We start from the raw sequence: 72,089 nt of genomic DNA on the forward strand, positions 1-72,089 counted from the left end.
GCGGAGGCGGGCGGATCACAAGGTCAGAAGATGGAGACCATCCTGGCTAACACGGTGAAACCCCGTCTCTACCAAAAATACAAAAATAAGGCATTTCGCAGGCGCCTGTAGTCCTGGTTCCTCTGGAGGCTGAGGCAGGGGAATCGCTTGAACCTGGGAGGCGGAGGTTGCAGTGAGCGGAGATAGCGCCACTGCACCCCAGCTTGAGTGACAGAGCAAATCTCCGTCTCAAAAAAAAAAAAAAAAAGCAACTTGATAAATCCACAGTCTCGGTATATTTAAAAAATTCTTTTAAATTTAGTATACTTTCATCTTTTTTTTCAGAATTAACCATGAATCACACCAGAGAACGGACAAAAAGGCCTGCTTGTGCAGTATATGTATTTTAATGGGTAAACAAACTAAGTACGTAAGGCCAGTTTTACCTAATGTAATAGCAATGAACCGAAGTTTACGACAGAGAAGAAAGGCATCAATTGTCCCCTCACCGCCACTCCTGCCCAGTCTCCAAGGAGACGCCGGAGAGCGCCGCGGGGTACGCGGGAGTCTGACGTCACGAGAGCTGGCGAGGGTAGGTGCCCGCACACCCCATTGCGCATGCTCCCGCCTTGGCGTCCGCGGCCTGTCTCAGTGCGCACGCGCGCGGGTGGGCGGGTTTGACTGGTCGTAGCGTCCGCGCCGTCGGTGAATGGCGTTGGTGGCGGGAAAGTTGAGTTCCTGGTGCGCCGAGCCTACGGGGCGATGTGTAGTGACTTCCACAGGGCTGAGTCTGGGACCGAGGTGAGAGCCGCCGGGTGGGGAGCGAGGGAGATGGGAACGAGGCCGCCGGTGGGCGAGGGGAATCGAGGGAACCCGGGGGGCTGGGAGACTTGGGGCGGCTTGGCCTGGCCGGACGGGGACCGGGGGACCGGGCGCTCGGCCTGGAGGCCGGCGATGCCGGCACCCTCCGCCGCCTCTCACCTGGGTCCCAGAGGTCCGCCCCTGGGCAGCCTGGAGTCCTCCTAAGTGGGAGGACCGAGCGGAGATGGAGGAAGTCTACCGTTGGAGATGGCAAGCTATGCAAGAAAAGCTAGAAAAGGGCGGGTCGCCCGTTGGAGCATTTGGAGCGTTTCTGGAATAGGTGGTGTTTGAGGAGGTTGCTTCACCTCCCTGTCGCCCACATGTGTCTGCTTAGTGCATCTGGCCCTCGCCACCCCACTGTGCGTTTCCAGCCCGAGTAGCTCCAGAGCCACACATAGCCTTTGGATGCCCCTCAAGAATTGAACCAAGTGTCCAGCGCTTACTGGGTATCAGCTACGGGTTAAGGGATAGGAGTAAGCAACAAAAGACATAAGTTGTGCTGTTGAAGAACTAGTAAGGGCGGCCGCTGTAAGAATTACAGTATATGCACAAAAGTTTATGTCCGTTAGAGTGGCAAGCGTCATGGAAGACGCAGGGGGAGATGAGTGAAGTTTCAAGGACCACTGAGGTGGTTTGGTAAGGAGAGGATGACATTCAAAGCAGAGACAGTTGGGAGTACATGGGCTCCGAATTAAGCAAGAGCATGGCTTATTTAGGGAACTGCAAGGAGTTCTGTAAGATTGGAACAAACCGAGTGAGTGAGGGGCAGCAGGTTGGGAAGTCAGCGCTGAGCAATAGGCAGGGTATGCAGGATCTTTGACGCAGATGAGAGAGAGGAAGCAATCTCAAAAGAGTCAGCAAACTATTTTGTGGAGGGCCGTGTAGTAAATATTTAGGCTTTGCAGGCCATGCCATTTCTGTCACAACCACTCAACTCTGCTGTTGTAATGGGAATGCAGTCATAGATAATAAACAAAGGCACATGGCAGTGTTCCAATAAAGCTTTGTGGTTTGGATTTGGCCTGCTGCCGTAGTTTGACGATCCCTGTTCCTAAAGAGGAGAGCCACTGTAGTATAAGAATGGCTACAGTTAAAACCATATATGTATTTAGAAATACATATAATATATACAATACATAGTGTATAATATATATTAAAACATATATATATATATTTTTTTTTTTTTGAGATGAAATCTCACTCTGTCACCCAGTCTGGAGTACAGTGGTGCTATCTCAACTCACTGCAACTTCTGCCTCCCGGGTTCAAGAGATTATCCTGTCTCACCCTCCCAAATAGCTAGGATTACAGGTACGTGCCACCTCACTTGGCTAGTATTTGTAATTTTAGTAGAGACAGGGTTTCGCCGTGTTGGCCAGGCTAGTCTCGAACTCCTGACCTCAGGTGATCCACCTGCCTCAGCCTCCCAAAATGCTGGAATTACAGGCGTGAGCCACGGCTCCCCACCAAAACCTTATATTTAAATGATTATTTGAAACCCAGGTTAAGGTCCGATGATTTTTGCAGTCAGAACAAGCCTAGCATCCAAAAAATGGGAATCTAGCACAGTCACATCACGGAGCAAAGAATTTAACATCATGTCCTTTGCCTCCCTTGTCTGTGTGGCAATCCTGAGCCTGGCTCATATTACTCTGGAGTAGAGTGGGGTGGAATGGAAAATAGGAAGCTAGGGAATTGGCGCTGCTCTATTTTCCTTGTATTAACAAAGCCAGTTAAGCCAGCCTCTTTCCCTTTAAGTGTCTTGGGGAATTATATGGCCGCTGTCAAATTTGTTTGAATGCTAGCTTCTTTGGACATTCATCTACTTTGAGGTTACTTGGAGGCATCGTGTTGAGGAATATATCTGAAGTCATAAGCTAACCCAAGAAACTGAAATAACCTACTTTAATTTTTTTTGAGACAGAGTCTTGCTCTGTTGCCCAGGCTGGAGTGCAGTGGTGTGATCTCGGCTCACTGCCACCTCCGCCTCCCGGGTTCAAGCAATTCTCCTGCCTCAGCCTCCTGAGTAGCTGGGACTACAGGTGCGCATCACCACGCCTGGCTAATTTTTGTTTGTTTGTTTGTTTGTTTGTTTGTTTAGTAGAGATGGGGTTTCACTGTGTTGGCCAGGCTGGTCTTGAATTCCTGACCTTGTGATCCACCTGCCTTGGCCTCCCAAAGTGCTGGGGATTACAGGTGTGAGCCACTGCTCCCTGCCTACTTTAAAATTTTAATTCACTAGAATTAGAACCTAATAAATTAGTTAACCTTTCTTGTGAGTAGCAGGGAAAAGACATTTCATACGGGGTCAAAGTTGTAAGAATATTTTTTTAGGTCGGGCATGGTGGCTCACTCCCATAATCCTAGCACTTTGAGAGGCCGAGGCAGGCGGATCATTTAAGGTCAGGAGTTCAAGACCAGCCTGGTCAACATGGTGAAACCCTCTGTCTACTAAAAATAAAGAAAATTAGCCAGGCATGGTAGTGGGCGCCTGTAATCCCGGCTACTTAGGAGACTGAGGGAGGAGAATCGCTTGAACCTGGGAGGCAGAGGTTTCAGTGAGCTGACATCATGCCACTGCACTCCAGCCTGAGTGACAGAGCAAGACTCCATCTCAAAAAGCAAACAAAAAATATTTTTTTTAGCAGATTCTAAGGATGAAGTTTATGATAAGCCAGGTGGAGAGTGGAAAACATATGTGATCTTGATTTTAAAAAGACAAGCATTTGACTACAGTTTAGAATAGAACAATCCATTTTTACCTTGTCTTTGCACAGTAGCAGTGGAATTTTTACTTCTAAATCTCACTGAGATTGTGAGAAACGATTCAGTGATTTGGGCAGTATTTTAGTATCATCTACCAAATGGCCTCATTTGCTTATAGTTGTTAAAAAATGGTGTACTTTGCATTTTTTCAAGAATGCTAATATGCCTTGCGTTTAAAAATAGTAAAAAATTGGAAGTGTCTGTTCAGTTTTGGTTGCTATGCACAGGATACCATGCTTTCTTTAAAAAACTAACCCCATTATATTTATTATTAAAGCAGTTGATGTACATGGCAGAAAATTCCAATAGCACTAAAGTGAAAAGTAGGAAATGTCTCCAGTCTCATTATCATTTCCCAAGAATAGCCCTGTGAATATTTGTACATTCTTCCAGGAATTTTCTAATGACATATTTTGGAGGCTTAGATTCAGAGAATGCTGGACTGGAAATTCAGAAACCTTGGTTGTGCTAGGGGCAAGCGTTGTGATTTTGGATTTCATTTAACCTTTGTCATACCTTTGTGAAATGAGGATGGTAGACCAATTTCTCCGTTCCTTTACAGTTCTACCTTAAGGAAGTGGATTCATATACTTCTTTGTATCCTTTGGACTAAACACAGTGTCTGCCTAGTAAACTTAAATTTTTACTGATAACAATGATTGGTTTTCCTTTTTTTGTTTTTTTTGAGATGGAGTTTTGCTCTTGTTGCCCAGGCTGGAGTACAATACTGCGATCTGGGCTCACCGCAACCTCCATCTCCCAGGTTCAAATGATTCTCCTGCCTCAGCCTCCTGAGTACCTGGCATGCACCACCACACCTGGCTAATTTTTGTATTTTTAGTAGAGATGGGGTTTCTCCATGTTGGTCAGGCTGGTCTTGAACTCCCGACCTCAGGTGATCCTCCAGCCTCCGCCTCCCAAAGTGCTGGGATTACAGGCATGAGCCACTGTGCTGGCCTGGTTTTCTTAAAAAGAAAAGCTACAGGGTGATCTTTTTGCTAGAGGCAAATATTACATAAGATAAATATTTAATATTTCTTTGAAAATAATAATTGGTGTTGTATAATCACAGTCTTTTAGAATAATGCTTATCACCTTTTATCTTTGCTTCCTTTTTACCCCTCCATGTTCCTTCATTACAATTATTCCATTATAATTGTCATCAAATTACTTGCCTCTTTTTTTTTTTTTTGAGACGGAGTCTCGCTCTTGTTACCCAGGCTGGAGTGCAATGGCGCGATCTCGGCTCACCGCAACCTCCGCCTCCTGGGTTCAGGCAATTCTCCTGCCTCAGCCTCCTGAGTAGCTGGGATTACAGGCACGCGCCACCGTGCCCAGCTAATTTTTTTGTATTAATAGAGACGGGGTTTCACCATGTTGACCAGGATGGTCTCGATCTCTCGACCTCGTGATCCACCCGCCTCGGCCTCCCAAAGTGCTGGGATTACAGGCTTGAGCCACCACGCCCGGCCAAATTACTTGCCTCTTAACGCTTCTAACCTATTTACCTAACCATGGTGAAACCCAACTGTCTACTTCCACTCAGCTGAATATTACTAGAGAAAATCACAACTAGGCTGATTTTAAATTTATATATTTATTTTCATTTTTTTGAGAAAGGGTCTCACTCTGTCACCCAGGCTGGATGGCAGTGGCACTATTATAGCTCCCTGCAGCCTTGATGTCCCGGCTCATGTGATTTTCCCACCTCAGCCTCCCGAGTAGCTGGGACTGCAGGGACACACTACCATACCTGGCTAATCTTTGTATTTTTTGTAGTGATGGTGTTTTGCCATGTTGCCCAAGCTGGTCTCAACTCCTGGGCTCAAGTGATCTACCTCCCTTGGCCTCCCAAAGTGCTGGGATTACAGGTGTGAGCCACTGCGCCTGGCTCCATTTTAAATGTATAATCGTCAATCTTAAAAGGGCATCCAGTCTAACTGTATTTCCCTAGTAATTCGCTTTCTCACTACAAAACATCCAACCTTCTTCCAGAATTCCAGACTCATGTTCTGTCATCTTGACAGACCATGTATATGTTTAATAGGCATCCCAGATTTAACACGATTCAGGATAAATCTTCAATTGCATCTAGATCCAAGGAAAATACACTAAAGAGTTTATATATTAGAGAAGAGTATTGTATGTATCAATGTTAAATTTATGATTGTGATTGTAATGTGATTATGCAGAAGAATACCGTTTTTCTCTTTTTTGAGTTTATTTTGGTTTTATTTTTTGTTTTTGTTTCTTTGCTAGGAATATCTTTTTGCTTGGGAGATACAAAAGTATATGAGGAGAAATTGTTCTGCAAAAGAAAAAGTTAACGCAAATTTGGCAAAATGTTAGCAATTGGTGGATCTAGGTGAAGGTATTGGGTGTTCACTGTACTATTCTTAAACTTTCTCTGTAGGTTTTTTCACCACGTTGGCCAGGATCGTCTCCATCTCTTGACCTCATGATCTGCCCTCCTCAGCTTCCCAAAGTGCTGGGATTACAGGTGTTAGCCATGGCCCCCAGCCAAATGTTTGAAATTTTTTTTTTTTTTTTTTTTTTTGATATAGAGTCTCACTCTGTCACCCAGGCTGGAATGCAGTGGCGTGATCTCAGCTTACTGCAACTTCTACCTTCCTATTTCAAGCCATTCTTCTGCCTCAGCCTCCCCGAGTAGCTGGGAGTACAGGCACCCGCCACCACGCCCAGCTAATTTGTTTTTTTTTATTTTTTGAAACAGAGTTTCATTCTTGTTGCCCAGGCTGGAGTGCAATGGCGCAATCTTGGCTCACTGCAGCTGTCTCCTCCCGGGTTCAAATGATTCTCCTGCCTCAGCCTCCCGAGTAGCTGGGATTATAGGCATGTGCCACTACACCTGGCTAATTTTGTATTTTTAGTAGAGATGGGGTTTCTCCATGTTGGTCATGCTGGTCTCGAACTCCCAACCTCAGGTGATTCGCCTGCCTCAGCCTCCCAAAGTGCTGGGATTACAGGCGTGAGCCCCGACACCTGGCCAATTTTTGTATTTTTAGTAGAGTCGGGGTTTCACCATGTTGGGCAGGCTGGTCTTGAACTCCTGACGTCGATTTGCCTGCCTCCACCTCCCAATGTGTTGAGATTACAGGTGTGAGCCACCACAACCATCCAAATTTTTCAAAATTTAAAAATGGGGCTCAAAAACTTAATGTGTCTCAAACCGAAGTCTTGAGTCATTCTACCTGGTGCATAAGCCAGACACCTTGGAGTCCTCCTTGACTTTGCTTGTTCTCCCATATCCTGTCAGTGCACTTGATTCCTAAGCAAATTCTGTCTCTTGTACGTTCAGTATACATGGTGAATTTGACCACTTTCCGCTGTCTTTACAGCAACTGTCATTCCTGCTTGTCCATCATTCCTGCTGTTGTCGCCAAGCACCTCTTATTGCAGTAACCTAAATGGTCTCTGCTTCCAGCCTTTCCACACTTACCCCAGGCTATTTTCTACAGAATATCCAGTGATTCATTTTAAACATAAGCTGACTCTACTGCTGGAAAGCTTCCCAGAGGCTCCCATATTGTTTACAGTAAAATCCAGAGTCCTTATCCTCTCCTCCATGGGTACAGGAGTTGCCCTGTAGCCCCACCCATACCCTTTGTTTCAGTCTTCTGCTCTTTTGTTCTCATCTCCTGCTCCCCCAGTCTTCTCCAGACATGTCCCTTGAATATGCCAAACATGGTTCCATGTCAGAGCCGTTTGTGCTTCCTGGACATTCTGCCTCGATTGTGCTCCCCTCAGAAATTCACATGGCTTACTTCCTCATGTGCTTCTTAGTTTCCATTCAGATATCAACAAACAGGAGAAGCCTTTCCTGCTCATCCAGTATAGAGCAACCCTCCTCCTCTCAGCCCTGACTCCTTTACCCTGTTTGTTTGTTTATTTATTTATTTGGAGACTGAGTCTCGATCTACCGCCAGGCCGATCTCGGCCTTAGCCTCCCGAGTAGCTGAGACTACAGGCATGTGCACCACCATGCCCAGATAAGTTTTGTAAGAGATCAGATTTCTCTGTGTCAGCCAGGCTGGTCTCAAACTCCTGACCTCAGGTGATCCTCCTGCCTCAGCCTCCCAAAGTGCTGGGATTAAGGCGTGAGCCACCGCGCCCGGCCTTCAGTTCTAAATTTGTTTGTTTGTTTTTTGAGAGAGTCTCGCTCTGTTCTCTTGGGTTCAAGCGATTCTCCTGCCTTAGCCTCCCGAGTAGCTGGGACACAGGCATGCATCACCACACCCAGCTTATTTTTTTATTTTTTGTTTTTATGAGATGGAGTTTCGCTCTTGTTACCCAGGCTGGAGTGCAATGGCGCGATCTCGGCTCACCGCAACCTCCGCCTCCTGGGTTCAAGCAATTCTCCTGCCTCAGCTTCCCGAGTAGCTGGGACTACAGGCGCGTGCCACCACGCCCAGCTAATTTTTGTATTTTTAGTAGAGACGGGGTTTCACCATGTTGACCAGGATGGTCTCGATCTCTTGACCTCGTGATCCACCCGCCTTGGCCTCCCAAAGTGCTGGGATTATAGGCGTGAGCCACTGTGTCCAGCCTATTTTTGTGTTTTTAGTAGGCAGGGTTTCACCATGTTGGCCAGGCTGGTCTCAATCCCCTTACCTTGTGATCCACCTGTCTCAGTCTCCCAAACTGCTGGGATTACAGGTGTGAGCCACTGCGCCCAGCCTTCAGTTCTAAGTTTCTTTTTTTTTTTTTTTTAACTTTTTTTATTTTTTGAAGATGGAGTCTCGCTCTGTCGCGCAGGCTGGAGTGCAGTGGCACGATCTCAGCTCACTGCAACCTCAGCCTCCTGGGTTTAAGCCATTCTCCTGCTTCAGCCTCCTGAGTAGCTGGGACTTCAGGCGCACGATGCCTTGCCTGGCTAATTTTTTTTTTGTATTTTGATAGAGACGAGGTTTCACCGTGTTGCCCAGGCTGGTCTCAAACTCCTGACCTCAGGTGATCCACCTGCCTTGGCCTCCCAAAGCCTGGGATTACAGGCGTGAGCCACCGTGCCCGGCCCTAAATTTCTTGAAGTTTGTTTTACAGCTCAGGATATGGTCTGTCTTGAATGTTCCATGGGCACTTGAAAAAATTGGGTGTTCTGCTGCTGTCAGGAGGAGTCTTCTTAACATGTGAATTAGAGCTTGCCATTTGAGTGTGGTGTTTGCATCTTCTGTATCGTTGCTGGGTTTCTGTCTAGTAGTTCTATCAGTTGTTGAGAGGTGGGTGTTGAAGTTCTAAAGGCAAATGGATGTATCGGTTTCTCTTTTCAGCTCTATTAATTTTGCTTCGTGTATTTTGAGGGCGCTGTTAAATTTACTCACTTAGGATTGCAGTGTCTTCCTGGTGGATTGATACTTCAATCATTTTGTAATGTGCCTCATTGTCTCTAGTAATTTTATTGCTTAGAAGTCTACTTTATCACATATTAATATGGTAATTCCTGCTTTTTCATCAAATCTATATTAATAACATACTGATTTGTTTTTCAGAATTTCCTTCTCCTAAAATAGAATGATAATTTTTTCTTGGGCCAAAAGAAAGATAAAAATAAATAAATAATAGACTAATAATTTTTGCTCCTAAGAAAGGGCAACTTCTGCACTTGTTAGATACATTCCATCCATCCCATGCCGCTGCTTCAAGGGCATCACACCTGTCGTTCTTCCCCCTTCCATCATTTTTCTCTGCCTTCTGCATAATTTCTCCCAGTCTTTTTCATCAATATCCCAACCTAAAACAATGAAAACAAAACAAACAAAAGACCTCCCTCTCCACCACACTCCCCCCGCCAGCCCCAGTTCTGTACCCTCATCACAGCCATGAGTTGTGCTCTCTGCCTCCACTTCCTTCTCTTATGGTAACCTTCCCACTGTGTTCTGGCTTCCCTCTCCACCCTGTTCACTGAAGTGCTCCCATCAAGGTTATGTGCGACCAGTTGCCAGTGCAGCACTCATTTTTGTGTCCTCATACTGGACCTCACAGTTGATCACGTGTCACCATAAAGTATTTCCTCTCCTCAGGACTCTTAAGGGCCTGATTCCTTCAAACTTAGGGCCTGAAGGAACACAGGGAAATGTGTGCTTCCTGCAAGCAAGCTGTCTGAGGAAGGGACAGACATGTCTAGTTTCTGCTCTTAAAATTACCCATAGAACAATGTCTCTCCTGGAAGAAGAGAGAAGGAAAGGATCGGAGAAGATACCAGAAGTGTTTTTCCGGCATAGTTCTTCCCATACAAAAGGGGTAATGCGTGTTTCACCATCAGAAAGCTGCAGTTTTGATTTTGTGCTTTCCTGCCTCTTGCTATGATCTGGTATATAGATTATTTTTATGCCTTAAGTGAAATTTTGAAGCACAGTCTGATAAAATTTTCTAATCTTAAGCATTCATTTAATGGAATTAATAATATGGGAAACTTCTTAAGTTTAAAATTTAGTACTACAGTCAGATGATAAACTGTCCATGAAAAAAACTTTTTAAAAAATTCAGTGCTTACAGCTGGGCGTGGTGGCTCATGCCTGTAATCCTAGCACTTTGGGAGGCCGAGGTGGGCGGACCACAAGGTCAACAGATTGAGACCATCCTGGCCAACATGGTGAAACCTCGTGTCTACTAATACAAAAATTAGCTGGGCAAGGCGCGTGCCTGTAATCCCAGCTACTCGGGAGGCTGAGGCAGGAGAGTCGCTTGAACCCAGGAGGTTGCAGTGAGCTGAGATTGCACCACTGCACTCCAGCCTGGGTGACAGAGCTAGACTGCATCTCAAAAAAAAAAAAAAAAAAATTTAGTGCTTACAAATTCTTAGAAATTGTTGCTGCTTAAATAGTCATGTATATGTAACTTTTGCTTGACTTTTTTTTTTTTCTTAAAGATGGGTTTTCACCATGATGGCCAGGCTGGTCTTGAACTCCTGACCTCAGGTGATCCACCAACTTCGGCCTCCCAAAGTACTAGGATTACAGGCGTGGGCCACCGCCCCCGGCTTTTGCTTGACTTTTTATGTATTATTCTATTTTCCCTTTCCTCTTACAGGATGATCGCTTTTTAAAAGTATTTATAAAAGCAGCAGCCCTTCAGGGAATATACTTTGAAACAATGGCATTTAACTGTATAGTATTTGAGTAATAGTTCTTTTCCATAAAATTTAGACAAATGCTTTATTGAAGAGCCACTACCATGCCCTGAAGGACAACTGAATTTTCAAAGTGGCAGAGAAGTCTGATTTCACATGTGAAGGAGAATTAGTCCTCCGATTCTAGGGAGTGTGGTGAGAAGGGCCAAGCTTTACATTGATCCCACACGTCTTCACATCACTGCTGCTCTCTGCCTCCTACTCTTTCCACCTGCTCTCTGCTTTCCCTCTGTTACCAGGTTACACATACATTTTCACTTGAAGGAAATTTCCTCTTCATATCAGTAGTACAACTATTAAGAATTGTATTCGGCCAGGCTTGGTGGCTCACGCTTGAGAGAAGAAACGGGAGTATAAAGAACCTCTAGCCGGGCATGGTGGCTCACGTCTGTAATCCCAGCAGTTTGGGATGCCAAGGCAGGCAGATCACTTGAGGTCAGGAGTTCAAGACCAGCCTGGCCAACATGGTGAAACCCCATCTCTACTAAAAATAGATAGCCAGGTGTGGTGGGCACCTGTAATCCCATCTACTCAGGAGGCTAAGGCAGGAGAGTCACTTGAACCCAGGAGGTTGCAGTGAGCTGAGATTGCACCGCTGCACTCCAGCCTGGGTGACAGAGTTAAGACTCCGTAAAATGTTTACCATTAAATGTCTGAGCATTATCCCTTTTTTAGACTACATGCTTGTTCCAGTAATGCTGCTGCTGCTAAAGACATTTGGGACACCTTGTTAGCGTTTGAGTTTCAGCTAAAGAAATGGTTGAAAGAAGTCAGATAGTCAGGTGCAGTGGCTCACACCTGTAAACCCAAGACTTTGGGAGGCTGAGGTGGGTGGACCAGCCTGGCCAACATGGTGAAACCCCATCCGTACCAAACATACACAGATTAGCTGGGCATGGTGGCATGTGCCTGTAATCCCAGCTACTTGGGAGACTGAGGCAGGAGAATTGCTTGAACTGGGACCCAGGAGTCAGAGGCTGCAGTGAGCCAAGATTGTACCACTGCACTCCAGCCTGGGCTACAGAGCGAGACTCCTGTCTTAAAAAGAAAAAAAAAAAAAAGAAGTCAGATAATTGCCCAGACAGGACCTCAGATATGGTTTTCCTCCTGTTTGTAAATTTTATTTTTCTATAGCGATGGGATATCACTATGTTGCCCAGGCTGGTCTTGAACTCTTGGCCTCAAGTACTCCTCCTGCCTCAGCCTCTCAGAGTGCTTGGATGACAGGCGTGAACCACTGCACCTGACCTGATCTTCAGTTTAATAGGTCCAAAAACTCAGTTTAGTCCTTGCACTCGTTTGATTAGTCTCAGTGATACTGAGGTTGTATAGCGTAGTAGAAAAATTCCAGGCTTTAAGAATCAGATCTTGATTAAATCCTGGCTCTGGCATTTAAAGTTTTCTCATGTGAAAAATAGAATAGTAACAAATAGGGTTAATGTAACAATTGAAGGATATAATATAAAGAATGTACTGCTGATACCACAGTAAGCTCAAATAACTGTTATTAGTAGCTATTGTTATAATAATAGAACTTAGCAGATACTGATTTACAATCCAAATGTCAAATCTATTGATTCACAATATTAGTGAAACTGTCAAATAGATTAAAATTGTTGTGTCCACTGTGTATTCTTTTCTAGTTAGGAAATTTTGCCTTGGAAAGGTTGCTTAGAGAATTAAGAGAATCAGTTTGTCATAATGGCTACTCTACCATCACCAAGCTCTGATTGCCTATGTGTTAATCTTCCCTAAGAGGATTAAACTGTCATGTCAAGCAAACTTTACTCGGGTTCCCTTTACCCTGGACACTTAAATTCTTTTTTCACTTCTGAAACTGCAGGTTAACCATACCTTGCTTCTATTGACTCTTTACTTGAATCTGGACATCATTAATTTTAATTTTCCATAATAGGCCTATGTCAGATTTTGGAGTACATCTTTTCTTATCTATGGAGGATATGTTCCAAGACCCCCAGTAGATGCTGAAACCAAAGATAGTAGTAAACCTTACATACACTATGTTTTTCCCATACAGTAACAAACACGTAGTATATACAGCATGGATATGCTGGACAAAGGGATGATTCATGTCCCAGGTGGGACAGAATGGGGTGGTGAGATATTTTATTATGCTACTCAGAATGACATGCGATTTAAAACTTGTGTATTTATTTCTAGAATTTTCTGTTTAGTAGTTATGAACTGTGGTTGGCTATAACTGAAACAGGAAGTGAAACTGCAGATAAGGGGGGACACAAGTGTATCTTCTGCTTATGTTTGGAAGTTTCTTTTTTTTTTTTTGAGATGGAATCTCGCTCTGTCACCCCGGCTAGAGTGCAGTGGCGCTATCAGGTCACTACAACCTCCCCTTCCCAGGTTCAAGCTATTCTCCTGCCTCAGCCTTCCAAGTAGCTAGGATTATAGGTGCTCACCACCATGCCTGGCTAATTTTTTGTATTTTTAGTAGATACAGGGTTTCACCATGTTGGCCAGGCTGGTCTGGAACTCCTGACCTCAGGAGATCCACCCACCTTGGCCTCCCAAAGTGCTGGGATTACAGGTATGAGCCACCGTGCCCAGCCTTTGAATGGTTAATATCACCTGAGGTCGGGAGTTCCAGACCAGCCTGACCAACATGGAGAAACTCCATCTCTACTAAAAATGCAAAATTACCTGGGTGTGGTGGCACATGCCTGTAATCGCAGCTATTCTGGAAGCTGAGGCAGGAGAACCGCTTAAATCCGGGAGGTGGAGGTTACAGTGAGCCAAGATCATGCCATTGCACTCCAGACTGGGCAACAAGAGCAAAACTCCATCTCAAAAAAAAAAAATTATCCATTACTTGTAAATTTAAATCTATTTCCTATTTCCGAGAGGTTCTTTTACCCCTCTATAATTCAGCATACTTTGCTTTGACATTGTAAAACATTGCTTTGGATATTCTCAATGGTGTACAGTTTTTATCCTTTGAAAACAAATTTGATTTTCTAAATAACAGTGGAAAGTCTGATGTAGATTGCCTAATTCATGTGGGTAACTAAGAGGAGTGATATCATCTTTGCGCAAAAGAGTTCTGTCAATAACATTGTAATACTTTCTTGAATACTGTTTTGCCAGGAATTCTCATGGGTGAGGATTTTAGAGTGTTTTGAGCAATAACAGTAAGAGTAAACAACTGGAGTGTCTTCCCAAGTTAATCTAATGAGGATGTTACTCATTCATATACGTGCCTTTTAATATATTGGATCGTCGTTCCATGTGCTCTATCTTGTCCATGAAAGTCTCTCTGTTTTTTTCTTTGAGTTATACTCCTTCAATCTTGCAGCACAGTGGTTCTTACACTTCTTAGTCTTAGGACTATATAACACATTTAAAAATTGGAGATTCCACTGGGCATGGTGGCTCATGTTTGTAATCCCAGCACTTTGGGAGGCTAAGGTGGGAGGACTGCTTGAGTCCAGGAGTTTGAGACCAGCCTGGACAACAGGGAGACCCTGTCTCTACAAAAGGTAAAAGAAATTAGCTGGGTGTGGTGGCACACACCTGTGGTCTCAGCTGCTCAGGAGTCTGATATGGGAGGATCACATGGGCCCAAGAGGTCAAGGTTGTAGTGAGCCTGGGTGACAGCAAGACCCTGTCTCAAAAATTATTGAAGAATCTAAAGAGCTTTTGTTTTTGTTATATGTGTCCATGAAACGGAGAAATTTAAAATTTTAAAATTCTTACATTCATGTACAGTGACATACACATTGAATATTTTCATAAATAATACATATTTTTATGAAAAAAAGCTTTATTTTTTTATTTTTTATTTTTTGAGACGGAGTTTCACTCGTTACCCAGGCTGGAGTGCAATGGCGCGATCTCGGCTCACCGCAACCTCTGCCTCCTGGGTTCAGGCAATTCTCCTGCCTCAGCCTCCTGAGTAGCTGGGATTACAGGCACGCGCCACCATGCCCAGCTAATTTTTTGTATTAGTAGAGACGGGGTTTCACCATGTTGACCAGGATGGTCTCGATCTCTTGACCTTGTGATCCACCCGCCTTGGCCTCCCAAAGTGCTGGGATTACAGGCTTGAGCCACCACGCCCGGCCTATTTTTTATTTTTTTAAATTATACTTTAGGTTCTGGGGTACATGTGCAGATTGTGCAGGATTGTTACGTAGGTATACACATGCCATGGCGGTTTGCTGTATCCATCCCTCGCTGTCACCTATATTAGGTATTTCTCCTAATGTTATCCTTCCCCAATCCCCCCACCCTCTGCTATCCCTACTCTGTTCCCCACAACCCCCCAACAGATCCCAGTGTATGATGTTCCCCTCCCTGTGTCCATATGTTTTCACTGTTCAACATCCACTCATGAGTGAGAACATGCGGTGTTTGGTTTTTTGTTCTTGTGTCAGTTTCCTGAGAATGATGGTTTCCAGCTTTATCCATGTCCCTGCAAAGGACATGAACTCATCCTTTTGAATGGCTGCATAGTATTCCGTGGTGTATATATGCCACATTTTCTTTATCCAGTCTATCATTGATGGGCATTTGGGTTGGTTCCAAGTCTTTGCTATTGTAAACAGTGCCACAGTGAACATATGTGTGCATGTGTCTTTATAATAGAACGATTTGTAATCCTCTGAGTATATACCCAGTAATGGGATTGCTGGGTCAAATGGTATTTCTATTTCTAGATCCTTGAGGAATCACCACACTGTCTTCCACAATGGTTGAACTAATTTACACTCCCACCAACAGTGTAAAAGTGTTCCTAAGTCTTCACATCCTCTCCAGCATCTGTTGTCTCCAGATTTAATCATTGCCATTTTAACTAGCGTGAAATGGTATCTCAGTGTGGTTTTGATTTACATTTCTTTAATGACCAGTGATGATGAGCATTTTTTCATATGTTTGTTGGCTACGTGAATGTCTTCTTTTTTTAAAAAAAATTTTATTTCTTTTAATTTTTTTTATTCTGTACATATCAAGGAAAGATGTCTTCTTTTGAAAGTGTTCATATCCTTTGCTCATTTTTTGATGGGGTTTTTTTTTCCTAGTAAATTTGTTTTAATTCTTTTTTTTTTTGCATAGCAAAATTTTACAGGCTTTATTTTTTCACAGGCATATAGATGTAACAAAAACATACAGACCAAATTACATTGTAAAAAATTAAGTGTATGCAATGCCCCAGGTGAGCCCAATGCAAAGAGCCACATAGAACAAAGAAAAAGTCTGTTACATTTACCCAACACAGATTTTCCTGCTTCCCAATATAACATAGTGACTTTAGAAATAAATTGCCAACTCCTGGTTTCTTTTTTAAAAGACAAGTAAAATACTGCCTTATACATCTTTATTTCTGGGTAATAGGGTCTTTTACAGACACTAGTTTCTGTCTCTCATTACATAAAGTTCTAATATAAATAGTGGTATTCTTTCAAATGACAGTTTGAGTCTGCTGACACAAAATGTAAGTTTTACAGCAGCAGAAAGACTGGTATCACAGACAGGAAACAGTCTTAGCAAGTGATTATTGGTTATTTAGAAGAAACATAAATAGACTGAGTTTGGTGGTTCACAGTAGTAATCATAGCACTTTAGGAGGCCAAGATGGATGGATCACCTGATGTCAGGAGTTTGAGACCAGCCTGGGCAACATGGTAAAACCCTGTCTCTACTGAAAATACAAAATTAACTGAGCATGGAGATACATGCCTGTAATCCCAGCTATGTGGGAGGCGGAGACAGGAGAATCACTTGAACTTGGAAGGTGGAGGCTGCAGTGAGCTAAGACCATGCCATTGCACTCCAGCCTGGGTGACAGGAGCAAAACTCTTGTCTCAAAAAAAAAAAAAAAAAAAAGAGGAGGAGGAGACAACAGAAACTTCTTTAATTAAGAACTAAACACAAAATTTGAGACAAGGCATATCCTAGAAACATGTTTGAGAGACTCCCAGAATCTCTAGTCAAGATAATTGTTCTCAGACAATGTCAGAAAAAAAACTACATTTTAAAGATTGTGACAGATTTTTTTTTTAATGTCCAAATGTTGATCAAAGATTACAATGTATACATAACAGGGCAATATAATTTCATCAAAAATATTATATAATTTTCAGAAAGAAACCATAAAGTACACATTAATTTTAAACACTGATATTAAATTGAATAATATTTAATGAGTGAAACAGGAACACAGACTACTATAGAAAATCAAAAAATAATAATTAAAAAAAAATCTGAGCTGGGCGTGGTGGCTCACGCCTGTAATCCCAGCACTTTGGGAGGCAGAGACGAGTGGATCACGAGGTCAAGAGATCGAGACCATCCTGGTCAACATGGTGAAACCCCGTCTCTACTAAAAATACAAAAAATTAGCTGGGCATGGTGGCGCGTGTCTCTAATCCCAGCTACTCAGGAGGCTGAGGCAGGAGAATTGCCTGAACTCAGGAGGTGGAGGTTGTGGTGAGCTGAGATCGCGCCATTGCACTCCAGCCTAGGTAACAAGAGTGAAACTCCGTCTCAAAAAAAAAAAAAAATCTGAAAGATTTTTTTAAATTGTGGAGGTAAAAATTAAAAAAATAAATAACTGGAGAATCATAAAAGTAAGAAAAATGATGTGAAAATGAAGTTCAACAAACAGAATACACACAAATTATAACAATACATACATAAGCACATTTTTAGAAATCACAAGAAGAAAGTCTTGGAAGCTGCAAGATAAACGTAATGTGTCATTTACAAACACAGTCTTATGATGTAACCAGTGAATTGTCAACATAAATTTCGTAGGCCAGAAAGAAACCGTGTGACTTATTCAAAGTCATTTAAAAAAAAAAAAAGCTATCAAGTGAGAATAATAATCATCATCAAATCTGTCCTGCCAAGTAGAAAGAAAAAACCTTCCAGGCCAGGCGTGGTGGCTCACACCTGTAATCACAGCACTTTGGGAGGCTGAGGCAGGCAAATCATGATGTCAGGAGATTGAGACAAGCCAGGCCAACATGGTGAAACCCCGTCTCTACTAAAAATACAAAAATTAGCGGAGTGTGGTAGCCTGTGCCTGTAGTTCCAGCCACTCAGGAGGCTGAGGCGGGAGAATCACTTAAACCCAAGGAGGTGGAGGTTGCAGTGAGCTGAGATTGCACCACTGCACTCCAGTCTAGTGACAGAGTGAGACTCTGTCAAAAAAAAAAAACAAAACCTGCTGAAACAACCTAATCCTGAAAAAGTATATTGGCACTGCATATGCCGTACATATAAAAGATGCTGAAAACAGTTTCTTAAACTGAAAATTAAAGGATTCAAGAAAACAGCACATAATCAGATAAAAATACATTATGTGCTGGGAAAGATAGGCATATACACAAAAATAGAACCTGTGGCATTATCGTGATAGTGCAGAAAACATTCTAAATTCTCTAAAATTTGAAAAATAAAAGCACAGAAATTATAAACATCTGTTAATAAATATACAATGTAAAACATCATTAGCAACATCAATGACAAATTTCAGGGCAGATGTAATGAGGAAAAAAATTTTTATTCACCTGAAGTTAATTTTGTACCAAATTAAAATACACTGTTGTTTCCTATAGAGGTTTTATGTAACCCCCAAGATACCCCCCCCCACACACACACACACATACACACACACACACAAATCTATATAGATACTTGAAAGTGTATTAGAAATAAGTAAAAGCATATCAATATGAAAATCTAAAGACTCAAAGATGGAGAAAAATGAGAAACAAAGTTGTAAAAATCAAATAAAATATTTAAAAACATAACAGCAAGTCTTTTTCAGAAAATTATTAAAATATATATAATTCACTTTCAAATCAAGAGGCATGCTTTAATTTCAGTAAATAAATTTATTAAAAACTTAAAAACCAACATCCAACTTTTTTCTTCTACAAAAGTCAGTTGAGATCTAGTGATTAAAAAAACACTGAAAGGGGCAAGACGGAAGTAGACATTTTATGCAAATATTAATCAAATGAGAGCAGAATAAACCAAAATAATATTATGCAAGCTACACCTTAAGTCAAAAACTGTCATATTTTATAAAATGTACTTGAAGTCAAAACTCCAAGGAGACAAAAAGGGACATTAAAACTTACACATTTAGGCCAGGGGCACTGGCTCACGCCGGTAATCCCAGAACTTTGGGAGGCTGAGGTAGGGAGATACTTGAGGTGAGGAGATCGAAACCAGCCTGGCCAACATGGTGAAACCCCGTCTCTACTAAAAACACAAAACTTAGCCAGGCAGGGTGGTAGGTACCTGTAATCGTAACTATTTGGCTGAGGCAGAAGAATTGCCTGAATCTGAGAAGCAGAGGTTGCAGTGAGCTGAGATCACACCACTGCCCTCCAGCCTGGGCAACAGAGTGAGACTGTCTGGGGGTTCAGCTACCAGCTCATGTCTCTTCACATTCCAAGGTTCTTTTCCTTACTCCAGACAGGTGATCAGGTGTGGCTTAGAGGAAGCAATACCCAGGAAGGCCAGGTCTTTGTAGTTCTCTAACATCACATTCCTATATAAATTCTGCTGTGCAGTGTCCAGGCATTGCCCCTCCTCCAGACAGTATTCTATGGCCACATCCCTAAATGTCAACACTCCCATTTCTAAGCTTCCGGGGGTCCTGGCGTCTTAAGCTGTGGATCTCCAGTACCACCAAGTCAGAAGGCCACAGAGGCTGGGCCTGTAGGAGCAGAGGACACAGAACAGCGAAGACCTGTTTTGATTGTTTTTAGATTCTGGATATTAGCCCTTTGTCAGATGGGTAGCATGCAAAAATTTTTTCCCATTCTTGGTTGCCGGCTCACTCTAATGATTGTTTCTTTTGCTGTGCAGAAGCTCTTAAGTTTGATTAGATCCCATTTGTTTATTTTGGCTAAAAATAGCTGTATTTTTTCTGAGGGTAAAAATGTAGTGAGAAAAGTAACATTGCTTTACATATTTGCAGATATTTTTAATATCTGGCTTAATAGAAGTTAACTGGGTTCTTATCCAGTCTGCTGTAATATGTTGGTCTGGTTAAAGTATGTGAAGAACATCTTTCCTCTCAGAAAATTACTTTGGAAAAGGGAGGAGTATTTAAGACCTTTTCAAAGAATTTATAGATGTTCTTCTTTGTGGGATATAAAATCTTATCAGTAAACTTTTCTAAAAAGGTCTGTCCTCAGCCAGGTGCAGTAGCTCACACCTGTAGTCTCAGCACTTTGGGAGGTCAAGGCGGGTGGATTACTTAAGCCCAGGAGTTCGAGACCAGCCTGGGCAACATAGTGAACCCTGTCTCCTAAAAATAAAAAATTGGGGGGACGTAGTGGCACGAGCCTGTAGTCTAGTTCCTTGGGAGGCCAAGGTGGGAGGATCACTTGAGCTTGGGAAGTTGAGGCTCATTGTGCCATTGTACATCAGCCTGGGTGAGGGGAGTAAGACCTTGTCTCCAAAAAAAAAAAAAAAAAAGTCAGAGTTTGAGTGAAATAATTTACCCAAGAATGATTTCACATCATTCATCTTTTGAAAAATGGTTCCCTGAGTTCTGTATTAGGCACAGTTCTCCAGAGGAGAAACAGAACCAATAGGATACATGTAGACATATAAGAGGAAATTTATTATGGATATTGGCTTACATTGTTATCGGCGGTGGGGGGCAAGTCCGGTTGGGGTCCACAGTCCTTAGTTCTTCTTGGAAGAAACAATTCAGCCAAGAGAACGAAGTAGATTCAAGGCAGAAGTGAAGGTTTTTTGAAGTAAAGTTTACTTGGAAGGGACCAACTGGGCAACTTGAAATATTGAATGTCCCTATTTCCTGATTCTTCCTGGTCTCCTCTCATCGTCCTTGGGTGGGTTGCTGGCTAATTGCCACATGTGCGGTGACTTGCCAGCATCTGAAGGGGCCACAAGTGCCATTTGGTAGTTGGAGTTCTGTGCATGCTCTCGTAGGGCAATTTTCCCTTACTGCTCTAGTGTTCCCAGAGGAAGGTCATATACTGGTCACACTCCACCATTTTGCTCCTTACTGCGCATTCCTGGACATGTTTGCTCAGTTCCTAGGATCTTATCAGGAAGTTGTTCTCCATAAGCTCAGGATGTTTCCTGTTAGGAAATTTTCCCCTCCCTGGTGCCAGCTGCAACCAGTTATCATTCCTGAAGAGGCCACCAGGACATTGCTTGGGGCCTGTCCTGCCCTGCTCACACCTGCCTCTCTACCTACTCTAACAATGTGATTATGGAGGCCAATAAGTCACAGACATGCCATCTGCAATCTGGAGAACCAGAAAAGCCTGTGATGTCATTCAGTCTGAGTCTGAAGGCCTGAGAGCCAGGAGAGCCCATGGTGGAACCCAGTTCAAGGCTCTAAAGGCTCAAGAACAGTGCAGGGTTGGGAGACAGGCAGCACTGGTGTAAGTCCCAGAATCAGGGACTCCAGTATCTGAGGGCAAGAGAAGATGGGTGTCCCAGCTCAAGAAAAGAGGGACTGGAGGATGCCCATCCACATTGGTGAGGATGGATCCTCTTTATTCAGTCTACTGATTGAAATGCTCAGCTTCTCCAGAAACCCCCTCATGAGACACCCAAAAATAATGCTTTACCAGCTGTTTGGGCATCTCTTAACCTAATCTGGTTGATGCATACAATTAACCATCATAGCCACCTTCAGATTTAATAAGTCCCTAGAAGGACTCAGAACTCAATGAAAGCTGTTGTGTTCATAGTTATGGTTTACAACAGCAAAAGGATCGAGATTAAAATCAGCCAAGGGAAGAAACACAATAGGACAAAGTCCAGGAAGTTCCAAGCACAGAGCTTCCAGCTGTCCTCTCCCAGTGGAGTCATTAACAATACTAAATTCTCCCAGCAACAATGTGTGACAATAGACAGAATATTGCCAAGCAGAGAATCTCAACTAGGCTCTGATGTCCAAAGGTTTTATTGGGGCTCTGCCATGTAGACATAGTCAACTGCCTGCATAGCTGACCTTAGCTTCCAGCACCTCCAGGTTGGCCTGACACTGCATGACCCAAAGCCCCTACCATAAATCACATTCTTATCTGGTGTGGCTCAAGGTTCCCATGTAAACAGACACTTTCTTTTGCGAGGGTAGGGGGGTCTTGCTCTGTTGCCCAGGCTGGAGTACAGTGCCACAGTTTTGGCACACTGCAGTCTCAACCTCCTGGATTCAAGCAGTTCTTCTCTGTTGGCCTTCTGAGTAGCTGGGACTACAGGCGTATGCTACCACACCCAGCCAATTTTTGTATTTTTTGTAGAGACAGGGTTTTACCATGTTTTCCAGGCTGGTCTTAAACTCCTGGGTTCAACCAATCCTCCCACCTTGGCCTCCCAAAGTATTAGGATTACAGGTGTGAGCCACTGTGCCCTGCCCAAAGAGACTTTATCAGTCAGGACATTCCAAGGGTTTAGAATTACCTCTCAGGACAAAAACTAGACCTCCCTTCGGGCAAGGTTAAATTATTCACTACACAGTATGTTTCTCATGTCATCACAAAGAATATTTTTTCAAGTGTACCCAAGGGTCATGATTTAATAAAACCAGTCTTTTTTTTTTTTTTTTTTTTTTACTTTATCAAAGACATTATTACGTAAAGCTGGGTTTTGTTTGTTCTGCCCGAGTGCAGGTAGTGCTTGGCCAGTGTGTGGTGAGGCGATGTGTGCTAATACATTTCCACGCCACTGCCTTCATTATGCTAGCTGTCAGCAGGTTACCCACTATTGCTTTTATGACCTCAGTGTCAAACTAGTCAGAAAGGCAAATAACATCTTAATTTTTACTTTTCACATTTATGAGAATAGTTTCGGCCACAGGTATGCCCTCAAACCTCTGCTCTAACTAAGCACCCTGTATCTTTACCTTGCTTTATGACGGTCTTATCTAGAGGACCTGGAGTGCACATTTTTTGAGGGTAGGTTTCATCTTCATCTTTGTGGTCTCCATTTTACCTGGCACAGTGCTTCATATGCAACAGAAATTCAACGAACGCCTGTTAAATTAACGTATAGAACTTTTTCATCACTTCAGGAGGTCTTTCCACAACTTGATTTGGCTAAAAAAAAAAAAAAAACGCAACTAAAAGGTGACTTTTTCTTCCCATTTGTGATAGGTTTTTTTGCTCTTGTCATATAGAAGGGTTGTCAGGTCTGCTGATTCCCAACAAACTTGAGAATCAGTTTTGATTACGTCTCCCTTGTGACAGTGAAATCCTTCACTGAGGTTGCCCTGTGATCCTCATGACTTCTGTCATGGTGCAGATACTCCTCCTCCAGACTAGGGTGACAGACTCCAGCCCTCTCTCCACATACGGTTTTACTCTCCTCACATCTGTCCCCTAGTAACCACCAAAATGATCTCTTTGAAATGCAGATGGGCTGGGCCCAGTGGCCCACACCTATAATCCCACCACTTTGGGAGGCTGAAGTGGGAGGCGTCATTTGAGGTCAGGAGTTCAAAACCAGCCTGGCCACGATGGTGAAACCCCGTCTCCACCAAAAATACAGAAATTAGCTGGGTGTGGTGGTGGGTGCCTGTAATTCCAGCTACTCAGGAGGCTGAGGTAGAATCACTTGAGCTTAGGCAGAGGTTACAGTGAGCAGAGATCGTGCCACTGCACTCCAGCCTGGGCAACAGAGCAAGACTCCATCTCCAAAAAAGAAAAAGCAGGTAATATGCCAGGTACTCTTTTCACATATTTAATCCTCATCAACCTTATGAGGGAGGTGCTGTTTGTTATCCTCACTTTACAGATGAGAAGCCTAAGGCCCTCAGTGACCTAGCAGGTCTGGCTCTGGGGTCCCAAATGTCTGCTCTTAACAATGCTAAATGCTTCTCACTGGTTAGTGTCACACCTGTTGCTATTGTCTACAGCCAAAGATAAGCTCCCAAACATGACATCTGAGCCCTTCTATGCTCTGACCTGTGTATTCTTTCAGGGCTTCACTGTGTCCTGCTGCTTGGTGCTGCTGTGAGCTCTAGGGTTAAATCTGCTCCTAGTGTCCCTGTGCGCAGTGCTGTTTATAGCCTCTGCCCTGTGGCTGCTCCTGTTCCTGCTGATAGGTCTGCTAGACCTGCCTGTTCCCTATCCCCTGGCAGAGTCTTAGGGGAAGAGAGCTCAGGTGGTGGCTCCTCAAGGAAGTTTTCCTCCACCTTTCTCCTTTGTCCCCTTCCGCAGTGAAATAAAGAGCTCATAAAGAATGGGGCAGACAAATGGAGGCAGATAACCGTATAACAGCTGTGGTAACAATTATAGTGCGAAAGTTAAGGAAGGTAAAAATTTTGCCCTAGTAATTTGTCCTGTGTCCTAAACTAGACTATCCATTCCTTTAAGGGAACAGACTCACTTTATACTGTCAGTATCTGGTAGATAAGCAAAAAGTGAAATATCTCATAAATAAGTAAACACAAGATTTCTCCTAAACTATATTTCCTATTTCTTCCAAATCCACAAAATTATGAAAAAAAAATTTTTGAGACAGGGTCTCACTCTGTCACCCAGGCTGCAACCTCTGCCTCTTGGGCTCAGGTGATCTTCCCACCTCAGCCTCCTGAGTAGCTGGGATTACAGTGTGTGCCACCATGCCCGGCTTATTTTTGTATTTTTTGTAGAGTCAGGGATTTTGCCATGTCGCCCAGGCTGGTCTCAAACTCTTGGATTCAAGGGATCTGCCCACCTTGGCCTCCCAAAGTGTTGGGATTACAGGTGTAAACCACAGCACCAGGTCTAAAGTTATGAAATCTTACAGACTTTCAGAAAATGGTAATAATACCAATGTCTGGGATTTTATATTTTTAAATAATGAGTTTTCCTTCTCTCTTTTCTTTTGTAAGCTCCTTGCCCGACTTGAAGGTAGAAGTTCTTTGAAAGAAATGGAACCAAGTCTGTTTGCTGATGAAGATTCTCCTGTGCATGGTAAAACTACAACCTCAAATACAAATACAGTGTTGTAAACAAAGCTTTAGAAAAGGATTTTTTTCACATAAGCTCACATGTATACACATACTCCTCGTAAAAAGTTATATAGGTTAAACTGTACAGTGGAAAAATGAGACAGAGGTTGTGACAGAAAGCTCTTCAGCTTTCCTCATCAGTGTCAGACAAGGTGAAGTTTGCTCATCTGCAGTCAGTCTTCAGAATATGCCTTGACCTCTGTCTTACCCAACATGCAATACTTATGCAAGTCCTGCTGTTACAGTTTGTTTGGAAGTTCTTTTTTAGAAGTTTGCAGAGTTGTAGGGAAGTCCTTAGGTATCTACTTGTTCTCTTAGTATTTCTACAACAGGGAAAACTTACAAAGGGCATGTGCTTAGGTTGATTTTTTCGTTTCTTTTAATGTAGTGGCTTCATAGAGATAAAATTCACCCACTTAAGTGTGCAGTTAAGTGATTTTTAATATATTACACAGTTGTGCAACCATTACCACAACTGACTGCAGAACACTGTATCTCCCCATAATGAAGCTCATTTCTAGTCATTGTCATCTCCCATGTTCCTCAGCCCTAGGCAATTACTAACCTACTTTCTAACTCTAGATTTGCCTTTTCTGGACATTTCATATCGTTGGAATCATGTAATATGTGGTCTTCTGTGACTGGCCTCTTTGAATAATCTTCGTTGAATTGTATAATTCAGTTTTCATCACATCATAGCATGTATCAGTTCATTTTTTTTATTGTTAAATATTTCATTGTATGGATATGCATGTTACTTATCCATTTGTTAGCTGAGGACATTGGGTTGTTATTTGTTGGCAGCTATCGGTAATGCTGCTTTGGTTATTGTGTACATATTTTTCTGTGGATAGATGTTTTCAGTTCTGTTGGGTAATACCTAGGATAGGCATTGCTAGGTCGTATGGCAATTCTACATCTAACCTTTTCAGAAACTGCCAGACCATTTTCTGGCCAGGCATGGTGGCTCATGCCTGTAATCCCGGCATTTTGGGAGGCCGAGGCGGGCGGACCATGATGTCAGGGGTTCGAGGCCAGCCTGGCCAATGTGGTGTTACTCCGTCTCTACCAAAAATACACACACAAAAAAAATTAGCCACGTGTGGTGGCTAATGCCTGTAGTCCCAGCTACTCAGGAGCCTGAGGCATGAGAATCGCTTGAACCCGGGAGGTGGAGGTTGCAGTGAGCCAAGATTATGCGACTGCACTCTGGCCAGGGCAACAGAGCAAGACTCCATCTCAAAAAAGAGAGAGAGAGAGAGAGAGAGAGAGAGAGAGAAACTGCCAGACTGTTTTCCAAAGTAGCTTCACATTTTACTTGCCACCAGCAATGCAATGTTGGTTCCAATTCCCATATTCTAGGAATAATTGTTACTGTCTGTCTTTTTGATAATAGCCATCCTAGTCAGTATGAAGTATTATCTCATTGTGGTTTTTGATTTACGTTTTCCTCACAGCCAATGATGTTGAGTGTCTTTGCAAAGGCTTATTGGTAAATTGTATGTCTTTGGGGAAACATCAGATTCTTTGCTCATTTAAAAAATCAGGTTTTTGTCCTTTTATTATTGAGTTGCAAGAGTCCTTTGTATAATCAGATGTAAGTCCCTTATCAAATAAGTTATTTTGCAAATACTGTCATCCATTCTTTAGGTTGTTTTTTCATTGTCTTGAAGGTATCCATCGAAAGTATGCAGGGTGTGAATTTTGGTGAAATCCAGTTTACCTATTTTTTTCTTTGTGGCTCATGCTTTACAAGCCATTGCCTATTCCAGGTCAAGAAGATTTATAGCTTTTTGTTGTTGTTACTGGTTTCTGTTTTCAGTATTTTCTGATTGGATAACGTGCTTCTGTGATTTAAGTCTTTTTTTTTTTTTTTTTTTTTTGAGACGGAGTTTCGCTCTTGTTACCCAGGCTGGAGTGCAATGGCGCGATCTCGGCTCACCGCAACCTCCGCCTCCTGGGTTCAGGCAATTCTCCTGCCTCAGCCTCCTGAGTAGCTGGGATTACAGGCACGCGCCACCATGCCCAGCTAATTTTTTGTGTTAGTAGAGACGGGGTTTCACCATGTTGACCAGGATGGTCTCGATCTCTTGACCTTGTGATCCACCCGCCTCGGCCTCCCAAAGTGCTGGGATTACAGGCTTGAGCCACCGCGCCCGGCCGATTTAAGTCTTTTAAAATTTATTGAGACTTGTTTTATGGCCTAACATATGGTTTATTCTAGAGAATGTTCCATGTGTATTTGAGAAGATCGTGTACGCTCCATTGGTTGCATCAAGTGTTCTACCGATGCCTGTTAGTTCAAGTTGGCTTTTGGTATTATTCAAGTCCTTGATGATCTTTTGTGTAGTTCTATCCATTTGAAAGTAAGGTTTTTGAAGTTTTCAACTGTTAATTAGCTGGGCGTGGTGGTACACACCTGTAATCCCAGCTACTTGAGAGGCTGAGGCAGGAGAATTGCCTGAACCCTGGAAGCAGAGGTTGCAGTTTGCAGTGAGCCGACTCCATCTCAAAAATAAATAAACAAAAATTTTAAAATGAAGTTTCCAGCTATTATTGTTGAATTGTCTGTTTGTCTCCTGAGTTTTATCATGTTTTTGCTTTTGTATTTTGGGGTTTTGTGTATTGTTGAGCACATGTAACTTTTTATTTTGTCTTATTGCTGGTTGACCCATTTATAAAATGTTCTTTGTCACCTAACATCCGTTAGGAAGGCTACTATCAATAAAAAGGAAGTAGCAAGTGTTAGCAGGAATGTGGAGAGATTGTAACTCTTTTGCACTGTTGGTAAGATTGTAAAATGGTGTGACCATTACGGAAAACAGTATGGAGGTTACTCAAACAGTTAAAAATAGAACCACCATATGATCCCATAATCTCACTTCTGGTACACATCCAAAAGAATTGAAAGCAGGATCTTGGAGAGATACTTGCACACTCTTATTTATAGCGGCATTATTCACAATAGCTAAGAGGTAAAACCAACCTAAGTGTCCATCCATGTGCTTATAACAGAATCCCTCGGGGAAAAACATCCATCATTGGTTGAGTGGTTGATATATACATGCAATGGATATATTATTCAGCCTTACAAAGGAGGGACATTCTGTCATGTGCTACAACATGGATGAACCTTGAGGACACTGTGCTAAGTGAAATAGGCCAGAAACAAAAAGACAAACTGATTCCACTTATATGCAGTTTCTAAGGTAATTAAATTCATAGAAAAGAAAGTAAAATGGTAGTTACCAGGAGCTGAGGAGGTGGGAAAGGGAGTCATTGTTTAATGGGTACAAAATGTAAGTTTTGCAAGATGGAAAAGTTGTGGAGTTCTGCTTCACAGCAGTGTGAATGTACTTCACACTACTGAGCTGTACATTTAAAAATAGTTAAAGTAGGCGCCAGGCCCTGTGGCTTATACCTGTAATCCCAGCACTTTGGGAGGCCGAGGTGGACAGATCACCCTGAGGTCTGGAGTTTGAGACCAGCCTAGCCAATATGGTGAAACCCCATCTATACTAAAAACACAAAAATTAGCCAAGCATGGTGGGATGTGCCTATAATCCTAGGTACTCAGGAGACTGAGGCAGGAGAATTGCTTGAACCCAGGAGGTGGAGGTTGCAGTGAGCTGAGATCGTGCCACTTCACCCCAGCCTGGGCAACAGAGCAAGACTTGGTCTCAAAAAAATGGTTAAAGTAGCAAGTTCTATGTCATGTGTTTTTACCACACACACAAAGTCCTCTGTCTCTAATAACATGTTTGTCTTAAACATCTATTTTGTCTGATACTAGTGTAGCCAATTCAGGTCTCTTTTGATTACTGTTTGTATTGTGTATATCTTTTTTTTATCTTACTTTCAACCTATTTGTGACTTGTAAAGTGTGTTCATTATAAACAACCTATAGTTCGATTCTGGTTTTTGTATTCCATTCTGCCAATTTTACCTTTTGGACTAGTTAGTCCATTTATAGTTAGTGTAATTACTGATAAGAGTTTATGACTGCCAGGCATGGTGGCTCACGCCTGTAATCCCAGCACTTTGGGAGGCTGAGGAGGGTGGATCACCTGAGGTCAGGAGTTTGCCTGGCCAACATGGTGAAACCCCGTCTCTACTAAAAATGGAAAAATTAGCTGTGTCTGGTGGCACATACCTGTAATCCCAGCTACTTGGGAGGTTGAGACAGGAGAATCGCTTGAACCTGGGAGGCCTTTTGCTGTCTCTTTTTTATATACGTCTTATGTCTTTCTGTTTCTCTTTCTCCTTTACTGTTTTCTTTTGTGTTAAATTTTCTGCTGTGCCATTTTAATTCCCTTGTCATTATTTTCACTATATTTTTCTGCATTATTTTTCTAGTGATTGCCCTGGGATTACAACTAACATCTTAATTTCTAATAATCTAGTTTGGATTAATACAAACTTAATTTCCTTACTTTGTAAAAAGCTTTGTTACTATATAGCTCTTCCCTGCATCTTTATACATTGTATGCTCATCAACACATTCAGTATTGTTACTGAATTAAAGTAATTAAAATGATCACTTAAGAGTACTTTCTGGCCAGGCACAGTGGCTCACACCTGTAGTCCCTGCACTTTGGAAGTCTGAGGTGTGTGAATCACCTGAGATCAGGAGTTCAAGACCAGCCTGGCCAATATGGTGAAACCTCGTCTCTACAAAAATTAGCCTGGCATGATGGTGGGTGCCTGTAATCCCAGCTACTCAGGAGGCTGAGACAGGAGAATTGCTTGAACCCTGGAGACAGAGGTTACAGTGAGCTGAGATTGTACCATCCATTGCACTCCAGCCTGGGCAATAGAGCAAGAATCAGTCTCCAAAAAAAAAAAAAAAAAAGCTTCCTTCAGTTACAAATATAAAAACACGTTTATACTGTCTTTTATATTTACCTATATAGTTACATTTACCTGTGCTCTTTATTTTCTCATTTGGACTTCAGGTACTGTCTAGTGTCCTTTCATTCAGCCCAAAGGACTCCTTTTAGTATTTCTTGCATGGCAGATTTGCTAACCAAAATTCTCTAGGACAAAACACAAATTTTGATAAAATACATTAGACAAAAAGTGGAATGATCTTTGTATTCTCTCTATAGGGAAGGATAATATTAAGGTGAGCCTTATGAAACTGATATTAATATGTTAAAATGGGTTTGTGGAACAACTTCTGGATTAGAATATTATAGAAACACTGAAAAACACCATCATGTTTAGTCACTAACAAAAAAAGTACTGAAAACTACTGAGGATCCTATAGCTGTGAAACTGGTTAGATGACTACTCCATTGGAACAATAGCAGATCGAAGCCTGGAATTATAAAGATTATTTATCAATAGTAGAAGTTGTTACAGAAAAGCTTAAGTTGACGTAGTAAGAGATTTGGGGGTTATAGAGTCTCAATGCCATTGTAAATGTTTTTTTTGAGAAAGAGTCTTGCTCTGCCTCATCTCTATTTTTAGTAGAGATGGGGTTTAACCTTGTTTGCCAGGCTGGTCTGGAACACCCGAACCGACCTCAGGTGATCCGCCTCCCAAAATGCTGGGATTACAGGTGTGAGCCACTGCACCCATCCAAACTTTTTTTTTTAATTTAATTTTATTTTATTTTACTTTAAATTCCTGGATACACGTACAGAATGTGCAGGTTTGTTACATACATAAACGTGTGATGTGATAGTTTGCTGTATCTCTCATCCCATCGCCTAGGTTACTTGTTCTAGCTGTTTGTCCTGATGCTCTCCCTCTCCTCATGCCTTCTCCAGGCCCTGGTGTGTGTTGTTCCCTCCCTGTGTCGATGTGTTCCCATCCAAATCTTTCTTTTCTTCTTGTTTTGTTTTTTTTTGAGACAGAGTCTCGCTCTGTCACCCAGGCTGGAGTGCAGTGGCTTAATCTTGGCTCACTGCAACCTCAGCCTCCCAAGTACCTAGAATTACAGGCATATGCCACCATGCCCAGCTAATTTTTTGTATTTTTAGTAAAGACAGAGTTTTAACATGTTGGCCAGGCTGGTCTTGAACTCTTGACCTCAAGTGATCCACCCACCTCAGCCTCCCAAAGTGTTGGGATTTCAGGTGTGAGCCTCTGCGCCCAGTGCTAAACTTTTCTTTTTGAGATAGGATCTCACTCTTGTCTCCCAGGCTGGAGTGCAGTGGTGCATTGATGGCTCACTGCAGCCTCGAGCTCCCCAGGCTCAGGTGATCCTCCCACCTCTGCTCAACCATGTCCAACTAATTTTTGTATGTTTTGTACAGATGGAGTTTTGCCATGTTGCCCAGGCTGGTCTTGAACCCCTGGGCTCAAGCAATCTATCCATCTCAGCCTCCCAAAGCACTGGAATTATAGGCATGAACCACCACCCCCAACCTGTAAACATTTTTAATGCTTTTTTGAATAGGAGTTATTCAGTACCATGTACCAATTCATTACTTCTATTATTTTATTTTATTTTTTTTAAAGATGGGGTTTCACCATGTTGGTCAGGCTGGTCTTGAACTCCCAACCTCAGGTGATCCGCCTGCCTTGGCTCCCAAAGTGCTTGGATTACAGGCGTGAGCCACCATGCCCGGCCCAATTCTTTACTTCTTTACTTCTGTAATGATTATAATCTGCAAATTCAACATATTTGTTATATAGTTGGTAGGTTGGTACCAAGATGATAGATTTTTTTTGGCTTTTCCTTATTTTGAAGGATCTTTAGATTCATAATTCTTTCTGACAATCTGTTACCCAAACTCCTTACAGCATTCTGTTTGTAAGAGTAACTGTCAAGGCCAAATCATCCAGATTTTCTGATTTAGTTTAATATCTTCAAGTGCCAAACCTAGGGGATTTTTTTACTGCAAATTGTCACGTTCCATACTTTGTCTGGACAAGGATGCTGTAGCAGCCACCGAAACATATGAGATGGTGACGTCAAGTACATCGAAAACTTGTATGATGTCCCCTCTGTAGGACATAATATTTGATTACAAGTTTTGATCTTGACGAGCAAACAGTAAATGTTTATAAAATCAGTAAAACTGATTTCAATTCATCATTAAACATATTTGTGGGGAATAGTTCAGGGACCTTAATGATAATTAATTCATTTGTATCTTGCAAGTTTTCAGTGTCTTCCCTGGTTGTTACAAATGCCTTTTTTAAATACCTGCTTTGCTATTAATGTGTAAAAGGAAAAGAGTGTTGTTATCTACCTATTAATCTCTTAGCCAGGGATTTTACCTTGAACTTCTTTGCCTCAGTTTCATTCGAGACATAGGGAATCCTTGTGTCACTCTAGAAGCAGTGAATGCCTCGTCTAGTGCCATTTCCTCCTGTCTTCTGAGTATCTCAGTTTTAAAAGTTTGGTTCACAGAGTAAGATGTTAAATATAAGTTTGCAAACTACACGTGCTCCAAGGTCACTATTTTGGACAAACTCAGTGATCTTTTCCCTGCCATTTTTCATTGTCCTGACTTTTCTGCTGCGTTTATTATTTAGTACTGTTTCATTTTCTTGAAACATTCTCTTTTGCCCTGTAATGTTTTTCTTCCTGGTACTCCTATTTCTGTTTTAGCTGTCTTCTAATGCCTCTTATAACTGTGGCTGTATCTCAAAAATTTAGTTTTGGCCTTAATATAAGGTTTATACCCAGCCTTCAAAGAGATTTTTCTGGTTTTCTTCTCTATTATTTCTGTGTAGATTACTCCCAGACTACTATATCCAGCTCCTTATTACCATCTCTAATCTTTTTTTTTTTTTTGAGATGCAGTTTTACTCTTGTTGCCTAGGCTGGAGTGCAATGACGCAGTCTCAGCTCACTGTAGCCTCCACCTCCCAGGATCAAGCAATTCTTCTGCCTCAGCCTCCCAAGTAGCTGGATTACAGGCATGTGCCACCGCGCCTGGATAATTTTGGTATTTTTAGTAGAGACAGTTTCATCATGTTGGCCAGGCTGGTCTCGAACTCCTGACCTCAGGTGTTCCACCCACCTCAGCCTCCCAAAGTGTTGGGATTACAGGCGTGAGCCGCCGCTCCCAGTTTACCATCTTGAATCTTAAATCTTGAATCTTGGCTGTAGGACATTTTCATTTTGTGATACCTAGAGATACATTTAAAAAACCATTCCATTTTGAAAGCTAAACTTTTGCTGGAATACTCAATGTGAATTATGTGAATTAAAATTTTCTACTTTGGGCTGGCTGTGGTGGTGCATACCTGTAATTCTAGCAGTTTGGGAGGCTGAGGTGGGTGGATCACTTGAGCCCAGGAGTTTGAGACCAGCCTGGGCAACTCAGCAAGACCCCGTCTCTACAAAAAAATGCAAAAGTTAGCCAGGCATAGTGGCACACACCTGTGGTCCGAGCTACTCAGGAGGCTGAGGTGGGAGGATGACTTGAGGCTGGGAGGCAGAAGTTGTAGTGAGCTGAGGTCATGCCACTGTACTCTTGCCTGGATGACAGAGTGAGACCCTGTCTCAAAGAAAAAAGAAAAGTCTACTTTGCGTCTGTATTTGATTTGTCTTTGAGAAGAACTTTTAAATCACCACATTAGGTTTACCTGCTGTATTAGTCCATTTTATTGCTGCTGATAAAGATGTCCCCAAGACTGGGCAATTTGCAAAAGAAAGAGGTTTAATTAGACTTACAGTTCCACATGGCTGGGGAGGCCTCACCATCATGGCAGAGGCAAGTCACATCTTACCTGGATGGCAGCAAGCAAAGAGAGCTTTGCAGATAAACTCTCCCTTAATAATAACCATCAGATCTTGTGAGACTTACTGTCACAAGAACAGCACAGGAAAGACCTGCCCCCATGATTTGATTACCCCCCTTTTGGTCCCTCCCACAGTATGTGGGAATTCAAATGAGATTTGGGTGGGTACACAGCCAAACCCTATCACCTGCAGGACTGAGGCCCTCACCATGCTAAGTGTGAGCACCCTGTAGTCTCTGGGCAGCAGGCCCCACACCAGGCAGTTTGCTCCCCTTGCTTTGCCTCCTGTGTTGGTCACTTTGTCAAGCCTGGTCTAGGACTTTCCTACCTCGTGAACTCTGCCACCAAAGCCACACACCCCACCTGTCACTCCCTACCAGACCTGCTTCCTTTCAAAATGCCAGTTCCACAGTTGGCTTTTAGGCTCTTAACCCTCACAAACCAAGACTTACACTTTTATTCTTTAGCTGTCTCTCAAGAGGAGCTCAAGAAGACGGTAACTGATGAAGCACACTCAGAAGTTCCTGGGTTTTGTGCTGGGGACAGAATACTCAAGTCCCAGCCTTAGAGAACCTAACAGGAAATGTAATCAAGTAAATCGTCAGTGATTATGTAGTGTGATCCATGCGATGATGGGAGATAATAGAGTTCGCTTTCCTTTCCTCAGTGTTATTAGGACCAAATCAGACATGTATGAGGCAGCCTCTTTGAGGCATGCGGTACTCTAGAAAGCTTAGTTGCTGAGGGTCAGCCTGTCTGGCTACTTCTCTGCAAGCAGGAGAGGGAGGATTTGCTGTGGTCTGCTTATTGGTTTCCCCATCTGCGCTTCTGCATGGTCCATAGTTCCCTACCACATATGGCAGTAAAAGATGCTTGGTAGGAAATGGGGAGTTCAGCTTAGCTCCTCAGTAGCATAGTAGGAAAGGTCACACTAAACATCTGAGTGGAATACAGGTTTAGTTGCTATGTTAACTTTTAATTATATGGACAGTTGTTAATAGCAAAATAGTTCTACTCCTTGAGGCTGGAATCTTTTTTTTTTTTCTTTTTAGAGACGAAGTCTCCCTCTGTTGCCTGGGCTAGAGTGCAGTGGTGTGATTATGGCTGACTGTAGCCTCGACCTCATGGGCTCCCACTTCAGCCTCTTCAGTAGCTGAGACTGGTACTATAGGCACATGCCACTGCACCCAGCTATTTCTTTTTTCAAATTTTTTGTAGAGGCAGGGTCTCTCTATGTTGCCCAGGTTCGTCATGAACTCCTGGGTCCAAGTGATCCTCCTACTTCACCCTCCCGAAGTGCTGGATTACAGATGTGAGCCACTGTGCCCAGGCCTGTGTAGAATTCTTAAATGCAAAAGAGAAGTCTATGAAAACTGATAACATACTGTGCTATAAGAAAGCCTAAGCCAGGCATGGTGGCTCATGCCTGTAATCCCAGCACTTTGGGAGGCTGAGGCAGGCAGATCACTTGAGCCCAGGAGTTCAATGCCAGACTTTGCAACATAGTGGAACCCAGTCTCTACAAGAAATATAAAAATTTACTGGGCATGATGATACTTCCCTGTAGTCACAACTTCAGAGGCTGAGGTGGAATCATTTTTTAAAGTTCTTCTTAAGGTAAATTTGGAATTCCAAGTTGTATGTAAGATTATGGTGGAAGTTTGGTGCAGTCCTGGCTCACTGTAGCCTCTACCTCCTGGGCTCAACTGATTCGTCAACCTCAGCCTCCCAATTAGCTGGGACTACTGATGCAGATCACCATGGCTGGCTTTTTTTTTTAATTGTAGAGTCAGGGTCTCACTATATTGACCAGGCTGATATCAAACTGTTGGGCTCAAGTGATCCTCCTGCCTTGGCCTTCCTAAGTGCTGGGAATTAAAGGTGTGAGCTGCTGTACCCAGCCTAGATTTTTTACATATCATTTATGAATATTCCAATATACAATGGTTTGTTCATAATAATAAGAAAGGCTGGGTGCAGTGGCTCACATCTGTAATCCCAGCACTTTGGGAGGCCAAGGCAGGTAGATCACCTGAGGTCAGGAGTTCAAGACTAGCCTGGCCAACATGGTGAAACCCCATCTGTACCAAAAATACAACAACTAGCTGGGTGTGATAGCGCACACCTGTAATCCCAGCTACCTGAGACACTGAGGCTGGAGAATTGCTGGAACCCAGGAGGCAGAAGTTGCAGTGAACCAAGATCACGCCACTGTACTCCAGCCTGGGTAACAGAGCGAGACTTTATGTCAAAATAATAATAAGAAAATAAAGTAATTGAATTCTTATATAGACCATCATTTGGTTGGGGCTAATAATCTGCATTTTAACATTGTGTTTCCAATCAGATAGTTCAGCCATAAATTAATTACAAGGAAGAGTCGAATGCCACTGTTGAGTGGATTTTGAAAGGCTCTAGAAGCAGGGCAACTTCCACAGTGTCATTTGATTTAACTTGTGCTGTCCTCAGTGAGTTATTTGAACCTATATAGAAAAGGAGGGTTGGAGTCTTTAAAGTTCAGAGTAGTCGACTTTGATATTTAATGCTAGGAAAGTGATTTGGAATGCAGCTGGACATAGTTTTAAGAGATAATACAAGTAGCAAAGAATAACTGAAGAGGCAGTTTGGGAACGTGTAAGGGCATTTTCAGTTGGATGAAGGATGCTGTTGGCATTTAGGGCCTGAGAGCCACGGGCTCCCTCCATAATGTGTGAAACCACAAAATCCAGAATTGTTCCCCCCATAACATCAATAACATTGAGAAACCCCTCATTAGGGAGCGCTTTCTCCTGCATGTCAGAAAAGTCCAACTTAGTGGCTTGGCCAGGTGGAGGCCTGTTTTCCTCACATCCTGAGCGGCACAGAGGGAGGCTGTGCTTGGCTGGTAGGGGCTCCGTATGCCCAGAATAGAGTTCTGGGTAGTTCTGTCTTCCGTGCCATCCTGAGGGTGGGCTTTCATCCTCACTGCTTCCAGATGGGTGCTCCATCTCCACAGGAGGGCGCGGCAGGGCAGAAGTGGCCCCTGGATAGGAAAGCAAAACTTAGAAATCATCAACAGCGAGCAGCCTGCATCTCATTGGCAACAGCTGTGTTACCTGGTAACCTTTCTTTTCAAAGGAGACTAAGAAAAATAGTTTTAAAGTGGACACATTTCCCTCCCCATCAAATTAGGGTTTTATACTTTAGGAAGAGGGGAAGAATGGATATGGTGTAATCAACTACCAGAAATGGTGTGTACTCTAGTAATCGGATTTTGGAAAGGCCCTACATCTGTGGAATCTCGCAAGTTTAAATGGGAGTGCATGTGAACCTGGCTGGAGGAGCGTCCCCTAGCTCCTTCCAACCTCACCAGTGGGCTTTCATTTCCTTAGCTATTGTATTTGCTTATATGGATCCATTTTAGCAAGTGAATTTAGATTTTCTTTCACATTCCAGTAAATGTCTTTTTAAACTTTTTTGCAGACTTTGCATTTTGTAGCTTACTCTTGAGCTGCTGCATTTTGACTGAGATTTTAAAATTTTACACAGGTGATATTCTTGAATTTCATGGCCCAGAAGGAACAGGAAAAACAGAAATGCTTTATCACTTAACAGCACGATGTATACTTCCCAAATCAGAAGGAGGCCTGGAAGTAGAAGTTGTATTTATTGATACAGATTACCACTTTGATATGCTCCGGCTTGTTACAGTCCTCGAGCACAGACTATCCCAGAGCTCTGAAGAAATGATCAAGTGCTGCCTGGGAAGACTGTTTTTGGTGTACTGCAGTAGCAGCACCCACTTACTTCTCACGCTTTACTCACTAGAAAGTATGTTTTGTAGTCGCCCGTCTCTTTGCCTTTTGATTTTGGATAGCCTGTCAGCTTTTTACTGGATAGACCGCGTCAATGGAGGAGAAAGTGTTAACTTACAGGAGTCTACTCTGAAGAAATGTTCTCAGTTCTTAGAGAAACTTGTAAATGACTATCACCTGGTTCTTTTTGCAACCACACAAACTATAATGCAGAAAGCCTCGAACTCGGTAGAAGAACCTTCTCATGCCTCCCAACGCCTGTGTGATGTGGACATAGACTACAGACCCTATCTCTGTAAAGCATGGCAGCAAGTGGTGAAGCACAGGATATTTTTCTCCAAACAAGATGATTCGAAAAGCAGAAACCAATTTTCATTAGTTTCACGCTGTTTAAAAAGTAAGAGTTTAAAAAAACATTTTTTTATTATTGGAGAAAATGGAGTTGAATTTTGTTGATACATATCATAAAATAGTCTTTTACAGAGTATTATGCAAGTCTTAAAGTTTTTCTAAGACAGGTTCTCGCTCTGTCTTCCAGGCTGGAGTGTAGTGGCACAATCATGGCTCACTGCAGCCTTGAACTCCTGGCCTCAAGGTATCCTCCTATGTGTGCCTCCCAGAGTACAGGGATTACAGGCGTGTGCCACTGCACCCAGCCAAAAGTTTTCTTTCTTTTTTTTTGAGATGGAGTCTCACTCTGTCACCCAGGCAGGAGTGCTGTGGTGCGATCTTGGCTCACTGCAACCGCTGCCACCTGGGTTCAAGCAGTTCTCCTGCCTTAGCCTCCCAAGTAGCTGGGATTACAGGTGCCCGCCACCATGCCCGGCTGACTTTTGTATTTTTAATGGTGACTGGGTTTCACTATGTTGGCCAGGCTGGTCTCAAACTCCTGACCTCAAGTGATCTACCTGCCTTGGCCTCCCAAAGTGCTGGGATTACAGGCTTGAGCCTCCGCACCGGCCCTAAAGTTTTAAACTCTAGGGGAATTAACAGTATTTCTTTACAGAATGGATTCGTTAAACTAATACAATAAAACTAAAGACTATTCTGTTTCTAGACTGTTGAATCAAAGTGGTATTAACAATTAAACTTTGTATTAAGCTTGCTTTAAAAGCAAATAAATAATGTATACATATACTACATATATCTGCCTAAATAAGCTGGACATTTATAACTTTGTGTCACATTTTTGGAATTTCATTAAGTACTTTTTTTTGTTTAAGAAACTTTACAGGTCAGGTGCGGTGGCTCACGCCTGTAATCCCAGCACTTTTGGAGGCCGAGGTCAAGAGATGGAGACCATCCTGGCCAACACAGTGAAACCCCGTCTCTACTAAAATATAAAAATTAGCTGGGCATGGTGGCACGTGTCTGTAGTCCCAGCTACTCGGGAGGCTGAGGCAGGAGAATTGCTTGATCCCAGGAGGCAGAGGTTTCAGTGAGCCGAGATCGAGCCACTGCACTCCAGCCTGGTGCCTGGCGATAAAGGGAGACTCTGTCTCAAAAAAAAAAGAAACTTTACATAAATGCATTTCTTTCTTCTTCTTCTTTTTTTTTTTTTTGAGACGGAGTCTCACTCTGTCGCCCAGGCTGGAGTCCAGTTCAAGTAGCATGACACGTGCCTCTAGTCCCAGCTGCTATTAGCTAGGACTAGAGGCATGTGTCACAACACCCACCTAATTTTTGTATCTGGTTTCACCATGTTGGCCAGGCTGGTCTTGAACTCCTGGCCTGAAGTGATCCACCTGCCTCAGCCGCCCAAAGTTCTGGAATTACAGGCATGAGCCATCGTGCCTGGCATCTTTTCTTTACTTTCCTTTTCTCTCTCTCTGTTTTTTTTTTTTTTTGAAACAGGATCTCACTCTGTTTCCCAGGCTAGAGTGCAATGGTGCCGTCATAGCTTGCTGCAGCCTCAACCTCCTGGGTTCAAGTGACCCTCCTACCTCGGCCTCTTGAGTAGCTGGGACTATAGGCATGGGCCACCACATCCTGCTAATTTTTGTATTTTTTGGTAGAGACAGGCTTCACCATGTTGGCCAGGCTTGTCTCAAGTTCCTGTACTCAAGCAATCCATCTAGCTCAGCCTCCCAATGTGCTGAAATTACAGGTGTGAGCCACCATGCACAGCCAATTACTAGTATTCTCTTACTATTTAGAACAGTCAGGCATACCTCTAAGTGGATGGAATCATTTCCAGCTGAGAGCTGGACAGGCACTTTTTTGTTGTTTGTTTTTGAGATGGACTCTCTCCCTCTGCTGCCTAGGCTAGAGTGTGATGGTGTAATCTTGGCTCACTGCAACTTCCACCTCCCAGGTTCAAGTGATTCTCCTGCCTCAGCCTCCCGAGTAGCTGGGATTACAGGCGTGTGCCACCATGCCCAGCTGATTTTTGTATTTTTAGTACAGATGGGGTTTCACCATGTTGGTCAGGCTAGCCTCGAACTCCTGACCTCAAGTGATCGACTGCCTTGGCCTCCCAAAGTGCTGAGATTACAGGTGTGAACCATCATGCCCGGCCTGGACAGGAACTTTGGTGCAGAGATGGCCCAAATGGGTGTGTGCACTTCAAGGGGGTATACAAGGGGATGTGTTGTGGTGGAGGAAGAAAATTTTAGAAATTCTCTTAACACATTTAATTCAAGAAGAGATCAGTTTGTATCCGTTTGATATTTTGATTGACCTCAGCAGTCTCCTTCAATCTGTATGTCAGAATATCATATGTCACATATGTATCTGAGTTACTCCGTGGGAATAGTGGAAGGATTTGGAGTAGTGTCCTCATGGACTTCTTCATTTCTATGTTACCTATTCAGTTAAAACTATTTATCTGTAAATGCACTTACCTAATGGAAGTTTCTTTCTTTTTTTTTTGAGACGGAGTCTCATTCTGTCGCTCAAGCTGGAGTGCAGTGGCGTGATCTTGGCTCACTGCAACCTCCGCCTCCCAGACTCAAGCAATTCTCCTGCCTCAGCCTTCTGAGTAGCTGGGATTACAGGCACCCACCACCACACCTGGCTAATTTTTGTATTTTTAGTGGAGACGGCTTTCACCACATTGGCAAGGCTGGTCTTGAACTTGTGACTTCAGGTGATCCTCCCACCTTGGCCTCCCAAAGTGCTGGGATTACAGGCCCCACACCTGGCCATGCATATGTTTAACATTTTTTTTTATAGTTCATATTTCTAAATTTTGTATACTTTTATTATATGCAATACATGTTAGACATAATTTTTTTTTTTAGGCGGAGTTTCCCTCGTGTTGCCCAGGCTAGAGTGCTGTGGCACAATTTCAACTTACTGCAACCTCTACTTCCTGGGTTCAAGCAATTCTCCTGCCTAGCCTCCCAAGCAGCTGGAATTACCAGGCATGTGCCACCATGCCCAGCTATTTTTTTTGTATTTTTAGTAGAGATGGGGTTTCTCCATGTTGGTTAGGCTAGTCTCGAACTCCTGACCTACCTGCCTCGGGCTCCCAAAGTGCTGGAATTACAGGAATGAGCCACCGCGCCTGGCCATACATAAGTAATTTATAAACATTTGTAAGTTGGGGAAATATGCTAATTTCGCCTCATCAGTGTGTATGGTCAGTGCAATTCAGAATCCTTCTCTACTCTAGAGTACTACTTTCAGCTCTTGAGAAAAGATGTGAATATTCAGTTACCTTCCCTTTCAAGCTCTCTAAAGTGTGTGCCAAGTTTGTATGAAAAACTCAGCAACTCTCAGCAGAATTCTAGCCTTAAATATGATAGGATTTTCCATTTCCCCTTTCTGTAAATGAAGTGTTAATTTAGTGGACTGTTATTCACCGATTTATAACTTATTCTTTAGGAAAATGATTAAAAAATAATGAACTTTCTTATTAACTTAAATTATCAATTATATAATAATGTGTCATACTAAAGACTGCATTATCTTAAAATGATTTGTTATATGACATGTTGGAAGGAATTAAGAATACTGGTTAGGCCGGGTGTGGTGGTTTACACCTGTAATGCCAGCTCTTTGGGAGGCTGAGATGGGTGGATCACTTGAGGTCAGGATTTCGAGACCAACCTGGCCAACATGGTGAAACCCTGTCTCTACTAAAAGTACAAAAATTAGCTGGGCGTGGTGACACACGCCTGCAATCTCAGCTACCAGGGAGGCTGAGGCAAGAGAATTGCTTGAGCCCTAGCAGCCAAGGTTGCAGTGAGCTAAGATCGTGCCACTGCACTCCAGCCTGGGCCACATAGCGAGACTCCATCTCGAAAAGAATACTGATTAACAAAAAAAAATTTTAAACTAAAAGTTATACATTACAGAAATTTTAAGGCTGGCATGGTGGCTCACATCTATAATCCCAGCACTTTGGGAGGCTGAGGCAAATGGATCATTTGAGGTCAGGAGTTTGAGACCAACCTGGCCAACATGGGGAAACCCTGTCTCTACTAAAAATACAAAAAAAAAAAAAAAGATTAGCCAGGCAGTAGTGGTGCATGCCTGTAATCTCAGCTACTCGGGAGGCTGAGGCAGGAGAATTGCTTGAGCCTGGGAGGCAGAGGTTGCAGTGATCTGAGATTGCGCCACTGCATTCCAGTCTATGCGACAGAGTGAGACCCTGTGTCAAACAAAAAAAAAACAACGAGAAGAAATTTTAGTACTTGTAAAAAGAATCCACTTTGTAAAGAGAAAGAGATAGAGCCACCACACTGTAAGTTATATATGTAGCAGACACCAGGGGTGCTGGATGGAACCAGAATAATAATAGAAGTGCATGATTACAAATCTTAGAATATTTATCCCATTTGTTTATCTTATTTACCTGCAAAAAAAAACATGGGGATCATAAAATGCTTGTCTTCTCAGGGTCATTGTGAGAATCTGGTGGAAAAAAAATACATGTGAAAATTAGTTCAGACATTCATTTAATATATACTATACAAAATTAATATGGTAGTTACCTTATCACTTGCTTCAAATATATAGTTTTCTATTTTTTTTTAAAGGTAATCAGTTATTTAATTAGATTATTAGGACATTTAAAACACCAATTTGTGAGGATAAATTCCATTTGTCAGGGCAAACACAGATTGCAGGTAGCCCTAGAGCTGAGGAATAGCTTTGATTTTTGGTAAAATTTGTGAGTCGACAGCTTTCTGATCAATTTTGCACTGCTCTGTAATCTCGTATTTCTCTTTTTCTGTGTCGAAGATCTCACCTTCCTGGTGTCTGGGCTTCCACAACTGCTACTTCTTGAAGTAAGCATCAGTAAGATGTTTTGGGATTTTTACATTGCTGATATCAATTTTGGTTGAGGTGGCAATGACAAATTTCTGGTGCGTTCTTCGCAGAGGAACTCCATTGAGGATCAGAGGTCCAATCACAAGTAACAAGCCACTAGCCAGCTGCTTCAGGAAAACCACCCTCTTGCCCCTGTGGCGTCCAATGAGGATGATCAGAATGGTCCCGGGGGTGATGCTGGCTCGCAGTTTTCTCACGTGCTGACTAAAGGGTTTTTGCCGTGGCTCAACAGCTTTCGAGGCACATCTTTGGTAGGATAATCCCTAGGCATTTTGCGAAGTTTAACCACCCGGGTACCGCCATTTTTGTCACCACCAGCTGGTTTTGTAACAGTTGCAAGAATCTTCTTCTTTTTCTTTTCAACCTTGGATTTAGCTGCTGAGTACTTCCTCTTGTACACAGCCTTTCTGGAATACATGGCAGATTGGGAATACCTGCCAATTCCTCTGACAAGAACAGGGTTGCGGCTGCAATGCGGCTTTCCCTTCTTGGGCTTTTTAGCCTTGAGGTTAACCTTTTTCACTTTGCTACCAGCATCAGCCTTCTTAGCTTCAGGTTTCTTCTCTTTAGTATCCGGCTTCTCAACTTTTTCACCCACCATCTTGCAAGATGGGAAAGAGTAGTTTTCTACTTTTAACCACAAGATGCTGTACTATTTGCTTCAAGGCTTAGCTTAAAAAAAAAAAAAGATGCTGTATTATTAATATCATTAATTTTTTATGTGGACTACTCAGTTATTTATGGATTAGCTAAGAATAAGAGTGAAATAGACATTTTCAGGTAAAGAAAAACAGAATTTACCACCAAAATTTCTTCAGTAAACGAACTTCTAAAAGATATACTTCAAGGAAGATTATCCCAGAAAGTAAATCTGAGATGTAAGAACTAATGATGAGTAAATGGTAAGCACTTGAGTAAATCTAAAGAAATACTGATATTCAGGCAATCCTAAGCAAAAATAACAAAGCTGGAAGCATCATACTACCCAGCTTCAAACTATACTACAAGGCTACAGTAACCAAAACAGCATAGTACTGGCACAAAAACAGATACATGGAGCAATGGAACAGAAGAGGTAATTCAGAAATGAGACCACACACCTATAATTTTCTGGTCTTCGACAAACCTGACAAAAGCAATGGGCAATGAATTCTCTATTCAATAAATGGTGCTGGGATAACTGGCCAGCCATATGCAGAAGATTGAAAATGGACCCCTTCCTTACACCATATACAAAAATTAAACTCAAGATGGATTAAAGACTTAATGTAAAACCCCAAACAATAAAAATCCTGGAAGATACTCCACGCAATACCATTCAGAACATAGGCACAGTCAAAGATTTCATGATGAAGATGCCAAAAACAATTGTAACAAAAGCAAAAATTAACAAATGGGATCTAATTTTAAACTATAAAGCTTCTGCACAGCAAAAGAAACCATCAACAGAGTAAACAAACAACTTAGAGAATGGGAGAAAATTGTTGCAAACTATGCATCTGAGAAAGGTTTGATATCCAGCATCTATAAGAACCTTAAGGCCGGGCGCGGCGGCTCACGCCTGTAATCCCAGCACTTTGGGAGGCCGAGGCGGGTGGATCACGAGGTCAAGAGATCGAGACCATCCTGGTCAACATGGTGAAACCCTGTCTCTACTAAAAATACAAAAAATTAGGTGGGCATGGTGGCGCGTGCCTGTAATCCCAGCTACTCAGGAGGCTGAGGCAGGAGAATTGCCTGAACCCAGGAGGCAGAGGTTGCGGTGAGCCGAGATCACGCCATTGCACTCCAGCCTGGGTAAAAGAGTGAAACTCCGTCTCAAAAAAAAAAAAAAAAAAGAAACTTAAACAAATTTAGAAGAAAAAAACACTCCATTAAAAAGTGTGCAAAGGACATGAGCATACACTTTTCAAAAGAAGACAGACATTTGTGGCCAACAGTCCTATGAAAAAAAGCTCAACATCACTGATCATTAGAGAAAAGCAAATCAAAGTCACAATGAGATATCATCTCACACCAGTCAGAATGGCTATCATAAAAATATAAAAAAATAACATGCTGGCGAGGTTCTTGAGAAAAAGATATGATTGTACATTGTTGGTGGAAGTGTAAATTTGTTCAACCATTGTGGAAGGCAGTGTGGCGATAAAGACAGAGATACCCCAGCGATCTCATTACTGGGTATATACCCAAAGGAATAGAAATCATTCTGTTATAAAGACACATGCACGCATATGTTCATTGCAGCACTGTTCACAATAGCAACGGCATAAAGCCAACTTAGATGCCCATCAGTGATAGACTGGATTAAGAAAATGTGGTACATATACACTAGGGAATACTATGCAGCCATAAGAAGGAACAGGGTCATGTCCTTTGCCAGGGACATGGATGGGGCTGGAGGCTATTATCCTTAGCGAACTAACGTAGGAACAGAAAACCAGGTACTGCGTGTTCTCACTTATAAGTGGGAGCTAAATGATGAGAACACATGGACATAAAGAAGGGAACAACACACATTGGGGCCAACATGAGGGTGGAGGGTTGGAGGGAGAAGAGCAGAAAGAATAACTATTGGGTACTAGGCTTAATAACTATTAGGTACCTGAGTGACAAAATAATCTGTACAACAAACCCCCATGACACATTTACCTATATAACCTGCACATGTACCCTTGAACTTAAACAGTTTTACAAAGTTGATAGTATAAAACTATTTGATTTGTGAGGAAAAAACATAAAGTTAAAATTCAGAATAACCTATTGCCTCCTGTAATCCTGTATATGTAAGGTAAGTAATTGAACTTATTCAACCTGAAGATCGTGCATTACTCTTTTTTGTTGTTGTTTTGTTTTGAGGCAGGCTCTTTGTCACCCAGGCTGGAGTGTAGTGGCGTGACCTTGGCTCACTGCAGCCTACACCTTCTGGGCTCAGGTGATCCTTCCACCTTAGCTTCCTGAGGAGCTGAAACTACAGGTGTGCACCACCACGCCTGGCTATTTTGGGGGCAGCATTCGAGACAGGTCTCCCTATGTTGTCCAGACTGGTCTGAAACTCCTGGGCACAAGCAATCCTCCTGCCTAAGCCTTTCAAGCTGGTAGAATTTCTTTTATAGGCAGCCCTTCAAATTTTCACCTTCAAAATCAAGGCTAAATTTGGTCCATATCTTTACTGTCCTTCAGGATATAATACAAGGTTAGCCTGTCTCTACAAAAAATTTAAAAATTAGCCAGGCATGGTGGCAGTGGCTATAGTCCCAACTACTCGGGAGGCTGAGGTGGGAGGATCACTTGAACCCAGTAAGCTGAGGCTGCAGAGAGCCATGATTATGCCATTGCACTCCAGCCTGGACCACAGAGTGACACCTTGTCTCAAGAAAAAAAAAATGGGCTTGGTGCGGTGGTTCACGCTTGTAATTTCAGCACTTTGGGAGGCTGAGGCGGGCGGATCACCTGAGGTCAGGAGCTTGAGACCAACCTGGCCAATATGGTGAAATCCCATCTCTACTAAAAAATATAGAAGTTAGCTGGGTGTGGTGGCAGGCACCTGTAACCCCAGCTACTTGGGAGGCTGAGGTAGGAAAATCGCTTGAGCCCAAAAGTCTGCGGTTGCAGTGAGCCAAGATTGCACCACTGTACTCCAGCCTGGGCTACAGAGACTCCATCTCAAAAAAAAAAAAAGTCAACAATAGGATTATTGGATTCCAAATTTAGACAAAAAATAAAAACTTTCTAATGAATAGGTCAAATAAGAAATCATATTCAAAATTTAGGGCAGGCGTGGTGGCTCACGCCTGTAATCCCAGCACTCTGGGAGACCAAGGTAGGTGGATCACCTGAGGTCAGGAGTTTGAGACCAGCCTGGCCAACATGGAGAAACCCCGTCTCTACTAAAAATATAAAAATTAGCCAGGCGTGGTGGTGTGCACTTGTAATCCCAGCTACTCAGGAGGCTGAGGCAGGAGAATTGCTTGCACCCAGGAGGCAGAGGTTACAGTGAGCCGAGATTGCGCCACTGCACTCCAGCCTGGGCAACAGAGCACAACTCCATCTGAAAAAAAAAGAAAGAAAAATATTCAAAATTTAAAAATACTAATATACAACTTAAGTTATAAAAAGAAAAACAAAATAAAGGACACCGAAGGAGGAAATAACAGCAGAAACTGATTAAATAGAAAACCAAGTAGGAACAACCAGGTGAAAGCTGGTTCTATTCATGGATGATGAGCTTACTCTTAAGCTTTTCACTTAAGTTCAAAACAGTAGGAGGGGTGAGTAAGAGGACAGAACTATAGACAGCAGAGATTTATTTTAGAATATTTATATCAATAAATTTGAAAACACAATAGACACATCTTACTAAAACTATCTCCAAGAAAACACAAAAACTATCTCTCAAATTGACATTTTCAAAAGCAACTGTAATTACAAGACTTGAATCAGTAATTTGAGCTCTCCCCAGACATTTAGGGAGACTTCCATTTACAGTGATAAAATAACGTAATTTAGACAAACTCACCCACTAAAATGAAGAAACTGGATAAAATACAAACATATTTGATACTTCAAAGAGTAGTTAACCAGTTGGTGAAGAATTGCGGGTCAAGGTCCTGAGAGGGTGGAATGCCATATGCCACTTGCAGTAGCTGAGAGTGAGCTGTGCTTTTGGTGGTGTTTCTGGGGAGCAGTAAACCACAGCCCACTGTCACCAGGACGCCAAAAAGTGGTGCCCGAGGGTTAAGGGTGAAATGGAAGTAAACCAGCTTCTTACCCAGACTGCAGCTCAGTCTTGTATCATTTGAGTGGCATAAAAAGTCACAGGCCAGGCGCGGTGGCTCATGCCTGTAATCCCAGCACTTTGGGAGGCCCAGGTGGGTGGAACACCTGAGGTCAGGAGTTCGAGACCAGCCTGGGCAACGTGATGAAACCCTGTATTTACTAAAAATTTAAAAATTAGCTGGGTGTGGTGGTGGGTGCCTGTATTTCCAGCTACTTGGGAGGCTGAGGCAGGAGAATTGCTTGAACCTGGGAGGTGGAGGTTACAGTGAGTGGAGATCATGCCATTGCACTCCAGCCTGGATGACAAGAGTGAAACTGTCTCAAAAAAAAAATAAAAAGTTACAGGCCAAACTATGGCCGCACTCCAGCCTGTGTGAGGGAGTGAGACCACGTCACACACACAAGTCACAAACCTTAATATTTTTTAAAATTTTGGTCGAGCGTAGTGGCTCACAGCTATAATCCCAGCACTTTGGGAGGCCGAGGCGGAAGGATTACTTGGGGCCAGGAGTTTCCAATCAGCCTGGGCAACATAGACCCCCGTCTCTACAAAAATATTTTTAAAATAAAACTGGGGATAGAGAGATGAAAGGAAAATGGCAAAATATTGGTAACTATTAGAGTATGGTACTAATTGAGGTGATCTCTGATTTTTAGTGCCCCCAAGACCCTATGAAAATAAAAATTCTCTAATAATGAGAATTCTCATCAATAATATCATCCTAGACCTCAATTTGTTTGTAAAAGATAATTATCAAATGCAGTGTCTGAAATACAATCAGTAACATGACACAGAAAAAGACAAGTCTCCATGAATAAGAAACTGCAGGAACAAATGACTCCCCCAAAATGCGCACCTGCACACACAGACACACACCCACTCACAGACTTAGAATGCATGGCAAGAACAGCATATAATTTGGCACTGGGAGCAGATGGAACTAGAGTTCTAAGGGCCTTGCATTGTATGGGAGACTGGAAAAGGTTTCAACATTAGACATTGCGAGAGTCTGCACCTTATGATTTCTTAACTACTCAAGAATAGAAAAAGGGCATAACTTTAAAATCAAACAAAGGGAAGCGATGGGCTAATTTTTAAATTAAAAAAAAAACACAGCAGGACAGATCCAAAGCACAGAGGAGGTGATGCATTGAACCCCATCCACACCATTAACTGGTTGTGGAGTCCTCATTGCATGCAGAGGGACTGAGGACTCCAGTTACGATGACAGAGTCTCGCTCTGTCACCCAGGCTGGAGTGCAGTGGCACGATCTCGGCTCACTGCAACCTCCGCCTCCTTTAACCTTTGGGTTAAAGTGATTCTCTTGCCTGAGCCTCCTGAGTAGCTGGGACTACAGGCACGCATCACCATGCCTGGCTAATTTTTTGTGTTTTTAGTAGAGACAGGGTTTCACTGTGTTACCCTGGATGGAGACTGGTTCTTAAAATACATATTTGCTGTTTTATTTTTAGAGAGAAGGTCTTGCTCTGTTGCCCAGGCTGGAGTGCAGTGGCACCATCACAACTCACTGCAGCCTCAAACTTCTGGGTTCCAGTGAACCACCCGCCTCAGCCTCCAAAGTAGCTGTGCCACCTCGCCTAGCTGATTCCGTTGAATTAATAAAAGGTATATTCAAAAATCCCGCAGTAAACATTACTTAATAGTGAAATATTAGAAGTGTCTCTTAAGAACAAGACAAGAGGGCCTGCTATCATTACTTGTATTCAGCATTGTACTGAAAGTGTCAACACAGGCAAGGAAAATGAAAAAAAAAGGCATATGGAAGAAACAAAACTGTCATTCTTTAAAGGTTAGATGATTGTATGTATGGAAACCCAATATCATTTATGAGCAGATTATTAGAATTAAGAGTTTAGCAAATTTGCGAGCTAAAAGATGAACATTTAAGTTTTTCTAAGTACCAGCCACAGAATTAGAAAATGGAATTTTAGGCCAAGTGCAGTGGCTCACAACTATAATCCTAGCACTTTGGGAGGCCAAGGAGGGAGGATTGCTTGAGTCCAGGAGTTCGAGACCAGCCTGGGCAACTTAGTGTGAGACCCTGTCTCTATAAAAATAAATTTTAAAAAAGAAAATGGAATTTCAAATATATATAATTTTTAATCATAACTAAAAATATAAAGTTCCTAGAAATCTAGCAAGAATATGCAAGACCTTTTTGGAGAAAATTACAAAGCTATATTGTAAGCTGAGTTTAACCCTTTTCTCATTTAGAAAAAAAAAGTGCAGCTCACTGCCAGCGTTCATTTAATTTTACATAAACACACTCTTGGAGGCAGAAGCAAATCTTACTGATTTTCAATGTGAAAATGAAATATAAAAACTGTTCCTGGAGTTATTTCTAAACAGAACTAACATCAGAATCATCTGAATCATCAGAATCATCTATTTCAGAAAACTCAGATTCATTGAATGAATTTTCAGCCAACTGTTGAGAACGATGTTAACATCACGTGTAGGAATGCTACATTTTCTAGGATTTGACATTTCAGGAATCGAGAATTACTATATTTTTAAATGGAAATACCACTACTAAAAACAGAATGATGTCTTTTGTTTCTAAAGTCGATATACTAGAGCAACGTGAAAATAATAAAAGCAAGATATTTCGTGGCAAAGTTATCTCAGGTAAATGCTGCAACTGCAGGCACTGCCGATGAGTATTCTCGGGGCAGATGGGAAGAAAGGAACCCCTAAATAAATGGAGAGAGTGGCAGGGCACAGTGGCTCACGCCTGTAATCCCAGCACTTTGGGAGGCTGAGGTGGGTGGATCACCTGAGGTCGGGAGTTCGAGACCAGCCTGACCAATATGGTGAAACCCATCTTAAAAAAAAATGGAGAGAAGTAGCATGTTTGTGATTGAGAGACTCACTGTCGTAAAGATGTCAGTTCTGTGATTGACCAATTGATCCCATGTAATTCCTGTCAAAATCCCAACAAAACTATTTTTGTTTTGCTTCATTGGGAACTGGTTCTTAAATTTAGTACAGTGAGGAGCCAGGAGTCCTGGAGCCCCTTGTATCCACTCAGGTCCGCCAAGAGGCAGATGCCAAAATGATGTCAGAGGCATAAGAGATGAAAGACAAGAGTGGGCAGAATGAGGCAGAGAAAGCCTTCAGGCCTGCTGCCTGTGGAATGAAGGAGGCAGGAAGACCTGGCAGGAAGAACTTGAGACCGCAGCTTAGAGAGGCTTGGCCTGTCCACCAGGGAACTCCTATGCAAAGATTGTCTGGAGGACACCCTCACTGGGCGGAAATATCCTGGCCCCTCTGCCTTGTCCAGGCATTCATGAGCTGCCTGTGGAGACCATGACCTCAGCTCAAATACTGTGGCGGAGCCCAAAGGCACTTTAGCTGGAGGCTGCCAGTTAACTCACTTTCAAAAGGAGATAGAGCAGTGCAATTCTATGGTTGCTAAGTGTTCTTAAAGGAGGCTGAGGTGGGGGAACTTACCCTACTAGATGTAAAGATACATAGCTAAAGTGAGAATATGCTATTAGTACAGAATACACAAATAGAACAGAACATAGAGCTTTGGAACAAACCCACACATGTATGGACTTTAATATATTTCAGAAGCAGCAAATCATTGTGGAAAGCTTAGGCTATTCAAATCCTTGTAGGAAGGATGGGTGACACATAATGGAAAAAGATGAAATTGAAAATCGGATTACATTAGTACTTATAATTTTTACTCATCAAAGATACCATAAAGCAAAAAAGAGAAGCTACAAACAGAGTATATTTGCAACCCATGCAAACAACACATTTAATATTAAAAACAATGTAGTGTGTACATATGTGCACACAAATATGTGTGTATACGTAAATCAAGGAAAAATTAATAAGTAGAAAAATGAGCAAAGGATATTCCAAGAGATTTCACAGAAAAAGAAACAGGACTGGTCAAAAAACATGAAATGATGCTGTCTCATTGGTAATTGCAAATACAAACTAAGAGCTCAGTAAGGTGTCATTTCATGCACACTTGGATGACAGAAATTAAAAGGCTGACGTTACCAAGTACCAAAGAAGATATGCAACAAAGAACTCCAGCTCCGTGCTGCTGGTGGCAAAGATCGCGCCATTGCATTCCAGCCTGGGCAACAGAGCAAGACTCCGTCTCAAAAAAAAAAAAAAGCGCTACTGTCAGATGCATAAGCATTCAAAAAATCCTAGAAACATAATGCTGATTTAAAAAAAAAAATTTTTTTTTTTCAGAAGCTAAGGAAGGGATGAGGTTGGGCAGGGAGGGGAAGGGGCTGGGGTGGAGTCTGCTGCATTTTCTTTTCTTTTTTTTTTTTTTTTTTAATAGAGATGGGGTTTCTCCATGTTGGCCAGGCTGGTCTCAAACTCCTGACCTCAGGTAATCCGCCCACCTCGGCCTCCCTGCATTTTCTTAAAGAACATTACAAAGGAATACATTCAATATAATACCTTTTAAAATAATACCTTCAGCCAGGGCGCGGTGGCTCACGCTTGTAATCCCAGCACTTGGGGAGGCCAAGGTGGGTGGACCACCTGAGGTCAGGAGTTTGGAACCAACCTGGCCAACATGGTGAAACCTTGTCTCTACTCAAAATACAAAATTAGCTGGGCCTGGCGGCACGCACCTGTAATCCAACCTACTCGAAAGGATGAAGCAGGAGAATTGCTTGAACCCGGGAGGCGGAGGTTACAGTGAGCCGAGATCGCGCCATTGCGCTCCAGCCTGGCAACAGAGTGAGACTCCGTCTCAAAAACAAAACCAAAAAACTGCCAAGTATCCATACTCAGAGCCAAAGAAAAAAAAACTGCAAGTAGACTTTGGTTTCTTAGGGGAGCCTGAGTTCTGGTTTCTCATCTAGACTCGCCCACCTTCTCCCTTCCGTCCTACCACATTCCCACTTCCAAGTATGTCCAGTTCTCTGCTTAGCTTTCACGGCATCTGCTCTGCTAGGTCTGCAGACCTAGTCCACTCTACCAGCGTCCTGGCTTTAAATATTGGAATGTTTCAACAGAATACAGAAAATAAATTTTTTTCTAAATTAGAATGAGGGAAACTCTGAATCTATGAGCCTATTCTGGTTGGGGAGACCACTCATTTTAAAAAACGGGGAATTGCTATTGTCTTCCCTCCACTTTTTTTTTGGTCTTTATGGGTTTATGCTTTTTTCCCCTTTTCCTGTGATTAATTTAGTAAGGTTTCGGGAGGAATTAGTGATTAACAGGCATGTTCGACTTGCAGTGGTTATCTAGAAGTTTTATCATTTAAGCTGATTCCAGATTTTCTATTCCTTGCAGTTAAAATCATCTTGATTTGATGGAATTGCAATAGTATTTACTCACAGAAATATTTTATGATTCTTAATGAGTATGTAGTATTTCCTCTGATGGAATAAATATGTAATTATTTAATCATCCTTGAAATATGAGTGGCTTCCAATGTCTTTGTTTTTTGAAAATAGAATTATAGGCTGGGCGTGGTGGCTCACGCCTGTAATCTGAGCACTTTGGGAGGCCAAGGCAGGCGGATCACCTGAGGTCAGGGGTTCAAGACCAGCCTGACAAACATGGTGAAACCCTGTCTTAGAAAAAAAAAAAAGAAAAGAAAATAGAATTATAGAAGTAAAAAAATTAAAAATAAAGTTTATAAAACTTTTTCTGCAATTTTTAAATATTATCGAACATCTCAAACTGGGCACAGTGGCTCATGCCTGTAATCCCTACACTTTGAGAGGCCGAGGCAGGTGGATCACCTGAGGTCAGCGGTTCAAGACCAGCCTGGCCAACATGGTGAAACCCTGTCTTAGAAAAAAAAAAAAAAAAAGAAAATAGAATTATAGAAGTAAAAAAATTAAAAATAAAGTTTATAAAACTTAGAAACTTTTTCTGCAATTTTTAAATATTATTGAACATCTCAAACTGGGCACAGTGGCTCATGCCTGTAATCCCTACACTTTGAGAGGCCAAGGCAGGAGGATTGCTTTGAGCCCAGGAGTTCAAGACCAGCCTCAGCAATATAGCGAGACCCCGTCTCTACAAAAAATGTATTTATCTTTGAGACTGAGTCTCACTTTGTCACTCAGGCTGGAGTGCAGTGGCATAATCTTAGCTCACTGCAACCTCTGCCTTCTGGGTTTAAGAGATTCTCCTGCCTCAGCCTCCTGAGTAGCTGGGACTACAGGCATAAGCTGCCGCACCTGGCTAATTTCTGAATTTTTAGTAGAGGTGGAGTTTCACTATGTTGGCCAGGCTGGTCTCCAACTCCTGACCTCCAGTGATCTGCCCACCTCCGCCTCCCAAAGTGTCAGGATTACAGGCGTGAGCCACTGCGCCTGGCCTCTACAAAAAATTTAAAAATTACCCCAGTGTGGTGGTGCATGCCTGTGGTCCCAGCTACTCGAGAGGCTCAGAGGGAAGGAGTACTTGAGTCTGGGAAGTCAAGACTGCAGTAAGTCATGATCGGGCCACTGCACTCAAGCCTGGGCAACAGAGTGAAATTTTGTCTGATTTAAAAAAAAAAAAAAATTGGCTAGGCGCAGTGGCTCATACCTGTAATCCTAACACTTTGGGAGGCTGAGGCAAGAGGATCACTTGAGGTCAGGAGTTTGAGACCAGCCTGGCCAACATGGTGAAACTCTTTCTCTATTAATAATACAAATATTAGCTAGGCATGGTGGCACACACCTGTAATCCCAGATACTTGGGAGATTGAAACACAAGAATCACTTGAACCCAATGAGACTGCAGTGAGCAGAGATGGCACCACTGTGCTCCATCCTGGGCAAGAGAGTGAGACTCTTTCTCAAAAAAGAAAAAAAAAATTTGCAAGACTGTATATCAACTTATGCTCCTACCTTCAGAGGAGGAGAGTATCATTACTTTCACACTCATAACAGCAGGCAGTACTTATATTGTCTTATACCTTTATTTTCTAATTACATTCATTGGAAAAAATTCAGAAAAACAAAATAGTAATTTCAGCACTTTGGGAGGCCAAAGCAAGTGGATCACAAGGTCAGGAGATCGAGACCATCCTGGCTAACAGGGTGAAACCCATCTTTACTAAAAATACAAAAAATTAGGCAGGCGTGGTGGCACACACTTCTAGTCCCAGCTACTTGGGAGGCTGAGGCAGGAAAATCACTTGAACCTGGGAGGCGGAGGTTGCAGTGAGCCGAGATCACAGCACTTCACTCCAGCCTGAGCGACAAGAGTGAGACTCTGTCTTAAAAAAAAAAAAAAGTCATGTTCTCACCATTCTAAGATCTCCACCATTATCATTTAGAGTGTATCATTCCAGACAAGTCTCTATACATGCATATACATTGTTCTTTTTTTTTTTTTTTTTTTTTGAGATACGGTGTCATTCTGTCACCTACGCTGGAGTGCAGTGGTGCAGTCGTGGCTCACTGAAGCCTCAGCCAGCCAGGCTCAAGTGCTCCTCCTACCTCAGTCTCCCGAGTGGCTGTGACTGCAGGCATGCACTACACCTGGCTCATTTTTAAAAATTTTTTGTGGAGACAGTGTCTCGCTTTTTTGTCCAGGCTGGTCTCAAAATCCTGACCTCAAGCTGTCCTTCCACCTCAGTCTCCCAAAGTACTGGATTATAGGCGTGAACCACTGCATGTGGCCACATTGTTCTTGAGGGAGTGTTTTGGCTTTTTGTTTCTTTTTTCCTTGCTGGACATACTGTTTTTTTGTTGTGTTTTGTTTCTTTGTTTGTTTTTGTTTTTTGAGACAGGCTCACACTTGCCTTGGGCTAGAGTGCAGTGGCACAATCTCAGCTCACTGCAGCCTCCACCTCCTGGGTTCAAGGGATTCTCCTTCCTCAGCCTCCCGAGTAGCTGGGATTACAGGAGCCTGCCACCACATCTAGCTAATTTTTTGTATTTTTAGTAGAGATGGGGTTTCACTATGTTGGCCAGGCTGGTCCTGGACCCCTGAACTCGTGATCCACCCACCTCAGCCTCCCAAAGTACTGGGATTACAGGTATGAGCCACCGCGCCTGGCCTCATACTGTTTTTCATTTGCTTTGTTTACTTAACAATGGGTTTTGGACATCTTTCCTTATCAATATATTGATCCAATCATTTTCAAAGCTCTGTACATCATACTTTGCGTAACCCAGTCCTATTGATGGGCATTTAAATTGTTTATATTTTTTCCTAAATCCTTATATACATAACTTGGCAGTTACCTGGTTATTTCCTTTAGATAAATAAAGAGATATACTTCTTGGTTATAGGATGTTTACTGTTTTGAGTTTTCAGCACGTTGATATGTACCACTAAAGGTAGCAAGGAGTGAGGCCATTGATAATGCAGGTCTTGGGCAGAATCATTTGATCTGCAAAACTCAGTTCTTGAATTTTTAATTTATATGAAGTAATGAATTTACATTTTGCCTATTCTGGCAAAAAATTTGACATTTGTAATTTCAAATTCTTTCTAAAATGAGACAGTCACTTGACTATACCTATATTAGTATTTCAGTAACATAAGGCTCAGATTTCAGCTGTGATGGGAACTGTAAAATGGTATGATTCATATGAGTGCTAACAAGTCATTCAGAATTTAGGAAGTTTGCATCTGTTCTATGTAGATATATCTAAATTGTGAATATGGGTTAATATTTGGAGTATTCTTACCCTAATATATTGCATCTGAAGGCTTGAATTGACATGAATTAACCTATACATCTTTAAATATTTGCAAAATTATATTTTATATGAGCCAGTAATAAATGACCATGTTACATTTCAGAAGCTGAAAAGTGTAGTGAGGGTTGCCATGGGAACCTTAATGTGATATTCCCTTGCTTTCATTTAAATTTCATTTTTAATATTGCATTAACATTTTTGCATTTAATGGATAGATATTTGAATTAATATTGAAGTACTCTTTCTAATATAAATAAAATATAAGAAATGAAAATGTAATTTTTCTTCCAGTGAACAAATGGACATATAATCCAAGATCTTGTAGAAATAACAGCACTTGAGTTTTAAATTATTGGATTCCATTCATTTATTTTGAAGTTTCTTAAAGGATCTTTTTTAAAAATTCAGAAATATTTATGGATATCCACATAATTCATGCCTTTAACATTTCAAATATTCCAAATTTCCTGAAGGCTTTTTGGGGGTAATTCACTGTGCCAAAGTTTATTCTGTATTTCTGACTGGCTGACCTCTCAGGTCACTTCTGCCTCTCTGAGCACATATTGGGGTAATGATCATTTACAGGGTGAAACGCTTAATCTTATTTAAAATACAGATTAACAAATACCTGTTTGTCTATTTAACTCTAGTATATAAAAATCTAATATATGCCAGAGATAAATTACAGGGTATTATGGATTCTTGACTATAAAGAAGATTCATACATAAGGGTATATGTGAATAGTGCACTGGAAATCAAAATAAATATATAAAATGTATGGACGACAGAGTCTGTGATTGCAGATCTCTTAGGTGTGGGAAGCCTTGGGGTCTTGCTGATGTGGTGCAACCCACTAGACGTGTGACTGTGTGCAAGCCACTTAATCTCATGGGTAAAACAAGAAGTCTGAATTAGGATCATTAACTTCTCTTTTTTTTTTTTTTTTTGAAACAGAGTTTCACTCTTATTGCCCAGGCTGGAGTGCAATGGCTCAATCTCAGCCCACTGCAACTTCCGCCTCCTGGGTTCAAGCAATTCTCCTGCCTCAGCCTCCTGAGTAGCTGAGATTACAGGCATGCACCACTATGCCTGGCTAATTTTGTATTTTTTGTAGAGACAAGGTTTCTCCATGTTGGTCAGGCTGGTCTCGAACTCTCAACCTCCGCCTGCATCAGCCTCCCAATGTGCTGGTATTACAGGCATGAGCCCCCGCACCCAGCTACTAACTTCTTTTCTACTAATGTATTTGCTAAAAAAAATTTGGAAAATTATGTACCCCTTACATGTTTTGACTTGACAATTCAAACTCTCTTTCATAAGTATTTAATTTATGGCATATTCACATTTTAAAATAAACATTTATTTCAAATATCCACTAAAATCTACATTCACAGCAGTTTGATATCCACCATACTTTTTTTTTTTTTTTCTGAGATGGAGTCTCGCTCTGTCACCCAGGCTGGAGTGCAGTGGTGTGATCTCGGCTCACTGCAACCTCCGCCTCCCGGGTTCAATTGATTCTCCTGCCTCAGCCTCTTAGTAGCTGGGACTACAGGCATGCATCACCACATCCAGCTAATTTTTGTATGTTTTGGTAGAGACAGGGTCTCACCATGTGGGCCAGGATGGTCTCAAACTCCTGACCTCAAGAGATCTGCCCACCTCAGCCTCCCAAAGTTCTGGGATTACTGGCATGCGCCACCACGCCCAGCTAATTTTTGTATTTTTAGTAGAGACAGGGTTTTACCAAGTTGGCCAGGATAGTCTTGATGTTTTGACCTTGTGATCCACCTGCCTCAGCCTTCCAAAGTGCTGGGATTACAGGCATGAACCACAGCACCTAGCCTCTAATGCTTTTTATATTTGAAAGTCCTGTCTTAACTTTCTTGGCCCAAATACAGGTCTCTGCAACAAATATATACATAACAATTTAAATTAGAAACTGTTTTCTCCCCAGCCTGGGCAAGATAGCAAAACCCTGACTCTAGAAAATTTTTTTTAAAAATTAGCTGGGTGCAGTGGCACAGGCCTAGAGTCCCTGCTAGTCAGGAGGCTGAGATGGGAGGCTTGCTTGAGCCCAGGAAGTCCAGGCTGCAGTGAACTATGATCGCGACATTGGACGTGAGCCTGAAGACACAGCCAATTCCTTGTTTCAGAAACAAAAAAAGAAAGGAACTGTTTTCTCCCTTGAACTTAAGACTCCAAATATATTAAGTAATTGACAAGTAATTGTAATAGCTATTAGTAGGATACAATTTGTCAAAACAACCTAAATATTTCAGATATTGATAAATAATGGGTAACATAAAGCAAAATGTGTCAGAAACGTATTTCTTAATAAGATCTGTAAGTTAGGTCTAAATATAGTAAGTACATAATAGGACTGAATAAATGAGCATAATTAGCTGATCTGTAACATCAGGAAGGAGACTTGCCTCAGTTCAAAACTAAATATGGATTTTAATATTCTACAGTCTAAAAGTTAATGAAACTATAACATTAACATAAAACATTAACTTACCTTGAATGTATGTTCCTTTCACTTGAAATGGTGAAGTTCATCTGTCAAAAGAAAACATGGACATTTTCACGCTTCTTCCTTGTAGTCAGGCAAAATATGCAACGGAGACACAAGTGAATGACCATAATCCTCAAGTTGTTTCCCGTTATCAGGAACTCTGAAATTACAGAGAAAATGGCATTTCCCAAAATGTTATCTACACATCTTGAATATTTTAATTATTGGATGGATAAATGCTTGAATGGATGGATGGGTTGAGTAGATGGACTAGATAGCTGGGTGGAGGATAGATAGATAGACACATAGATGATAGATAGATAGATAGATAGATGTTAGATACACAGATGATAAATAGATGATAGACAGAATCACCAAGGCTTGCCATGCTATTGCCTGGATGAAGCGAGCCTCCACTGCCCTCAGTGATTGCTACTCCTGCCTCTTTGCACACAGTATTCTCCCCATAAGCGATGCATTCTAAATAACCAGAGATGTTAAGTCATTAAGAGAACTGTTCTTTACTCCACTGGCCCACTGTAAAGATAGCCCACCCTTAACATATGAGAGGGGAAATCATGAAACTCTACTATGGGTTCGTGGTTCTTTGACCAAAGGAATCCTCAGACGTCAGTGTTTCAAGCTGATCCCCCTTCTCCCTGCCACTCCCTTTTTTTCTGGTGCTTGGAACATTCCACGTCCAGCAGCAGTGTACCATAATCAGGTTTGGTGTGGGTGGGAAGAATGCCTCTCGGGTAAAATGAGAATCTCCCATGACACTCCCATGCCCACGGATAGCTGTCAATGAGGAACTGAAGCAGCCGTGCCAGACAAGGGCAAGGCAATGAAGGGCTTCAGACCCCTTGCAGATGAAAGTTTGGATCCCCTCAGCTGGTAAACGAGCCAGACAGGCCAAAATGTTTGGCAGAAAGTGGGGGCAACCTGGAATGGATGATGGGAGGGAGGTAACAGACACCAGTTACAGGCTAGGAGCCACTACAGCCGCAGGGTTGGGACTGGATCTTGGTATGCCTGGGAGATGACAACGGACCACTTTGGCTGGAATTACGCTTTCATTTGCTCTTGTGGGGAAGAAGTGAGAGCACCTTATTCTCCTGTGAGATCTGGATATCATAAGAGGATGTGAGAAGATTGGAGTGGCACAAAGCGTTGACTGTCCCACCCAGTGTTTGTGTGGCAACCAAAATCCGCATGGCCATGCCTATTTCACCCCCTGCCTCTCTGCACTGTGGTCTCTGCTTCAACACTGGAACAACACTGCATAGCTCACGTTCCTCCCTTGGTTGTAGGACCAGTCCTGCTTTGCTGCCATCACTGCCCTGCAAATGAAGACCCTCGACGACAATGAAAAGCCCAAGCCTGTGCCTGCCCACCAGTCATCCGGGGGCCCTACCTCCTCAATAGCTGCCTAGAGTGGCGAGGTAACAACCTGGAAGTTTAGGGGACTGAACTCCTTCTAGGGCTGACCTTAACTAAGGAGAGTCGGGAAAAGAAGACAAGGAGCATGAAAGTCACTTTCTCTTCTTCCTCCTGAATGCAGCATTTCCTGAAGTCACTGAGGACATTGCATGAGACCAAGCAGTCCACTGAGCATGGTGAGATGCCATATGGACCCAGTCATGTACCCCTGTGGATCCGCCACCACACCTGGCTAATTTTTGTATTTTTAGTAGAGTCAGGGTTTCTCCATGTTGTCCTGTCTGATCTTGAATTCCTGACCTCAGGTGATCCATCCACCACAGCCTCCCAAAGTGTTGGGATTACAGGTGTGAGCCACTGCATCTGGCCTATTACTTTGCTTTTTCTCTTTGGTTGTGTTTTGGCCTGTGTAGGCTCACGCCTGTAATCCCAGCACTTTGGGAGGCCAAAGTGGGTGGATCATGAGGTCAGGAGTTTGAGACCAGCCTGGCCAACATGGTGAAAACCCGCCTCTACTAAAAATACAAAAATTAGATGGGCATGGTGGCTGGCGACTGTAATCCCGGCTACTTGGGAGGCTGAGGCAGGAGAATCACTTGAACCCAGGAGGCGGAGTTTGCAGCGAGCCAAGATCATGCCATTGCACTCCATCCTGGGCAACAAGAGCGAAACTTTGTCTCACAAAAAAAGAAAAAACAAAACATTAATTTCTTTATATACTTGCAAACCACAAGTGTTAGCTCTCCCTTAAAGTCTTGGTCATACTGCTCTGTTCTAAATGTTATCCCATTTCGCTTGCATTTCTTTGGTTATTGTCAAGACCACATACAACTTTCAATGTGCATTGGCCATTTCTATTTCTTTTACGAATTGTCTACAACGTGAATCTGTTTACCTTAGTATTTTTATCTCAATCTATCACTTGTCTTTGTTTATCGTATCACATGTTAATATGTTTTTCTACATAATTAGAATCATTTTGAGAAAAAAATATTGCAGCAATCCTTCATTTATTCACAGTCATTCCTTTTAGAGAAGTTTCTCGTCAAATGGGTATTAAATACTTCAAGACTCAGCTCAAATGTCCCTTTCGCCATGAAGTCTTCCCTGACTTCCTCTGACTCAGGCCTCACGTAATCATCCTTCCTCTGTGTTCCCACATGTACTCTTAGCACTTCATGCAGACTTTGTTGTATTAAATGTTTACAAAGACATTTATCTTATTATAAGCTTTTTGAAAGCAGGAATAGTATCTCATTTCTATTAATACAACTCAGGACCCTACATATACCCTATATTCAATACATGGGCTTGATTTGTTCTTTAATTACCAGTGCTTTTAAATTTTTGAATAGTTTTGAGAGAAATATTTCTGGATTATGTGTTTCATACTTCTTTTTTTTTTTGAGACAGGGTCTCACTCTGTTGCCCAGGCTGGAGTGTAGTGGTGCAATCATGGCTCACTGCAGCCTTAGCCTCCCAGGCCCAGTGATCCTCCCACCTCAGCCTCCAGAGTAGCCAGGACTATAGACACATGCCACCATGTCCAGCTAATTTTTTTTTTGAGACAGTCTTGCTCTGTCACCCAGGCTGGATTGCAGTGGCACAATCTCAGCTCACTGAAACCTCCACCTCCCAGGTTCAAGCAATTCTCTAGCCTCAGCCTCCTGAGTAGCTGGGATTACAGGTGGCCATACCACACCGGACTAATTTTTGTATTTTCAGTAGAGACGGGGTTTCACCATGTTGACCAGGCTGGTCTCAAATTCCTGACCTTAGGTGATCTGCCCTCCTTAGCCTCCCAAAGTGCTGGGATTATAGGCGTGAGCCACCGCACCCGGACTTGTCCAGCTAATTTTTAAATTTTTTGTAAAGATGAGGTTTCACCATGTTGCCCAGGCTGGTTTCAAACTCCTGGACTCAAGTTACCCACCTGTGTTGGCCCTCCCGAAGTGGCAATATTACAGGCATGAGCCATCTCTCCTGGCCTATTTAAATGCATACTTTATTTTTTTTATTTTTTTTTTTGAGACGGAGTTTCGCTCTTGTTACCCAGGCTGGAGTGCAATGGCGCGATCTCAGCTCACCGCAACCTCCGCCTCCTGGGTTCAGGCAATCCTCCTGCCTCAGCCTCCTGAGTAGCTGGGATTACAGGCACACACCACCATGCCCAGCTAATTTTTTGTATTTTTTTAGTAGAGACGGGGTTTCACCATGTTGACCAGGATGGTCTCGATCTCTTGACCTCGTGATCCACCCGCCTCAGCCTCCCAAAGTGCTGGGATTATAGGCGTGAGCCACCGCGCCCGGCCCTTTTTTTTAATTTTTATTGAGACAGAGTCTCACTCTTGCCCAGGCTGGAATGCAATGGCCCTATCTTGGCTCACTGTAACCTCCACCTCCTGGGTTCAAGTGATTCTCCTGCCTCAGCCTCCTGAGTAACTGTGATTACAGTGCATACTTTTTAAGTAGGGTTTACTGAACAACAGTTTACTATTTTTAGTAATTGACATGAATATACAAAGATAATGGATAGGATTCTATAAGATGCTGGTTTACAAGGCAATATGCTATAACTAAATGGGCCCAGATGCTTATAGATTATGTATTTCTTCATAATGGCATATCTCTGCTGCTGTATGACTATGGCCAGCATTCTCCAGGTGAGTACAATTATTAGGATTAAATGTAAAACTGGACTTAAATACCACTTAAGTTTGTAACTAGGTTGGCTCTCAACTGGGTCCCAGGTCATTGAGGTTGCCATGTCGGTGACCTGTGCATCCATACTGTTCACTGGAATACTGTTTTTGGCCTACTTCTCTGAGTCTGGTCATTACTTAAATTGTGTTTCCTCAAACTGTACAGGGCGAGTACCTGTCCTGACAGTGTTCTTTTATAGTCGGCAAGTCTCATCTTCATTATAAAGATCTGCATACTATTCCGATATGATGTTGGACCTTCGCCATTGCTTTTTGAGAGCCTCTTCACAATGTCAGAGAAATTATTCAAAACTTGGAAGGAGACACGCAAGATTCCTCGGTGATACAGTTTGGATATTTGTCCCTGCCCAGAGCTCATGTTGAAATGTAATCCCCGGTGTTGGAGGTGGGGATTGGTGGGGGGTGTTTGGATCACGGGGGTGGGTCCCTCATGAATGGCCTGGGCTAGCCCCTTGGTGATAAGTGAGCTTGCGCCCTGAGTTCACAGGAGACCTGGTCATTTGAAAGTGTGTGGTGCCTCCCGCTTCTCTCTCCTGTTCCTGCTTCTCCCTGTGATGTGCCCACTTCACCTTCTTCCGCCATGACTGGAAGTTTCCTGGGACCTCCCCAGAAGCAGATGTCACCTTGCTTCCTCTACAGCCTGCAGATCCCTGAGCCGATTAAAGCTCTTTTCTCTTCAGTTACCCAGTCTCAGGCACTTTATTATAGCAGTCCAAGGATGGCCTAATACATGAGGTGTTCTTTTGGTGCACTGCTCAGCTTGTACCTTTGACCGACTGTCTAATAACTGGGTTATTTGACAGCTCTGTAGGCACAGAGGTTAACTTGTAGATTCTTGTGCAGTTAGAGATGGAAGTTATTTCTGCCTATTGGGAAAGATAACCCCAGAGGTTGTGGCTTATGGCCCTGTATGACATTAAATAGTTTTATATCTAACCTACTAATCTTATAAAGAATCTTTTTTTTTTTTTTTGAGACAGAGTCTCGCTCTGTCACCCAGGCTGGAATGCAGTGGCACAATCTTGGCTCACTGAAACCTCTGCCTCCTGGGTTGAAGCAATTCTCTGCCTCAGCCTCCCAGGTAGCTGGGATTACAGACACCTGCCACCACGCCCAGGTAATTTTTGTATTTTTAGTAGAGATGAGGGTTTCACCATCTTGGCAAGGCTGGTCTTGAACTCCTGATGTTACGATCCACCCTCCTTGGCCTCCCAAAGTGCTGGGATTACAGGCGTGAGCCACCATGCCTGGCCTCTAACATTTCTTTATTACGTTGTTATAAATACCTACCTCCTCAAATTCCTATTTGAACTTAGTATTTTACCATTCCCTCATTAACTAACAAATTGAATACAATGTTTGACATGTTCATTTTATATATATTTGTTGTTTTGAGATAGGGTCTCACTCTGTTGCCTGTGCTGGAATGCAGAGGCATGATCACAGCTCACTGCAGCCACAACCTCCTGGGCCCAGAGATCCTCCCACCTCAGTGTCCAGAGTAGCTGGGACTACAGGCATGTGCCAGCACACCCGGCTGATTTTTGTATCTTTTGTAGAGATGGGTCTCACCATGTTGCCCAGGCTGATCTTGAACTCCTGGGCTCAAACAATACACCCACCTCAGGCTCCCAAAGTGCTAGGATTACAGGAATAAGCCACTTCGCCCAGCCTCATTTTATATTTGTGTGAAATCACATTTTTAATCTTTTGAAAAATTACTCTTTAGTCTACTATTAGAGACCTCTTCTTTTAAATTTAGCTTTCAAGTAGGTTAGGTTTATTGATAAACAAAAAACCATGCTGCTGCTACTACTATAATAAACCAACTGGTAATCATATTCCAGACTTCTTTTTCTTCTTTCACTGTTGAGTACTTTCCTTTTTGTAACCTGGAAAATAGAGGCTAGAGAGCTTCACCGGCTAGTTCTTTTAGTTAGTCCATCTGCCTACAATATTTATTAAGCCACGTGTGTGAAGAGCATGGGCCCGCAGTGCAGAGTAAACATGTAATTAAAGGGGTGGAGGAGAGGTTGCTCCAGCTTCAAGTTATTGTTTTCAGCTAGAATTGTGCTTGGCCAAAGGAGAAGGGGGAAAGTCACCAAGGATGATAAAATGAAGTTAATAAATTAGCATTTTGCCAAGTAAGTAGACAAAGCTCCCTGCCGCATTAGCTTGCTTTTCATATGATATGGTTGTGTCCCCATCCAAATCTCCTGTCGAATTGGAGGAGGGGCCTGGTGGGCAGTGATTGCATCATGGGGGCAGATTTCCCCCTTGCCTTTCTTGTGATAGTGAGTGAGTTCTTGTGAGATCTCATGGTTTAAAAGTGGTGTAGGGACTGGGCTCGGTGGCTCACACCTGTAATCCCAGCACTTTGGGAGGCTGAATCGGGTGGATCACGAGGTCAGGAGATCGAGACCATCCTGGCCAGCACAGTGAAGCTCTGTGTCTACTAAAATACAAAAAATTAGCTGGGCGTGGTGGCACGCACCTATAGTCCCAGCTACTCAGGAGGCTGAGGCAGGAAAATTGCTTAAATCTAGGAAGTGGAGGTTGCGGTGAGCCAAGATCTCACCACTGCACTCCAGCCTGATAACAGAGCGAGACTCTGTCAAAAAAAAAAAAGTGTGGTGACCCAGCACAGTGACTCACACCTGTAATCCCAGCACTTTGGGAGGCTGAGGTGGGTGGATCACTTGAGGTCGAGAGTCTGAGACCAGCTGGCCAACATGGTGAAACCCTGTGTCTACTAAAAATACAAAAATTAGCCAGGCATGGTGACACACATCTGTAGTCCCAGCTATTTGGGAGGTATGAGAATTGCTTGAGCTCAGGAGGCAGAGGTTGCAGTAAGCTGAGATCATACCACTGCACTCCAGCCTGGGAAACAGAGTGAGACCCTGTTTCCAAAAGAAATAAAAAATAAAAATAAGGCCACATATGGTGGCTGACTCCTGTAATCCCAGCACTTTGAGAGGTGGAGGCGGGGGTATCACCTGAGGTCAGAAGTTCGAGACCAGCCTGGCCAATATGGTGAAACCCTGTCTCTACTGAAAATACAAAAATCAGCTGGGTGTGGTGGTGTGCACCTGTAGTCCCAGCTACTTGCGAGGCTGAGGCAAGAGAATCGCTTGAACCTGGGAGGTGGAGGTTGCAGTGAGCTGAGATCACGCCACTGCACTCCAGCCTGGCGACAGAGTGAGACTCTGTCTAAAAAAAAAAAAAAGATCCATTTATAATAACATCAAAAAGAACAAAATACTTACTTAGAAGTAAATTTAACAAAAGAAGTAAAGAATGCATACTCTCAAAACGACAGACATTTTTCGGTTTTTTTGTTTTTTTTTTTGAGACGGAGTTTCGCTCTTGTTACCCAGGCTGGAGTGCAATGGCGCGATCTCGGCTCGCCGCAACCTCCGCTTCCTGGGTTCAGGCAATTCTCCTGCCTCAGCCTCCTGAGTAGCTGGGATTACAGGCATGCGCCACCATGCCCAGCTAATTTTTTGTATTTTTAGTAGAGACGGGGTTTCACCGTGTTGACCAGGATGGTCTCGATCTCTTGACCTCATGATCCACCTGCCTCGGCCTCCCAAAGTGCTGGGATTACAGGCGTGAGCCACCGCGCCCGGCCTACATTTTTCATTTTTTATAGAAATTAAGGAAGACCTGCATAAATGGAAAGACATCCTACAGAGCGGAAGACGTAATATTGCTAAGATAGTGATGCTCCCCAAATTCATTTACAGATTAAACACGGTTTCTATGCATATTTTAGAATTCAATTACAGATTAAACACAATTTCCGTGAATATTTTAGTTACGTTTTGCAGAATTTTTTGCCGAAGTTGACAGTTGATCCTAAAACTTATGTGGAAATTCCAGGAACCAACACCTAAAAAACAACACAATTGGAGGACTCGCACTTCCCAATTTTACAACTTACTACAAAGCCACAGTAATCAAAAGAGTTACCAAGGCATTAGGCAAGTAGACATTTGAGAGTCCAGATATAAACCTCCACCTTTATGGTCAAATGATATTTGACAGAGAATTCTCCAAGATAATTCATTGGAGAAAGAATAGTCTTTTGATATATAGTGCTAGGACAACTGGATAGCCACATGTAAAAGAATAAAACTGGACCCCTTTCTCACACCATATACAAAAATGAACTCAAAATACACTGTAGACCTAAATGTAAGATTAAAACTGTACAATTCTTAGAAGAGGCCTGGAGCAGTGGCTCACACCTAGTAATCCCAGCACTTTGGGAGGCTGCATAGGTGGATCATCTGAGGTCAGGAGTTTAAGATCAGCTTGACCAACATGGTGAAACCCCATCTCTACTAAAAATACAAAAACTAGCCCGGCGTGGTGATGCATGCCTGTGGTCCCAGCTACTCAGGAGGCTGAGGCAGGAGAATCACTTGTACTTGGGAGGTGGAGGCTGCAGTGAGCAGAGTGCGCCACTGCACTCCAGCCTGGGCGACAGAGCAAGATTCTGTCTCAAAAAATAATAATACTCAAATAAATAAATAAAATTCTTAGAAGAAAACAGTATAAATCTTTGTGACCTTGGATTAGGCAACGAGTTTTTTTTTGTGGGTTTTCTTTTTTTTTTTTTGAGACAGAGTTTCACTCTTGTTACCCAGGCTGGAGTGCAGTGGCACAATCTTGGCTCACCACAACCTCTGCCTCCGGGTTCAAGTGATTCTCCTGCCTCAGCCTCCCTAGTAGCTGGGATTACAGGCGTGTGCCACCACGCCCGGCTAATTTTGTATTTTTAGTAGAGACGGGGTTTCTCCGTGTTGGTCAGGCTGCTCTTGAACTCCCAACCTCAGATGATCCGCCTGCCTCACCCTCCCAAAGTGCTGGGATTATAGGCGTGAGCCACCACACCTGGCTGGCAATTGGTTTTTTATATATGACACCAAAAGCACAAATATCAAGAAAAAATAGATAAAGTGGACTTTATCAACATTGAGACTTTTTGTGCTTCAATAGACACCATCAAGAAAATGCAAGGAAAACCCTCTGAATGGGACAAATATTTGCAAATTATATATTTGATAAGCAAATTATATCTAGAATATATAAAGAAGCTTTATAATTCAATAATAAAAACATAAAAAACATTTTTTAAGTGGGCAAAGGATCTAAACAGACATTTCTTCAAAGAGAATATGCAAATTGCCAATACTCCCATGAAGAGATGCTCAGCTACTTGTAATCCTAGCTACTCCTGTTGCCAGCCTGGGCAGCAAGAGCGAAACTCTCTCAAACAAAGAAGAAAAATAAAAAAGATGCTCAATATTATTAGTTGTCAGGGAAATACCAATTGGAAGTATGAGCTGCAATTTCATATTTCTTTAAAAACAACAAAAACAAAAGCAGGTGTTATGGAAGATGGAGAGAAGTTGGAATCCTCATGTATTTAGGGTGGCAATGGAAAATGGGGCAGCTGTTTTAGTAAACAGACTGGCAGTTCCCCAAAAGGTTAAACAGAGGGTTGCCACATTAACCAGCAATTCCACTCCTAGGTGTCTATCATTAGCCAAAAAGTGACTAAGGCAGGTCTCCAGCCATAAAGTTTACTTAGCCAAGGTTGAGCATGAGCCGGGAGGGGAAAAACACAAATCACAGGAGTGTCTGTGACCTGTGCTTCTTCCAAAGGGGCTTTTGGGAATGTCAGTATTTAAAGGGAAAAGAGCAAGCTGGAGAGAAAGGAAGGGAGGGGAGGCCGTGAGTCAGACAGTCACATTCTTGTGAGGCTCTGATTAGCTTCAAAACAGCTTCATTTTATATGCAAAAGGAGAGAGTGGGGAGAAAAGTGAATTATACATTGTTTTACACTCGGCAAATCGACACTTTACATAAGATAAACTTGAGAAGCGGGGATAGAGGGAAGAGCCGAGGATGCATTCATCTCAGGGTGGGCAGCGGGATGATTTCAGGTCCCGTCCTTGTCCTCTACCTGTGAAGATAATAAGCTGGTAACTGACATTGGGAGGGTGAGATTCCACAGAACTTGGTTTTAGGGCCAGTTTCTAGGGGGTGTTATGTATCCTGAAAGATTTAGGGGCTCATAAGGAATGTGGGAGGCCATCTGGGGAGATACATGGCGTTCTAGCATTGTGAGAGTGCCATGGCTCATGGATGAGGCCTTGACCCAGGGTTGTGAAATGAGAGCTGTTTGGGAACAAAAGGAAGGTGGTACTGCAAGACTGAGTTCCCAAGCCTAACTTTACGTTTGGCAGACTGAGTTCTGGGGTCCTGATATTTTCTTTTTCTTCACACTGTCCAAGAGGAATATATCCACACAAAACCTTGTACACTAAGGTTCATAGCAGATTATTTGTAAAAGCCAAAAAAGTAGAAACAATACAAATGTGCATCAGCTGATGGATGGATAAATAAAATGTGTGCATGTCTGTGTGTGTAAGATAGAGAGGATAATGTTATTTGACAAGGACAATGAATGAACTACTGATATATGCTACAACCTGGATGAACCTTGAAAACATCATGCTAGGTGAAAGAACCCAGTCACAAAAGGCCACATATTATATAACTCCATTTATATGAAATGTCCAGAATGGAAAAATCAATAGAGGTAGAAAGTAGATTAATGACTGACTAGGGGCGCGGGCCAGGGAAGAAATGGGGAGTGAGTGCTGATGGGTATGGGGTTTCTTTTTGGGGTGATACAAATGTTGCAAAATTAATTGTGATGGTTGCACAATTTGCACAATTCTGAGAATACATTAAAGCCCACTGAATTGTGTATACATATATATATTTTGAGACAGAGTCTCACTCTGTTGCCAGGCTGGAGTGCAGTGGCATGATCTCAGGTCACTGCAACCTCCGCCTCCTACGTTCAAGCAATTCTTCTGCCTCAGCCTCTTAAGTAGCTGGGATTACAGGCGTGCGCCACCACACCCAGCTAATTTTTGTATTTTAAGTAGAGACAAGCTTTCACCATGTTGCCCAGCTTGGTCTCGAACTCCTGACTTCGTGATCTGCCTGCCTCGGCCTCCCAAAGTGCTGGGATTACAGGCGTGAGCCACCGCGCCCGGCCTTCTATATTTTCTTTTCTTTTCTTTTTTTTTTGACAGAGTCTTGATTTGTTGCCCAGGCTGGAGTGCAGTGGCATGATCTTGGCTTACTGCAACCTCCGCCTCACAGGTTCAAGCAATTCTTCTGTCTCGGCCTCCCAAGTAGCTGGGACTACAGGAGCACGCCACCATGCCCAGCTAATTTTTTTTTTTTTTTTTTTTTGAGACGGTGTTTCGCTCTTGTTAACCCAGGCTGGAGTGCAATGGCGCGATCTCAGCTCACCGCAACCTCTGCCTCCTGGATTCAGGCAATTCTCCTGCCTCAGCCTCCTGAGTAGCTGGGATTACAGGCATGCACCACCATGCCCAGCTAATTTTTTTTTGTATTTTTAGTAGAGACTGGGTTTCACCATGTTGACCAGGATGGTCTCGAACCTCTGACCTCAGGTGATCCACCCACTTTAGCCTCCCAAAGTGCTGGGATTACAGGCATGAACCACTGTGCCCGACCTACTTTTTTTTTTTTTTTTGAGAGAGAAAGTCTCACTCTGTGGCCCAGCCTGGAGTGCAGTGGCGTGCGTGGTCATGGCTAACTACAGCCTCGATCTCCCAGGTGCAAGCATTTCTCCCACCTCAGCCTCCTGAGTGGCTGGGAACGCAGGTGTGCACCACCACGCCCAGATAATTTTCTTTTTTTTGTAGAGCTGGGGCCTCACTATGTTGCCCAGGCTGGACTAGAACTCCTGGGCTCAAGCAGTCCTCCTGCCTCAGCCTCCCAAAATGCTGAAATTATAGGCATGAGCCACTCTGTGCCTGGACCGAATTGTATCCTTTAAATGTGTGAATTCTATCTCTATAAAGCTGTTAAAAAAACAAAATATATATCATGTGAGAATGTTTAAACAAAAAATGGAAATATGTTAGCTAATTTTTAAACGGTATTTCACTTTATTCTAATGTGATAGGTAGTGTTTTGCCGAGATTTCAGATTTTTGGTTTTGAAGTTGCCTTTGCCAGGACAGTCAGGTCGTCTTTGGATTCATCTGGGAGCACTCAGGACTTTCCCCCAAGCTCTTTCCTTTACCACTGAAACCAGCTGCCTTTAATCCTTGGTTTCCCATTAACTTTTCACCTCATCCAGCAGGTTGAAAGTTTGGAAACCTAGAATCTTATTTGCTGGGAAACTGTGCCGTAACTTTAGGGAAGAATTTGGGCTCCTCAGATAGAACAACAGGAGTTCAGGTAAGGACAGTGGAATCAAAGCAAAACAGTGAGTGGCCGGCAAGCCCTGCTCTACTAAGGGAGGTGAAGAACTCCTTCTAAAGGTGAGCGATGTAAGAATCTCCTATAATTTCAGAGTTCTTCCCTTTATACCAACTTAGATTGCTAGGACTCTCAAAATACAAAGACTTCTGTTAAAGTTACATTAAAAAAGAAAGTGAAAGTTTAAAATCAAGACCGCTTAGGATCTGGGTTCTTATTCTAGGCTTGTTCTTTGTGAACAGCATAAAACTTAAGCATACAATCAAATATACTGAGTTTGAGTGGTGTTCTGTACTAGTATGGGATCCTAGTTACCAAATAGTACATTTGTCCTTTAATTTGGGAGTAGCAAAGTTTCTAATACCTGCCTGATACCTTTGTCAAAGCCTCCTCACATCCAGATTTCCACATGGAGAAATGAGCTCAGCTACTCCTAGATTACAGGAAATTTACATAATTAACAGAAATAAGAAAATGTAGAAGGAAGAAACCAAAAGCATCCCACTAGAAAAAAAAATAAAACCAAGAAAAGGAAATAAAGAATAAAGAGATCCTTGAGGAAAAAAATCGCAAAGTCAAAATAATAGTAAAGGAAGGCCGAGTGCGTTGGCTCACACCTGTAATCTCAGCACTTTGGGAGGTCAAGGCAGGTGGATCACAAGGTTAGGAGTTTGAGACCAGCCTGGCCAAGATGGTGAGACCCCCCCATCTCTACTAAAAATACAAAAATTAGCTAGGCGAGGTGGCGGGCACCTGTAATCCCAGCTACACAGGAGGCTGAGGCAGGAGAATTGCTCGAACCTAGGAGATGGAGGTTGCAGTGAATTAGAAATGGAGAGAATCAGGTTCTCGAACCGGCCCTGCTGTTCATCAGCTTCCTCATCTCCAGCAGGTCACTTTCTTTTCCTTCTTCCCCTCTTACTGATCAGCACAGTAATAAGTAATACATGTCTTCCTTTGGATCAAATGACACAATGGATAAAGTATTGGGTTTTGAGCGTAAAACAAGGAGATTTGTTTTCCTTTGAAGTTTGTAAAACCAGTCTCCTTTATAATCAGGCTATTTTATGAAAGCACTAAAAAAAATTATACTTTAAACAAGTGAATTTGCAAGTCACTAACAAGGTCTAT

General features: G+C 42.6%; 1 protein-coding gene and 2 pseudogenes across 1 annotated transcript; 1 reads left to right on the forward strand and 2 right to left on the reverse strand.

Moving 5' to 3' along the window:
• The first annotated feature begins 669 nt into the window (after positions 1-669).
• Positions 670-39,074, forward strand: XRCC2 (X-ray repair cross complementing 2). The gene is made up of 3 exons (XM_012442779.3): positions 670-780; positions 24,606-24,687; positions 36,960-39,074. Exons 1-3 carry the CDS (start codon positions 742-744, stop codon positions 37,679-37,681), a joined length of 843 nt encoding a protein of 280 aa, XP_012298202.1. The 5' UTR covers positions 670-741; the 3' UTR covers positions 37,682-39,074.
• Positions 19,176-19,381, reverse strand: LOC105710421 (zinc finger protein 98-like; annotated as a pseudogene).
• A 3,135-nt stretch (positions 39,075-42,209) lies between the features above and the next one.
• On the reverse strand, positions 42,210-43,160 carry LOC105710408 (large ribosomal subunit protein eL6-like; annotated as a pseudogene).
• Positions 43,161-72,089: the final 28,929 nt, after the last annotated feature.

The sequence above is a fragment of the Aotus nancymaae genome, unplaced genomic scaffold (assembly GCF_030222135.1).
Source record: "Aotus nancymaae isolate 86718 unplaced genomic scaffold, 86718_ANA_hifiasm-v0.15.2.pri h1tg000002l, whole genome shotgun sequence".
Taxonomy (NCBI): Eukaryota; Metazoa; Chordata; class Mammalia; order Primates; family Aotidae; genus Aotus; species Aotus nancymaae.

Bases quoted from the DNA above. Each gene is read 5' to 3' on its own strand.
- XRCC2 (XM_012442779.3), top strand. From the start codon at position 742: ATGTGTAGTGACTTCCACAGGGCTGAGTCTGGGACCGAG. The intron at 781-24,605 runs GTGAGAGCCGCC...TTCTTTTGTAAG, and splicing joins GGGCTGAGTCTGGGACCGAG to CTCCTTGCCCGACTTGAAGG. The intron at 24,688-36,959 runs GTAAAACTACAA...AATTTTACACAG, and splicing joins TGAAGATTCTCCTGTGCATG to GTGATATTCTTGAATTTCAT.